This window comes from Lissotriton helveticus, chromosome 4_1, assembly GCF_964261635.1.
Source record: "Lissotriton helveticus chromosome 4_1, aLisHel1.1, whole genome shotgun sequence".
Classification (NCBI taxonomy): Eukaryota; Metazoa; Chordata; class Amphibia; order Caudata; family Salamandridae; genus Lissotriton; species Lissotriton helveticus.
In genome coordinates this window covers 132,448,351-132,520,439 of record NC_136063.1, presented here as the reverse complement: position 1 = coordinate 132,520,439, position 72,089 = coordinate 132,448,351, and the positions used below count along the sequence as shown (strand labels likewise).

The 72,089-nt window shown below is 47.6% G+C and overlaps 1 protein-coding gene across 1 annotated transcript; it reads right to left on the bottom strand.

Moving 5' to 3' along the window:
* Positions 1-27,681: 27,681 nt before the first annotated feature.
* On the bottom strand, positions 27,682-40,406 carry LOC144827957 (uncharacterized). Its single transcript, XM_078686116.1, has 6 exons — positions 39,833-40,406; positions 38,789-39,561; positions 32,032-32,331; positions 29,832-30,088; positions 28,493-28,986; positions 27,682-27,689 (listed from the first exon to the last, which is right to left on the bottom strand). Exons 1-6 carry the CDS (start codon positions 40,236-40,238, stop codon positions 27,682-27,684), a joined length of 2,238 nt encoding a protein of 745 aa, XP_078542242.1. The 5' UTR covers positions 40,239-40,406.
* Positions 40,407-72,089: the final 31,683 nt, after the last annotated feature.

Below are 72,089 nucleotides of genomic sequence, written 5' to 3'. Positions count from 1 at the left end.
ATACCATGTTTTATTTGTATTTTTGGCTTGCAGCCCTGATGAAGTTGTTTTGACAACGAAACACGTGTTGGCTACAGAGAATGTTTTGAACCTTGGCTACAGAGAATGTTTTGAACTTTGGCTACAGAGATTGTTTTTGAACTTTGGTTGCTGGAAATAAATACGGATCATCGTACATCAGAACTCTGGTGTCTAATTGGATATTGGACGATATATGGACTTGCTCTGGTTAAACTTATTTTCATGAACTTGGAAAATATTATGAATGTTCATTGATTGCTCGGCATGAACTTTGATGCTTTGAATCGTGACTGTAAATCTAAAAGTTCCTTTTCTAATTTCGGGATTTTTTCTCTATTCTCCAGGACAGCCAGCTGTAACTGTTGTTCCTTCTTTTTAATAGAATCAAGGTCGTTAGAGTCCCTTTCCTTGATAGATCTTCTTTTATAGGCCATCCGAGAACTCAAGATCCCTCTCATATAAGTCTTGAATGATTCCCAGACTATTTGTTCTGTAGCTGTGCCTATATTAAATAAAAAGAACTCAGTTGCACTATCCTTGACCCTGACTATGATTTCCTCATCTAGAAGGAGTGTTCTATCCAGAGTCCATCTGCAATCTAGAGGTCTGGCCTTAGAAGTAACCTTTAATTCTACCACTGAGTGGTCAGAGAGACCTGCTGGGATATATGCGATTGAAACTATGTCTGGTATAAGCACACGGTCTACCAAAAAATAATCAATTCTGGAATATTGCCTGTACTTTTTGCTGTAAAAGGAATATTCCCTTAAAGCTCCATGTTTAGCTCTCCATACATCTTGCAAGTTAAACTCCTTCATGATATTATTAAGAGCCAGTAAAGATTTTCTTGGAGCATTATGCTTACCTTTAGAGGTACGATCCAACTGACTGTCAAAAACTAAATTAAAATCGCCTCCGAATATTAGTGGCGCTGTGTGCTGTATCAAAATTCCCTGTAACTTCAGAAGGAAGCTGGGATTATCGTCATTAGGGCCGTAATATACCACGCTCGTATAGGATAGACTGCCTATAGAAAGGACTGCCACCAACCATCTTCCAGACTGGTCAGTATCCCAACTCTGGACCCTAATTCCCTTGTTTGCTCGAACAATTAAGGCTACCCCCCTTTTTATTCCTTTTTGCCTGGAACATAACACATCCTGAACCCAACTGAGTTTCGCGAAAACTTGATTACATAACTCGGCTTCTAGGTGTGTTTCCTGTAATAAATGGACGTGGGCTTGAGTATTTTTTAGAAATTCACAGACCCTTATTTGTTTTTTACGGCTCCCCATACCATTTAAGTTCCAGGAGAGAAATGTATTATTTATTGGTATGCTAACAGCCATTATCTAGTTTAATCCAACAGGTGGCGCCTCTCTGTAGTTTAAACTGCTGGCATAACAATTTTATGACATTTGAGGACATTTTTATTTTTTCACCCCCACCCCCATGCCTCCCAAACCCTCCCCTGAGGAACCCTCCCATTTTATCAGGCGTTGATCGCCTTTTTAGGGAGCCCCTCGCACTCACGACACTACCTTGTGAACTGATTTTTTTTTATTTATCCTTTTTTCTCCACCAACAAATTCTACCCCATCTTAGTGAAAGCTATCATATTATTCTTTTTATTAGATGGCTATAAAAAAAACTAAAAGAAGAAAATATATATATATGTACGACTAGTTTAGGTTTCCCTAAATATAGTGAAATTCCCAATTGTACTTTACAGAATAGAGCCTAACTATCTCCTCATTTTTACCAATAATTCGTCCACTTCCTCAGGGTGATTACAATTGTGCATTTTGTTATTCCACATAACCTTTAATAGAGCTGGAAATTTCATTTGCACTTGCGCACCCAGAGATCTGAGTTCTGGCATCCTAGATCCTAATTCCCACTGCCTCTGAGCAGTCCGCCCCCCTATATCGGATCTAATTTGGTATGGATTAGCCCGGTAGTGGAGGGTGGACCATGCAAGACATCTGCTTAGTATTAACTCCTTAACACTAAAAGTTTGAAAGTTTACTAGGATTTTTCTAGGCGCCTTCTGATCCGGATGTAGTCTAAAGGGATCTCTATGCACCCTCTAAATTTCGGCCTCAAGGTCAATATCTGGCCGATCCTTCAACACCCACTCTCGTAAGAGTCTACAGACAAACCCTTTAATATCTTCCACTTCCTCTCCTTCTGGTATTTTTAAAATTCTGATGTTGTTCCGTCGGGTTTGTATCTCCAGCCTTTCCATATCCATCAGGAGGGATCGGTTTTGCGCTTTAAGAGATTTAATGTCTTTAGAGTTCCCCAAAGTGGTTTCCGAGAGCGTTGAGACCTTACTTTCCAATGAACTAGTCCGGGTTGCTATATCGTCTAATTTAGCCTCCAATAGGTCAAATCTAGCATGCAATCTTTTTTGGTTACTCTCTGAGACTTCGAACCTTCCCAGTAAATCTTCCCGCAGTGTTTGAAATAATGAACCAACTCTATCAACCTCAGGTGAATTTGTGGTTTTAGCAAAATCTTGAGTAACTGGACTGCTTTCGGGGAAAGATTGAGCCGGAGCAGGAGGTTTTACTAAAGATGGCTGAGATATCTGCAGTATCTGAGGTATATTTTGCTCTCCAGAACTCGCCAGGCCCATGGAGGAAGTGGGGTTCATGAGGCCTGAACCATCAGGGAGCCCTTGTACTACTGGTAGGGGGATAGAAGGAACTCTGGGTCTGACAATAGTATCAGCAATAGTGCCTGGCAGCAAGCCTACTTCTGGGTGTGCTGGGATCTCTAGGCTCTCTTCAACCTGGATGGTCTTGAGCGGAGCATATCTGTTCCCCAAAACCGGGGAGGACGAGGACGAACATGCAGCCTGATCTAATTGAGCTGTATCCCCTGTTGCTGATTCTCCCATTATGTCCTTAGAGCTCTTGGAGTCCGCCAGGCGCTCCATAATCTGAAAATAACTTTTAAGCGAGGGGGTGCTCTTTTGTGCCTGCAGCTGTAGGTTCGCCTTGGTGCTCCCACCCTTCTTAGTCCCCCACTTTCTTTTTTTCTTATATGGGGTTAAAGGGGTCGGTCCTCCCTTCTCAGTTGGCTCTACTGATTCCCAGACCCCCTACCTTCGCAGGTCCTGTTTTGATCTTAGTTGATACCTGTTTCTCGTCTCCCTTACCACCTCTTCAGATTTAGATTTATCCTGCCGAGCCCTGGGGGAGACTGCACCCGTACTTAAATGCAGCCTGTCCTGTGGAGATACTGTTACTGTTGCTGCAACTTCAACCACTGCAACGGCTCCTACTGACAATGAATTTGTCTCCATACAGACCTCCCTCCTCAATACCTCCTTACCGGTGTTTCGCGCTCCCAGGGACTTCACTGCTGAGAACTGCCCCCAACACACCGGGACTCTAAAATGGAAAAGGAGTGCCCCTCGGGAACGGTGCCATAAACTCCTCCGGTCCCCGTTGCCTGGCTCTTGTTCATTTTCCTTTCCTCCTGCTGCTGCCCTGCACTTGCAAATCGAACCTTCGCCTCGACCACCGTTGTTAAACGCCTTTCAGTGTAGATCCCGGTACCGAACCAGGTACGAGCTGACTCCGCCTCCGCCTCCGGCCTCGCTGCACGCCGTTCTCGCATTCGCTTAGTCCCGCTGGGTCCTAACGCCTCAGAGCGCTACTCTGAATTCCTTGCTGCAGCCATCGCTGGAAAGAAAAACAAAACGCCAAACTGGTAATAGCGCCCTAAATTGTATAAAAGAAAAAGATACAGTTTCTCATCGCGTAACTTAGGTGGAGCCACTTATAGAATACCCATTTTTGTTAACTGTGCCGCATGTAGTGCCGCCGTAGCGAGGAGCCCCGCGACAGCCGTTAGCCTGTCGCCGCCATGTTCCTCCTCCTACTGGCCTGGGCAGATTCCTGTATGGTGCACAGGCACGGACGTTGCAGCAGACGAGCATGGTGATGAGATCAGGAGCAGCAGGAGTCTTTCTGGTTGCAGCCGTGGTGCCCAGAGCAAAGCCCAGCGTGCCAAGATAGTTGAAGAAGAAGTGCTGTCTGAAATATATCTTGTCTGAGTACGAATCTAGGGACCCACCCTCAGGTAAGCCCTTCTATTCTAAAGGATTGGGATGATACAGGGGCCCCTCCCTAAGGAGGGGCTGGACAAGGGGGAGGATACTCCCCTGTCCTTTGTCCAGGTTCACGCCAGAGAAGGAGTCAATGGCTCCCTGAACTGGTTTGAACTGGACTGTGCATGGAGGGCACCAAGTGTGCCCTGCACACAGAATATGTGGCTCTGGCAAGCGCCCCACCCTGCCCCAAAACACTAAACCCTGCCTGGGAGGTGATCAGACCTCCCTGTGAGAGAATACCTATTGCTCTGCCTTCCCTTGCCCGAGCTTGGCTCAGCAGCAAGAGGGCAGAAATGTGTCTCTGGCTGGCAGCAGCCCTAGCTTGCTGTCCTCGTCTGGAAGACTGGTACCGGGAGCACGAAGGACTCCCAAAGGAGCTTTACGGTGCATAGAATCATTCCGTCCTCATTGTTTATGGTGTGGGGGTATGATACCAAACATGATTGGATTCTTTACAGCCAGCTTTGATATGGTCATCACGTAATGACGCGGTGCCCCTCTATATGTCAAAATGCTGTCTCACTTACAACCCGGGACAATGGACTCCATGGTCTGTAGGGGTATCCTGGTCATGCAGGGGCACCCTCATACTTAGAACCAAGCACCCTGCCTTCAGGATTCTAAGGCCTGCTTTAGGGACGACTTAATGGTTATAAGTGGTTTTATATCTTTCGTAAGTGGGGTTAGCACCAACTTACACAGGCTGCAATGTCAGGCCTGTAGTTACAAATTGAGTGGTCTCCCATGGGTAGCATAATACATGCGTCAGTCCTTTGGGGACCCCTGGTGTACCTATGCCCTGGGTATCTTAGTACCATATACTAGGGACTGATAATGTTGCACCAGTGTCCAATCTCCCTCCCCTTTGAGGCTACCCCTCGAGCCATATCACCGCAATACAACCGCATGTCGGAGGATCACCTGGCCCTTGTACAGCAGGAAGTTACGGCTCTTTTGGCCAAGGGAGCCATCAAGCGCGTACCTGTTCCAGAAGTAGGTCGTGGTTGTTATTCACACTACTTTCTGGTCCCCAAGAAGGACAAGGCCTGCATCCTATCTTGGATCTCTGGAACATCAACCACTTCCTCTGGAAGGAGAAGTTCAAGATGTTGACGCTTGCTCAGGTCTTGTCTGCCCTCAACCCAGAAGACTGGATGGTAGCGTAGGACTGCAGGACACTTATTTTCACGTCCTTGTCCTGCCGACGCTCCGTTATTCCCTGCGGTTCATGGTAGGCCACAAGCATTTTCAGTTTACTGTGCTCCCCTTTGGCCTTACCAGCTCCCCTCGGGTGTTCACGTAAGTGATGGCTGTGGTCGCAGCTCATCTGCGCAGATCAGGGGTTTCAGTCTATCTCGATGACTGGCTGTTGAAGACGGGCTCGACCCAGGCAGTCGCCTCCCACCTCCAGACTACGGCCGACCTCCTGCATCTCCATCAATGTGACAAAGTCACACCTGATTCCCTCTCAGAAGCTCCTCTTCCTCGGAGCGGTTCGGGACACAACAGTTTCAGGTCTATCCTACAGAAACAACAAATCAGGGATATTCAGGCTATGATTCCGATCTTTCAGCCTCTATCCCGGGTTTCGGTCAGAATGACCCTAAGGCTGCTTGGCTTCATGGCCTCCTGCATCCTGCTGGTTGATCATGCCAGGTGGCATATGCGGGCTCTGCAGTGAGACCCGAAAGTCCAGTGGACGTAGCATAGCATCAGGGTAATCTGTCCAATTGCGTCCAGATCTTGGATGGCACTGCACGACAATTGCAGTGGTGACTCACGAACCAGGATTGGGTCAACATCAGAACCCCTACCTTCCCCAACCAGAACACACAGTGGTGACAGACGCATCCCTTCTGGTATGGGGAGGCCAAATGGGTGAGGCAGAGATCAGATGCCTCTGGTCTCCAGCGGAGTCTGTGTTCCACATCAACTATCTGGAGCTTTGGGTGATCCGTCTTACACTAAAAGCGTTCCTTCCTTCTATCCACGGAAGAGTAGTGCAGATGTTCATGGACAACATCGACCGTCATGTGTTACTGCAACAAACAGGGCGGGTGGGGTTGTGGACCCTATGTCAGGAGGCTTTCTGCTTCGGGACATGGCTGGAATATCAGGGCATATCCCTGGTGGCTCAACACCTGGAAGGTTCACTGAACTCCAGGGCAGACGAACACAGCCGCAGGTGCATGATGGATCATGAATGGCGCCTTCACTCGGAGGTGGTGCCAGGTGTCTTTCAACAGTGGGGAGAACCTTGGTCAGATCTATTCGCCACCGAAGAGAACACGCAATGTTAGCAACTCTGCACATTGGAATTTCCAAGGCGGCACTCCCGAGTAGAGTTGCGATCTTTTGTATGCCTTTCAGTCTATACCACTTCTGCCCAGAATGCTGAAGAAGATCAGGAGTGACCGGGCCAAAGTCATTCATGTGGCTCTGGATTGGGCACGGAGGGTTTGGTATCCCAAACTTCTCAACATGGCCATCGATCCTCCGACCCGTCTGCCTCTTCGGGGGGATCTTCTTTTGCAGCAACAGGGGACGGTCCTCCACCCGAACCTGTCCAGCCTCCACCTCTTTGCGTGGAGATTGAGCGGCAGCAGTTGAGGTCATTTCACCTGCATCCTGAAGTCTGCGATGTAAATCTTGTAGCCAGGCGTGCCTCCACTAAGACGGTATACGCCTTCCGGAGGAACAAATTTGTGGCATGGTGCACGGCAAAGGCTGTGGATCCCCTCTCTGCCCCTCTTTCTGAGGTTCTTTTGTTCATTCTTACTTTGGCCCAGCAGGGCTCTGCTCTGGGCACTATCAAGGGCTATCTGTCAGCCATCTCTGCCTTCGTCCAGCTCACAGATCAGCCTTCCCTTATCAGGTCCTCAGTGGTTATTCGTTTCTTGAAAGGCATAACTCATCTCTTTTCTCCTATTCCTTTCGTTATGCACCAGTGAGACTTGAAACTATTTTTAACTTATTTAATGTGAGCTCCCTTTGAGCCGCTTCAGAACTGTCCTCTGAGGCTCTTAAATCTCAAAACTGCTTTCCTGGTGGCCATCACCTCTGTGAGATGGGTGAGTGAGCTCCAGGCGCTTTCTCCTAAGCCTCCTTTTCAGTCTGTGCATCCGGACAAAGCTGTACTCAGGAGTCGTCCATTCTTTCTACCCAAGGTAGTCAATGCCTTCCACATCGGGCAGACCAGCACTTTGCCCACCTTCTTTCCGCCTCCGCATCCTTCGAAGGAGGAAGAGAGGCTCCACCATCTAGACCCAAAACATGTGCTTTCCTTTTATTTGGATCACAGCAAACAGTTCCGGGTGGATGACCAGCTCTTTGTTGTTTACGTGGGTGCCAAGAAAGGTCAGGCCTTACACAAACAAACTATCTCCCAACGGGTCATCTTGTGTATCAAAGCCTGCTGTTCTTTGGCTAAGAAGGAGCCTTCAGTGTGTTTGCTCGCCCATTCCACCAGGGCGACGGCAACAACCACTGCTCTCGGGCGAGGTGTTCCTCTGACTGACATCTGTCAGGCAGCTGCATGGCCTTTGGTGCACACTTTTACGAAGCTCTACTTACTGTCTTGATATTCAAGTCTGGAGAGATGGCTTCCTTGGTCGTTCTGTTCTCCAGGACTTTCTGTTGTGATCGTGGTTCGCGGACCCACCTCTGGGGTTGGTATTGCTGGGGTATCTATTCTAAGGTAAGGAATCTATAAATAACGTGTTTCTTTCAGATGAACAAGTTACTTACCTTCGGTAATGATATATCTGTAGGAAACATTAGTTAGTTATAGATTCCTTACTACCCCACCCATCCTCCCCGTTCTGCAAACTGATTTCTAGGGTTAAGGTTATCCTTTCAGGGCCCTAGTTTTGTGCACCAGTGGTCAGTGTCTTCCATGGCTCTGCGTTTCTGGCGTGGAAAGTTGTGTACAGAACTGACGTCAGTGCGCAAGGGTGGCGTCTAAGAAGCTGCTGCAACGTCATCTCGGCGAAACGACGCCAACGACAAACCCGGATCTGACCGACGCCACCTTCCAACATTCAGAGGTACTGCTGATGAAAAAACTTTCCGGATCTAGTCTGGCGCTTGGGGGTAATTCTAAGGTAAGGAATCTATAAATAAATTATGTTTCTTACAGATATATTGTTACTGAAGGTAAGTAACATGTTCAATGGTGCCCTTCAAGTTGCAGCTGCATGTACCAGGTGAATCTGTGGAAGACCGGGAGCCGTTTACGAGCTGTCCAACGTCGGATGTTGAGAGCCAGGGGGTCAGTGTCCGGCAGGGTCAGCAACAATCAGAGGCAGCAGCAAGCAACGTATTCAATGATAAAGTGCAGTGCTAGAACCAGATAAGTTGGAGCAGGCCCCAAGCAAGCAGGGGAGCCCACTGAATCCAAAGGAGGCCCTCAAGAGGACCCATTGTCTGAAGACACGGGAGTCGCAAGAAGACTTTGAGCAGCTCACCAATGAAGATGGCCCACGGTGCAGAGGAAGCGGTAAGGGCGAAGATCTTGGCTGTAGGAGTTGCTTGAGGTTAAAGCTTCTTGAAGCCTCAAGATCTCTGGTGGAGCGAGCCAACAAGCCTGGCAACGGTAGGTCAACCAGGTGCACAGGGGTTATGTTCCAGCGGTTCTGATGTGGGATACTGGCCTCAAACTCAGTATTAAGACAGTGCAGGCCTTGAGGGAGAGGCAGAACCACCACCTGTGTTGCTGAGCCTGACCGAGTCCGTGTGAGCTCAGGATCAGCAAACCAGTCAGCGGTGCCTGAAGATGTAGGAGAGTGACTCCTTCACTCCAAGGGAGATTTCATCAGGTGTCTTGGATGTCCACAGGCCTGGTGAAGAACCTGTTTGGAGCACGGACACAGGTGTTGCAGAACACAAGCAGGACGACAAGACCAGGAGCAGCAGTAATTTCCCCTGGTGCAGTCTCGGCTCACAAAGAGAAGTCCAACAAAGTCCAGAGTGTCCAGACGGTTGAAGTTGAAGTTGCGAATGATCTGAATCTCGCAGAGAAGGGGCTGGTCATTGGGGAAGATACTCCCATGTCCTATGTCCAGTTTCACACAATAGCTTTTGGCTCCCTGAAATAGTTTGAGCTGGAGTATGCAAGAAGGGCACCAAATGTGCCCTTCAAGCAGTCGCAGTGGCACTGGCAAGCAGCCCCACCCTGCCCCAATACACTACTCCCTGTCTAAGAGGTGGTCACTCCTCCCTGTGAGAGGATATCTATTGTCATGCCTTCCCTTGCTAGAGCTTACCTCAGCAGCAGGAGGACAGTAACATTTATCTGAAAGAAACAGGTTAGTGTTAGATTCCTTACCTTAGAATACCCCCAGGCGTCAGACTGGATCGAGAAAGATTTGCACGGGACCCGATGGAAGGAAGCGTGACCTCATGGCCACGAGGAAGGCGCTGATCTCCTCTGGCGTCGCGTTCAGCCCAGGGACCGGTGGGTGTGAAGCTGGATGCAGCGCTTGCGGCTCCTGCGGATTCGCTTGGGCGGTGATGCCCAAAGTCCCGGCCATGTTGCGCGAGCATCAGGGGGAGTCTGTGCCTTGACTCACCTGAGGAATTCGAACCCAACGATTGGTGTCGACTCGCCGAGCTATGATGACTGTGGTCTCGGGACCGGTCCCTCGACCTCCTCCTGGACCGGGACCTCGAGCCGCGCGGGCACCGACTGCCGGATCTCGAGTCGCTTATGGGACCACTAGCTTTCGACGTCAAGGCCCGGCAGTCGGGGAACGACTTGTCATCATGGTTGGCCCCGAGGCAATAAAGGCACCGACGGTGAGGGTCGGTAAGCGACATCAGTCGGTTAAAGTCATCACAGGGCTTGAACCTGGGCATCTCTACCTGCACCAAAGTCGATAACGACTCGAGAAGATCCAAAATAGATCAAAAAAAGTTAGTCAAAAAGTGACTAAGGAGTACTGCTCTTCCGGGATCTGCGCTTGCTGGCACGGAAAAAAGAAGAACTGACGTCAGCGCGCGAGGGCAGCATCTAAGTACTCCGACGATGTCATCCCGGCGACCACGACGCCGACGACAGACGCGGAGCCGCCGACGACGCCTACCGACGCTTAGGGGTACTGCTAAGCAAAACTATCCAGATCCAGTCTGACACCTAGGGGTATTCTAAGGTAAGGAATCTTACACTAACTACTATTTCTTACAGATATATCATTACCGAAGGTAAGTAACTTGTGCATCTGGTCAACAGCAACCCTAGCTTGCTTTCCAGTTCTGGAAGACTGGTACTGGGAGTACTGTGCTCCTCTTGGAGGAGCTTTACAGTGCATGGAATCATGCCTTTGTGAAGGTAAGATTCCAACATGTTTGATACCAAACATGACAGGGTTCGTTCCAGTCAGTTTAGAGATGGCCATCGTGTAATGACGCATGGCAACTCTGTATATCGTAATGGCTGATGCACTTACAACCCGGGAGAATGGACTCTGAAGGTTGTAGAAGTGCCCCGCTCATGCAGGGGTACATTCCCACTTAAGACCCAGCACCCGGCCTTCAGGATTGACTTATAGGTTTTAAGTGTAGTGACCTCAGATATAGAGAAACCTACATCTGTTGTAAGTGGTGCTAGCACCAGCTTACCCAGACTGCAATGGGAGTCCTGGAGTCACAATTTGAGTGTCTCTCATGTGTGGCATTTTACATGCTTCAATCTATGGGAGACCCCTGTTGTACCTATGCCCTGGTTACCTTAGTACCCTATACTAGGGACTTACGAGGGTACACCAGTACCCAATTAGGACCGTACCTGAGTACTCACCATGTCCAATTTAGGGAGGAAGCAAAGAGAATTGGGTCCTGGTTAGCAGGATCCCAGTCAGACTAGTCAGAAAACATAATGACACCAGCAAAAAGTGTGTGTGACTATGAAAACAGATTTTCCTTTCCTACACATATCCTTCGGGTCTGTCTGAAATCAGCCTGAACATGAATTCCTTAGTTTATGTTGCCTAAACACACAGATCCTATATAGATTTGAAGGAACTACATGACAGTGGACCCTCTGGAAAACCAGGATGTCTCTGAGGCGAACTTGGACTGGTATGGGGAACTTGGGGAGACCAGTGGACTGGACCCCTCCACAGATACTGACATGCTCTCTCCGCCAACAGTGGCTAAGTGGGAGGGGGCAGCCTATGCCGTGCTGGTAAAGAGATACTTGGACTAGAGGTTCCCTCAGTACAAGTCAGGTCTAATCTCCTGACCAAGGTGCTTCAACCGGCGGCTTAACGTCTGAACCCCTTTTGCCCTTTAATGAAGCACTTACGGATGTTGTTCTATGCATGTGGTCCAAGTCTAGAACAGGTGCTCCTGTGAATATGACGATTGCACACCATTATCACCCAGCACCGGGTGACCATAAATTTCTCAGCCAACACCCCACCCGACCCCACCCCAGAGTATTTGGTGGTGCATGCCTGACTCCTTCTCAGACATTCCCTTTCATTGGGGCAGGTCTGGACACAGTGCAGTTTCATGCCTATCCTCCAAAGCAGTCAGTCCAGAATATTCAGGCTATGATTCCGATGTTTTGGCCTCTGTCCTGGATTTCGGGGAGACTGACTCTGAGGCTGTTGGGCCTCATGGCCTCCTGCATCCTGTTGATGAAGCATGGCAGGCGGCGTATGCGGGCTCTTCAGTGGGACCTGAAGTTTTAATGGGCACAGCATCTGGGAAATCTCACTGACATGGTCCAGATCTTGGTAGTAACTGTGAGAGATATGCAGTGGTGGTTCATGAACTGTGATTGGGTCAATGGCAGATCCTTCTCCCTCCCCCCCATATATCACAGTCATGACAGATGTGTCACTCTGGGGATGGGTGACTTTCTGGGAGAGGTGAACAGGGGACACTGGTCTCCGGCGGAGTCAGTGTGTGCATACATTTGTTGGAGCTTTGAGCAATTCGATTGGCATTGAAAGCATTTCTTCCCACTGTCAAGAGGAAGCTAGTGCAGGTGTTCACAGACAACAACACCGCCATGTGGTACTGCAACAAGCAAGGCGGGATGGGTTCGTGGGCCCTTTGTCAAGAGGCCCGCGTCGATGGACATGTCTGGAACAGCAGGGCATAACCTTGGAGGTTCAACACCTGGCAGGTTCTTTGAATACCAGGGCGGATGGTCTCAGCCATTGATGCCTAGCGGATCATGAATTGCGTCTCCAGTCGGTAGTGGCCCAAGGTCTCTTTCAGAAGTGGCGAGAATCTTCATTAGATTTGGCTGCCTCCGAAGAGAATGCGCAGTGTCAGCAGTGCTGCGCACTGGAGTTTTCCAAGGCAGTTATTGCTCGGCGACTCCTTTCATAACGAGTGGAGCTCAGGCCTATTATATGTCTTTAGGCCATACCACTCCTGCCCAGGAGAGACTGGGCCTAAGTCATCCTTGTGACTCCGGACTGGGCAAGGAGATTCTGGTGTCCAGAGCTTCTGAGAACAAGGACCAATCCTCCCATCATGCTTCCCCTTCAGGAGGATCTTCTGTAGCAGCAGCAGGGAGGGTTTTCCACCTGAGCCTGTCAACTCTACATCTCCATGCGTGGATATTGAGCAGTGACATTTGATAGCTTTTGACCTTCATCCTGAAGACTTTAATGTTATTCTGACAGCCAGGTGGCCCTCCAATAATATGGTATATGCATGCAGTTGGCAGAAATGTACATTAATCTTTACAGAAAGGTCTATTGACCCTCTTTCTGCTTCTGTTTCTACTGTCCTTTAGTTCATTCTAACCCTTGCCCATCAAGACTCTGCTTTGGAAACTCTCAAGGGTTACCTTTCTGCTCTGTCTGCTTTTTTGCTGCTGCCACACCAACCCTCTCTCTTCAATCTCCCATTGTACATAGGTTTCTGAAAGGTCTAGCTTAGGTGTTTACACATATGCCCATTCCTATTCAGCAGTGGGACCTTAATTTGGTCCTCACCTCTCTGATGTGTGTTCCCTTTAAGCCTTTACACAATTGTTCCCTCCGGCTGTTGACCATCGAAACAATCTTCTTTGTGGCGGTCACATCGGTCCGGGGGGTTGGTAAACTGCAGGTGTTATCTTGCTTGCCTCCTTATCTATGTCCTTTACGGACAAAGTTTTGCTTTGCACTCAGGCATCTTTTTAGGTCGAGCCCTAAACCAGTGCACAAGCGCTTCTCTGGGGTTGATCTGTGGTAGTCTACAATGTGAGGGAAGCCCCACTCACTCCCCCGCCCATCTTTTTCATTGGCTTATGTCTTTGTCCTTCCTAAATGCTGCCTTCCGATTGGTTTATAGGCTGTAAGTCCCTCCGTATAACGGCCATGTTGTCATTTGTGTCCTTCCATGGCTACTGGCCCCTTACTTCGTGTTGCTTTCGCACTATTTTCTTCCCGTGTCCCCCCTCCTGCTGTCCGTGCCTTCTCTCCCTCCCCCCACTTCTGTTGTTCGTTCTTTTATGCCCGCCTGCACTCCCTTTTGCAATGCAATAGGTCTCGCGTAAATGCGAGTCCTATTGCATTGCAAATGTTTGTCTTTCCATGGTATAGCTCTTGTTCCCTTTTTCTCTCTCACGTACAATGATTTATCCACAGTCATTTTTCCCTGCGTACCACCCCTGCCGTCCACTTTCTCTTTCCATGCGTACCACGCCTAGTCCCCTCTTGGTGTTCATGGTGCCGGGTCTGGGTGTAGACGCTGCCTGTGCTGGTGTCACTTGTGCGGTGGACAGTGTTGGGGATACAGGTTGGAGGCTGCTCTCTTCATCTTCTCGCTCATTGGATGCTGCGCACTGGTCTTCCTCGCCATTTACTTTGTATCCTTTGCAGATCGTTGGAGATTACCCTTCGCCCCAGGAGTGGGGCACTCATTTAGGGTATGCATGCTACCTAGGAGACGCTGGCAAAAAAGGAAGTGCGAGGTCAGGACTCAGAAAGTGTTAATACATTGGGTTTGGGAGATTGCGTGTGTAAAAGGAGAGTCTGCTATGCATATAGGAGAGGGAGATGGGGTCTGTGTTACGGGAACAGGGAAGTCTGCCATAGAGGTTAGAGATGTTCTCTTATAGATAGAATTTGACTGTTGTAATGGAGAAGAGTGAGTGCTTTTCTTGCAGGAGGTGATGATAGCAGGCCGTAGACTGGAGCTAGAGATTGGCACGCAGAAAACAAGACTAAGCATGAGGGGGGAGGAAGGGGAGAAGAGAGTCTTGCATCATTTTTAGGGGATGCCTTCATCAAGAAGAGGGAATGCAAGCCATGAGGATAATGGATTTACTTTTATGGAAGAGTATCACAGAGTTAGTGGAAACTGTAGGGTATTGGCAGTGGGGAAGGAGATGCCATTTATTTTGTTGTTTTCTGTAGTGTGTACTAGGTCAGAGTGTGTCAGAGCGTTTTTCAGTTATTTAACACACTATAAACACGAAGACATATAGAAAAGCAATATAATCTAACATTGTGGCTATCACAAAATCATGTACTGGGCTTTTTGCATGATTCAGAAAGCTTAGAGTAATTTTTAATATGCTTCGATAGGTAGCCCGATAAGATTGATGAGCTCTGGGGAGATGTGACTGAAATACTTTGTTCTCGAAATAAGTCTAGCACCACAGTATGATTCTCTCTGTGAAGAAGACTGATGGCACATTGCTTTTTTAGCAGTTAGGACAACCACAAACTTTGAATTGAAGCAGGTCTGTTGCTTGACATTCTCGTAAAGTTTGCTTAGCCTTTTTTCGCGTGATCTTGTTATGATCTGAAAAATATGGATTTTTTTCCCTTCAAGATGCTGAATTCGTCCTTTCTTCCTTCCGAGCATAAAAGGGAGGCTTTTTGTTTCCACCTCCGTTCACTCAATCTAAGGTGTCTTCTTTCATCATTAAGGTTATAGTTTTATCAAAGGGCAGAGACTCTTACTTTTTGCCTTCTAACATTCCTTGCGGCCAGTCCATCTAATATGTTAGACGTGGTTTTGTTGTAATAGTTACCCAGTTGTGTGGCAGTCTTTGGATCCTCAACGGGTACCAGGCAGTTCACAAACATCTTCCAGGAGTAAAGTTTGCAGATCTACTTCTGTAAATCCTTGTAAAATGCATGAAAGTCGTAAATCTGCACTAATTCAAGGATATATACCATGGGATATATTATGTGACGTTATTTAAGATTTGGGCCTCTGAGATCTGGCGTAAGTTAAAAATATGCATAACCTTGTCTATGGTTAGCGGCACTCTGTGTGACTGGATTTTACTCTTTCACAAGGGACACTGGCACAGAGACAATTACTTAAGTACCAGGGACTATAGCACGCTGTGATTTTTGAGACCCAAAAATATTTTGCCATGAAATGTCATAACATTAAATTAAAAGTGAATGCCACATGTGACTCAGCCAACATCATCTACCTACTGAAATGTCCCTGCAGGAAGGCATATGTTGGTCAAACAGAAAGAAAATTAAAGACCCGAGTAAATTAACTGAAAAGCAACATAAGAACGAAACAATTGAAGTCAACAGTAGCACATCACTTCATTGAAGCAAAATATAATATCTGGTAACTAAAACGTTGTGTCCAGGAGACAATTGAGAAGAGCAAAGGCATATACAATCACACCTATCTTTTTGCAACGTGAAAATTATTGGATACGACTCCTGAACTCATTCAAACCCAACGGGTTAAATGAACGGATGGCGTTACAATGTTATTTGTAAATTCACAGTACTTAAGCAAACACTGATTGAATCATATATACTGAATTAGTATTCTCTGATTTATTCTCTGATTTAGTGTTTCCCTTATCACATTAACATTTTTATACTTTATATATTGTATGCTCTATATGTACACTAACACTTCCTTTCACATGTTTTTTATAAAAATATTTATACGCTTTGATGTACTTTCGTCCAGGCTTATAGCTCACAGTCTTCTTTTTATGTCCTTCATCCGAGTTTGGTTACCCTTAACACCCATAGGGATTCATGTACACAGAACGTGACGCGCTGCACGCAGCCTGAACTATTCTTTCACTTTTAATCACATTTTCTTTTCAATGTTATTTAAACGCATCTAGTGTTAAATTAATAGACACTAATTCGATTAACATCACTGCATACGAAGTGTAAATACTCTATTTTTTATGCCCATTATCCACTGGGTGGAGCCGGGAGTAGTCCATCATCCGTCTTTAGTAAATAGGGATTCACTTGAACCTCAGAACGCACCAACTGAAGGGATGCTATACGCAACCTGAATCTTGAGACGCGGCCATACATACTCATTAGTAAGTAGGACAGCAAACTCTTAACAGCACACAGCAAACTTTTAACAGAGCACAGCAAGCTTGTCACTTTGAGTTTATCTAATCACCGCGTTAAATATATGCTCACACACTAATGAACAGTAAGATATGGTCTCTTGTGGCACTTCGAGCAAAGGTGTATGTTCAAAAGAGCCTAATTCCGTGCTACTACTAATGTCCTAGAGGCCAAGTTGGAAGAATTTGAGGTGTGCTGTAGGAGAAATAATATCTGCATAATAGGAGTCACTGAATGATCAGAGTGACCCGGGGTTAATTTGTTTGTGGTTTGTAGAAGACCTAATAATCTAACAGTTGTAACCATGTGGCCTCTCAAAATACTTCTCCGTTGTGCCCACAGAGTTCTTGGCACTCCAATAATACCGGGTGTCCCACCGAGCCCCATAGTAGCATGCATCTTTAACAACCAGGATTGAGATGTAATTCTGTAGTCCACTCGCAGTGCTCCTCCAGTACGATGTAATAATGCTGCTTTCTTCCCGGACTTTGCCCTCCCAGTTCAGAGAATGCGTTGGTCCGTTCTTGAAGTTGAGAAAGCTTAAAATAAATTACTCCACTATGATCCCGGCGAAACTGCTAGTGGTGGCAGATGGAAGAGCATGGTATTTTACCACCCCAGTGGAGGCTCGGTACTGGCTGGATAGCTCGGGAGTAGTTGGTGGTGCCACTCTCGCAGAAAAAGATGACAATGTGAGGCAGGAGCCCCGGAAAAGACGCAACACTCAGCCCACTAGTGACAACGATATCACCTGCTGCAGAGTGAAACTCTTCCGGGGATTTTCCCAAGCGGCACTAGCTGACACCGAGTGGTTAACACAGCCCAGGGCCTGTTCCTTGTTTATTCAACTTGTCCAGAATGAATACTGCAGGTGTGGGGTTGTGAACACCTTGCCCAAATGGATGATGTGTGCCAACACTGAATATTCAAAATGTTCACTGTTTCTGTGGTTACATTTCTCCTTTTTATGTTGAGCCTGGGCGGAGCATGCAATACTCTATCTAGCTGCAGATTCCTAAGATCCCTACCCATGCCTTCCTGCTTTGCGGGCTAATATTGTAGTGCTAGCGTTACTCCTCTTTTCAGGGCCCTAATTTGCACACGACTATGCAAGTTACTTCCTGTCTCTGCACTTCTGGCATGGAAAAAATGAAAAGCACGTCATAAGAGATGCTACGAACGCTAACCAAAATTGAAATGGCATGGTGAGCAAAACAACTATGGATTTAGGTCCAGATCTCTGTATTGGGGTGAATTTATGACATTGATCTGCATTCTGTCCATCAATTGTTCTTTTTGCATTTGTCACCCCGAGTGGGACAGGTATGCCCAGGCGTGGGTCCTGTGCTCTTCATGCCACTGGAGTCAAGCTATTTCCAAACTGGAAAGGCATGGTGAGCAAAAAAACAATTTATTTAGGCCCAGATCTCTGTACTGGTGTGAATGCATGACATTGTTCTGCATTTTGTCCATCAATTGTTCTTTTTGCATTTGTCACCCGATTGGGACGGGTATGCCCAGACGTTGGTCCTGTGCGTTCATGCCTCTGGAGTCAAGCTATCCTGGCTGATGAGGGCTGAAAGCCTGAAACCAGTCCTAGTATGCTTGTTTCCAGCCAAGGGAGAACTTGGCCTGGTAGTTTGGGTTGGACTTTTTCCATGGGGCACAGGGTGAAGTCTGATTTGCATATGGCTGGGTCCAAACTGGAATGGCATGTTGAGCAAATAAACAATGGATTTAGGCCCAGATTTCTCTACTGGGGTGAATGTATGACATTGTTCTGCTTTCTGTCCATCAATTGTTTTTTTGTATTTGTCACACCAAGTGGGACGGATATGCCCAGACGTGGGTCTCCTGCCCTCCATGCCACTGGAGTCAAGCTATCCTGGCTGATGAGGGCTGAAAGCCCGAAACTGGTCCTAGGATGCTTGTTCCCAGTCCAGACAGGACCTGGCCTGGCAGTTCGTGCTGGACTGTTCCATGGGGCACAGGGTCAAGACTGATTTGCATATGGTTGGGTCCAGACTGGAATGGCGTGGGGAGCATAAAATGATGGATTTAGGCCCAGATCTCTGTACTGGGGTGAATGTATAACATTGTTCTGCATTCTGTCCATCAATTGTTCTTTTTGCAACCAACGCTGACAACGGCATGTGGAGCCAAATTGAGAGACCCTACGCCACACACAAGGGGTATGGCTCAGTAAAAGTTTCCGGATCCAGCCTGACGCTTTGGAAATTCAAATGTAGGAAATCTGCAACTAGAGTCTCTACCAGGTAACGCGTTACCCAGTGCTTAATTTGTGCCAGCGCTTTCCGGTGCTTAGCACCGGCACTTAATTATCAGGACCCGTTCTACATGCAATGCAGCACTTCATTGATTTTGATAGCGCTGTCCTGCATAGAGTGTTACTGTTGCTTTTGTCATTTAACTTGAAGTAACATAACAGTAACACTGACTGACTACACAAACTGCCAGGAAGGGTCCGACTTGGAAAGCAGCCCTGCTATCGTCATCTTCATCATGAGTCATCATGAGACTCAGCCTCGGGAAAACTTAAAAGACTGTGTGCTGCTCCTTGAGTTGAATGTGAAAGTGAAACAAACAGAATGGTGGACTCTGGATCGTCGCGCACTGCTGGGGGTGCGTGCGTGTGTGTGCAGGTGCCTCTGACCTGTGTGCGCCGGAAGGGGGACGGCTGCACTGCTGAGTGCACCATGACAGCTTTCGCTCCCCGCAGACACCAGGAGACAGTAATTAACATCAGATCCTGCTCTGAGAGCCCGCGGCTGCCCAAATGCTTCATTGTAATGCTTGTTACTACAATGTTGCAAAACTGCAGGCAGAGTGCTGGCTGATTCCTGCCACGGCCCTGACTACATCATGTGAATCAAGACGCTCCCTGCCCAATTAAAATTATTGAGACCCCGGGCCTGCCCTCTCAGACACAAGTTGTGCGTTAACTGGCTGCTGCTGCAGCTGGCAGTACGGCGCCTGGCACGATTTCCTCACGTCCTGGCCATCACTGTTGAAGTGCAGTAAACGGGGCTCTGATGGACGCCGCCTCTCCCAAAGGTGCTGTGCCGCCACTTACTGTGTGATTTGAGGCATTGGGTAGTCTCTGTTCTACCACCAAGTTGTTGGAGGTAATTAGGCTAAGGTCAGTGGGGGTGAGAGTCAAACACGGCAGGGGCGGGAAAGGAGATTAGGTTGAGAGCCAAGTGCTAATTGTCGGTGCCGCGGCCGGTGGTTGCAACGAGGTAGATTGCATCCCACTCTGGCCATGCAACTGACCCTAGCCCACACTGGACCGTGGCACCTGAATCATCAGTAAGTGCTGTCGGAGGGAGCGGCAGTATTTTCAATAGTTAACACCTGCCATGCTGTTATTTCATTGCTGACCTCTTTCAACTCACAATCCCAAGGCATAAAGTTAGGTCTAGGGGCGGAAGGCCATTGTCTGTGGCGGGTCTTGTTCTCTGGATCTCCCGCCACACACAGATTAGAACGTCACTTTCTATTTGCAGCTTTAAGTCAGTTTAAACTCCTCTGAGCACTGGCTCCTGGAGACCTCATCAATGTTAAGCACGCTTTATAAATGCCATTATTCATTCAGTCATCAGACCGTACATTCTCAACTTACTAATACACGTAAAAGTATGGGATATGCCTAAACGCGCCTGAGGATATGTGAGACTTTGCCAGGTGACTATGGGCATAGTGGGGTGAACAGGTCAATCATTTAACAGACTATGACAATATGCAGCAGACTACACCTTTTGTTTATGTCGCCATGGGCAGAGTTTAGTTATGAATCCAGGCAATTTAGCGGGGTAGTAGTTAACAAGAGCCGCAGGGGGTGCTTGTGCCGGTCTCACTTCCTTTGCAGCATCTGCATCCCGCTGTGCTGCTGCCCCCTGGCCTTCTCCTTTCCTTTGGTGACGTCCTGCACTACAGATGAAGTCGCTTGAAATTAAAGTTACCACTTTCCCTGGGGGGATCCGTGTTTTTTTACTGCGTGGTAGGTGATGGGTGTGTAGACTGTAGAGGTCCATCCAAATGATTAAACATAGCGGGCGGCTGCACACCAGACCACGGGGTCAGTGCGCATCTATTGATTTAATCACACTGCTTAACGAGCCCTGCTGGAAAAGCGTGAAGCTACCACAGGGACAGGATGTTCGAAGAAATACTTTCTGTCAGGAGATGTTTGATGTATGTTTGGTAACCCAGTGTTGGCTTGGAGAGTCTAACGGCGGGCAACGATAGAGCAGCTGAAATACTGACTAGCGAAATGTCTATTGCTAATGTGTAGGCAGTGATTTTCCAGGTTCGAGCTTGTTTATGTGCTGCGCAACTGGTTCAACTGAGAGAGCAGTTTATATTAGCTTTCTTGTCTGGTCCGAAAATATTTATGGATTTTCCAATCACGCTTGCAACTTAGTAATTTTGAGTTTAATGTTGAATTGAAAAGTACAGTTCTTCCATTTAGCTGGTCACATCATACAGTCAAATAAAGGTAAAAGCCTTTGCTTATAGCGCTGAGTTCGCAAAACCTTACCAATACCTTTAAAGTTAACCACAGGCTACATCTGTGTGTGGGGGAGCCGCTGGGCATGTCTGTTATTTCTGATATTTATTTCCCTGGTGTTCATTAGTTGATGTCACTCATAGTTGTTGAAATGTCACTCATAATAACACTGACATTTTGAAAATGTGACACATGGCAATCTGAAACCTTGGCAGCTATGGTGGGGGTTACTGTGTGACAGTGTGAAGTAGTGCCAGGAAGAGGGTACAGAGTGACATCACTGCCAGAGTGCCTTCTACAGTACTACTGCCTCGCATGGGACGGTGTGCAACCCTTGAGCAGTGTTCTTCTGGCGTGCTGCGGCGAAATCTAAAAAACGTCCGGGAAGGCGCCAGGTGGGAGGTATCACGCAGGGCCCAGTCCCGACTCCCGCCTAACGGTTACGGAACCACTGAGTCAGTCAATAAGGCAGTGAGTGTCCCGGCCGGCCGCCTGCCCTCCACGAGAACAGCACAGGCAAATTAACTTAAGTACTAAGTAGCAGCCAGTAGCCATGATGCCAAGAATATGATATGGGGTGGATATTGGTTCTGCAGGTGGGGTTATGGCTGTGCGACAGCGTGTGCAGATTTTGTCTAGATTGCCACGCCCAAGGATACCCGCACGCGCATAATAAAGTGAGATGAAAGATGAAAAAACTTCACAACATACAAGGAAGAAATAGGAAGGAAGAAAAAAGAAAGAAGCAGAACCAAGGTAGGAAAAAAGAAAAAAAGAAAAAAGAAAGACAAAGCAGCAGAAAATATGAAAAAAAGGAAGGCAGAGAAACAGAAGAAAAGGCATAAGCATGAAAGAAAAAAGTTAAAAAAGAAGTAAAGAAGAAAGAAAAGGAGAGAAACAAAATAATGACAGGCAAGGAGGAAGCACAGAAACAAGGAACAGGAAAGAAAATTAAAACAGAAAAAAGAGACGAAAGAAAGATATGCAAGTGTATCAGAGGAAGAAAGGTGACGAAGGAAGACAAAGTATCGCAAGAAAAACACCAATACAAAAATAAAGGAAGAAATAAAAGAAAAAGAGAAATGCAAAGCAAAAATGAAGAACAGAAAAGGGAAAGGAGTAGAGTATTAAAGCTATAGGAACAAAGGGAAAAAAGAAGAGAAAGCAGGAAAACCGAGAATAAATCAAGATGGAAAGAAAGGTAAGAGAGCACAAAGATAGAAATAAATAAGGAAAAAGGAAAGGAAGGCAAGGGAGTAAAGAAAGGAGAAAAAGAAACAAGTTGAGAAATAAAAAGAAAAAAGAAAATTTTCAGAAGAGGAAGCCATTTACTGTAATCTTCAATAGCCTCACGATTGATCCGTACAATCGTTTAAAGTGCTTGCTTAGCAAAACAGGAGCTGCATATTCTCAAATCAGCTAACAGGTAGTTTTAATGTAGGCTGCAAGACACTAGTAGCTCTTAATCAGCTCACAATGTAACAAATATCTAAATATCGAAGAAAAAATATAGATTGCAAAAATATCGACCCCCCCTATACTTAAACAGGTAAGTAGAAAAAGATTGATTCAAAAATAGCGAAGTAAAAAACATAGATGTAAAAAATATCTAATTAAAAATATATATAAAATAAAATGTATTACATATATTTAATAATATTATTTTTAACAAACTAAATTACAATTAATAAACATGTTAACTAAATATTAAAAATAAACTTAAGTTAAAAAAATATAAACACAAAAATATAATATTTTACACATATAAATATTTAAATATTAACTTTATTACATTTTTAAACTTTAAAATATACAAAAATAAAATATATATATCAATATTTTAAAATAAAGAAAACTCTATAATAATTTAAAACATTAAATTATTTAAAAAAAATTAAAACATGCAATAAATGCAACAGTAGGGAAAATATTGGATAGCGGTGAGGAAAAAAATACTATTTCCACTCCAATGAGTGCAACACTAGGGAAAGTGCTGGATAGCGGAGAGGTAAAAATTACTATTCCCATTCCAGTGAGTGCAACAGTAGGGAAAGCGCTGGATACAGGAGAGGTACAAATGACTATTCCCACTCCAGTAAAAGAAACAGTAGGGAAAGTGTTTGATAGCGGAGAGGCAAAAAATTACTATTCCCACTCCTGGGAGTGTAAGAGAATGGAAAGTGCTGGATCGTGGAGGGGTAAAAATTACTATTCCCACTCCAGTAAAAGAAACAGTAGGGAAAGTGCTGGATAGAGGATGGTTAAAAATTACTATTCCCTCTCCAGTGAGTGCAACAGTAGGGAAAGTGCTGGATTGCAGAGAAACAAACAAATCATAAAATAAACAATATTTAAGAAATATAAATGTTTTAATATATTAAACATATAAAATAAACACACATTATAATATAAATTACATATAACACAATTCTGCAAATATTTTATATAAAAAAATCAATAAATACATTTAAAAACAATAATTATTTAAGACGAGCAAATATTACCAAAATTTTGTAAAACATAAATATATTTATTTTGTTTTCTCCCCTAGAACACCAGACCAATAAAAAACACTTAAAATGTTTTATTTAAATGTATTTCCAGAAATATTATAATTAATAATCAATAAAAAATATGATTGATAAAAATAATAATAAACATTCATTGACTACACATGCCTTAATACTATAATATCCACAACACACACCTAAAACTAATTAGAAAAATTACCATTTTTAATTTCTAATTAATTAATTTAAATAAATTAACTAATTATTCATAAAAAAAAAAATTATTGAGCAGAGCTAACATGGATCATATGATACTTACTCTTTACAAATGATGAGAAATAGATCCAAAATACAAATCTTTGTTCATACAATTAACAAAACATGTACAGCAAAATCCATCATCAATTAAACAATCAGCAAAATGTTCCCAAATCTGTGAAAATATCTTAATCGCCCCCACGAGTTTGGCGTAAGGTTCTTCGAATTGCTTCGTACATTTCATTTTAAGAACCCATTTCTCGAACAAAGGTACCTCCAATGATCTCCAATTTTGTAAAATTAACGAACGAGCAACCAGCATTAAAATAGCAAGAAAATGCCCCTCAGTTTTCAAGAGCATAACCTCCCTACTAGTTATCCCAAACAGAACAACTTCTACTGTAGGTTTGTACATTTTTTTAATCGCCCTACTAAAATACTCAAATATTTTCTCCCAAAAAGTTATCAACTTAGGGCAAGAGAAAAAAATATGCCGCCATCGCCCTTCCAATAAGGTTCCACAACTAAAACAGCTATTTTCCACCCCTGGATACATATTATTTAGTGCTTCTGCAGTCTTCTTTAGTTTGCAGCTATCAATATCTTATTTCCTGTAAATGATATTTTTTGCCATTCTTGATAAGAAAAAACACATTGAGTTTGAACTGAAACTTTCTCCAAAAATGTTAAAACCAGAGGGGATTTGTCTTGGGAGCTCATTAAGCGATACCAATTACCCACTCCAGTTAACTTCGAAATATAAAGTGCAGTGGCCGTTTTTCCAGCTATTGAATATGAGATTATATTTTTTTTTAATTCATATTTTGGATATATTAAAAAAAAATGTTTATTGTGACCATGCCATCTGGCCTACACTTCTTCCCTAGTAATCATCCTGCCCTGTATTACAAACTGGCTAACTATACCCAAACCAGAATCGTTCCATGTTTTCAGCTGAGTGGAGTGAAAATGTAAACCCAAATCTCTACACTCAGTTAATTTTATGGAAAAAAAGCACGAAAAACCATTTTTGTTTAAAAACAGTATGAAGTCTATTTGACAAATCCATTAACATTTTATATCTTGTTTTCTTTGGGAGTTTTGCTGTTTTTTAGAATGGGGTAACTTGAGTTCCAGCGTCTTGAATCATTTTATTAATAAAAAAGTTATCAACCTGTTTCAATTTAGATAATAAACACGCTAAATAGTCAAAAAATGATGATTCATGATATAAATGCATATTAGGAAGTGCTAAGCCACCTGACTGAGTATCTAATTTCAAAATTGGCAGCTTAACTCTAGCTGCCTTTTTATTCTAAATAAATGATCTAATCATTGAGTCGATCCCTTGAAAGAAACTAACATTCACCTTAATTGTAATATTGGTAAAAAGAAATATCAAAAGAGGTAGAATAGACATCTTGAAGTGCCACACGACCTATTACAGTTAGAGGAAGATTGGTCAATTTTTCAAGTAGTTTCTGGATCTTTATACTGGTGGCTTCGTAATTCAACTTAACTACATGCCCATATTGGCCTGTGACATAAATCCCCAAATACCATATGGGATCGGCATTTAAAGCCTGTTGTTTCAAATTATCTGGCAGATAGCCAGACCCGGTATCTAAAATTACGATTTCAGTTTTGCTAGGATTAATTTTATATCCCCCGGTTTGTTCAAATTTCCTGAATTCTGCCATAGTTGATTGCAGGTTTGATTTTTCAGGGGACAAATACAGAATGGCGTCATCCGCGAAAAGTTTTGATTTCGCCATTCTGTCGATCGGAGCTTTAATATTCATATTGACTCGTATTCTAATTGCCAAAGGCTAAATTAAAAAAAAAAAGAACGGGTGATAAGAGGCAACCTTTCCCAGTCCCACGATGTATGTCAATTAACCCTGTTTGGGCCCCATTAACTATTAATTGGGCCTGCGCTCCTTGATAAATATTTAAAGCATAGTAATTACTGGGGCATGAATCCCATAAAATAAAGTGTCCTAATTAACTAAATCAAAAGCTTTTTCTGCGTCTACCATCATAATGCAGGCAGGTGTCATATTAACATTAAAATAATCTGGAGCTTGTATCAAGAAGCCATTGTACGGCCTGCTATCAACCCTGTTTGATCGTAGTGAATTACTTCCTTGGCCGCAGAAACAAAATGCTGGGCCCAGATCTTCATAAGAATTTTATAGTCAGCATTTGAAAGACTGATCGGTCTATTTGAATTAACCCCCTCCGTGCTCATGACTTGCTCAGCTCGTCATGAGGCACGGTGCTCGTGTGCTCATGATGAGCTGAGCTCGTCATGACCACACCCATTTCTATTAAGGTCCAGCACAGCAAAATAATATCCCAAGCAGCCAATGTGTTAAGATTATTTGGGGGTTTACCCTTTTTTACAAAACTAATTACTGTCGCCCTTTTAAATTCTGAAGATACCCTCCCACCAGTTTTAATATGATCAAATATTTTTTTCAAAAATGGGGTCAATTCCTTAATAAAGGTTTTATAAAAGTCGATTGGAATTCTGTCTTCGCCACAGGCTTTTGCCCCTGCCAAAGATTTAATAACAGCCGATATCTCATCCTCTGTAATTTCATTCTGAAGCTGAGCAGCTACACTCTGTGATATTGTTGGTAATTGAAGTAAAGCAAAATACTTGTGAATCATATCCAGATTCACTGAATATTTTGTAGTATATAATTGTTGAAAATGTTCAACAAAAATTCGAGCAATGTCAACTCTGTCGGTTGCTGTGGCATTAGTTTTTGGATCAATTATTTCTACAATACAGGCAGATTCTTGTCAAGCCCTAGTTGACCAAGGTAACATCTTCCCAACCATTTGGCTTTCTTCATACATCTTTTGCATATCCGTCTGAGAGCTATTTTTTTTTCTTCTAAAACAAACTTCCTGGCCTGTTCTAGCTGGCCCGAAATAAGGAGCCCACAGATTTAGAAGCATTGTCCAGCGAATGCTGAAGTTGTGCGATTTGTCCTAACCATGCCCTAGTTTTCCCCACTGTTGCAGCTATCATCTGTGCGCGGGCCGCAGCCTTAAATCCACCCCAAACTGAAAAAATATCACCTGTCCCTTCATTAATTTTAAAATAATTGAGTAGCCAGAGCCTAAACTGTTCAAGCCACAATGAATCTTGAAGGAGAAGGTGGTCCATCTGCCACTTGGACCTGCTCTTTTTAGAAACACCGATTTCTATGTCGGCCTGAACGTATGAATAATCAGAAAGAGCGTTAACACCAATGCCTGCAGCACTAAGGGACAACGAACGTGAAATCAATAAAAAGTCGATTCGGGATGTAGTCGGATGTTGACAAGAGAACAAGTATATTCCATAGCAGTCTGATTGAGCAATCACCATGCATCAATTAACTGAAGATCTGTCAAAGCATCAAAAACCTGCTTTGTCTTTTGTTTCAGTTGTTTTTTACTCCTATTTGAGGTATCAATTTTCAAATCTTGAATATGGTTAAAATCACCCTCAAACCCAATTTGTCCAGAAACCCCAATCAAAAGTTTATATAGTGTAAGTAATGCAGATATATCATCAGTTATTGAACCATAATAATGAATGAAATTCAGAACCTGTTCATTTAGTTTAACCTGCACCAAGAAGCACCTCCTCTGGAGATCCTGTTGTTCTTGAAGAAATTCCCAGTCTATTTTCCGTGAAAAATATATTGCAACCTCCCTCATTGCAACACCTGCTGAAGCAAAGAAAACTCTAGCAAACATTCCTGGTATAGCATTTTGGGGTATTTGTTTTCAGATGGGCTTCTTGAATAAAAAGAATTTGAGGTTTTAAGGTAACTAGCCAGCTAATTAATCGTCCATATTTACGTCTATTCAATATTCCATTGACATTTACCGAAAGAATCTGATATTTACTGGATAAACTCATTCTGCTAAGAAAAAGAAAAGAAAAAAGAAATAAAAAACATTTTTAACTTTAATTTAGTACTTAGTGGATTCCTGAACATTTTATCACTTTCCTGATTGCACCGGCTCTTTTTTTCTGCTAACCCAAGTAGCCCTCCCCTTAGGAAATGCTGCTTTCCCCGGGGTTCAGAAAAGGGGGTGGTGATGAACAGAGTGTCTGAATTAAGCAGACCACTCTTACCCAGTCCAAAGATCAGGGCTTGATCCATCACCGTTATTTAGCTCACTGCCCCATCCCAGCTCAGAACCTGGCTATATGCAAATTAGTCTGTCCCTGGCCCAGTGCATCATACTACCAAGCTTCCCACTTGCTTATCACACACCTACTCCGCCCCCCCACCCCAAGTTCTAGTACTGGTGCCCTGATATTGTACCAAGGGTGACCTAACCCCCCTCCCAAAAAGAAAAACAAAAACCTCAAGATCGAAATCAAAAATGACATTAAACAGATATTCAAAAAGAATTTCAAGGAGACAGCAAGATCTAAACTCTTCTCTCCTTGTTTAAACATGAGAGAGCATTATTGAAAACAAGGCAAGAGGCTAAAATATCAAGTTGTTTTCCAACTGAAAGCACCGTAAGCAACTCCTGAGCCTCTTCAATACATGTGAACAAATGAAACTTCCCCTGCACAAGGACTTTAAGTTTGGATTGTTGTGCAAAAAGAAGCTTGTGCCGCTTGGGCTTTAAAGATATACAGTAGCTTCACAAACTCTTTGTGCCTTCTTGCTGTCGTTGCTGACATGTCAGAAAAAAATTCTACATTTACCTCCATTTTCAATTTCAAACTGTCTCGTCTGAATTGCCTTAGACAACATTTTTTCCTTCATGCGAAAATCCGCAAAGTTAACTAGTATAGTGAGGGGAAACTTCAAGTTAGGAGGAAGATGTGCTGGAACCCGATGAGCCCTAGTTAATGTTAAGTCACCGGAAAACGCAGGAATCATAACCTTCTTCATGAAAGATGCGACCCAATTGAGTGTGTCTGCTCCTTCAAGCCTCTCCGAGAAGCCAACTATCCACAGATTTGAGCGATGTGAGAAATGTTCAAGTTCTTCAATCTTGTTTTCCATAATTATTTTCTCCCGGGACACTGAATCCACTTGCTCAAGAATACCATTCATTTGATCCTCAACAGAGGAAAATCTTGATTCAGCCTCCAGAATTCGAATTGGCAGACTGGTGACTGCTTCGTCTACATCCCCAATCGCTGATGTATAGCTACTATTTCGATTTGTTTTGATTTCTTCATGTCCCGAATTTCTTAAAGTATCATATTTAGCATCGTTTTTTTTCACAACAAAATTTTTATTGATGTAGTTAGGCAGAGCAATCAATGTGGCACCCCACAATCAGGAGAAACCACCAGGCATTTTGATACATTTACATCACTGGACTGGAGTCCAATCAAGAATTATAGGAAAACATGAATAACAGGAACTTCCCCCCCCCCCATCCCTACCCCCACAACTCCCACCACCCATTTCCAATCCCTCCCGGTCAACCCTCCCTAACCCTGTGCACGTGTATAGAAGGAGCAGCAGTGTTTGATCGTGATGTGGTAGATATGACGCATTTCACAGACCCACTTAAAGATGAGTGTTTAGGGATCTTCCTCAGGTTCCACTGGGGGATCAAGTGTCAACTCCCTGTAGTCAGCCCACCTCTTCCATATTTTGAAGTGTTTGCGGGGGCATCCCCGAGCCTCAAATATCGGTCGTTCCAGACCCATACAAAAGTCCAATCCAGCTCTCCATGTAGCCAGGGGAGGGGCCCTTTCATCTTTCCAAGCACGCGCCAGATCCCGTTTGGCCAACACAAGTCCCAGAAGCAGTAAATGACGTTTATAAGTGTTCCCCCCAACCCCTTCAAGGATGTGAAGTAGTCCTAGGTGATGTGTGCGCGGGAGTTCCCAACCCAGTACTTCGGACAGGCAGTTCCACACACCTCCCCAGAAACCAGCTATTCTTGGGCACGACCATACAGTGTGGAGCAATGAACCAACTTCCGCCCCACAGCGCAAACATTCCGGCGATTCAATCAGCCCCGCTTTCCACAATCGTTCACGAGTATAGTACGCCCTGTGGAGGATTTTGAAATGGATGAACCTGAGCCGTATTGCTATGGCAGTTCCTCGCGGGGATTCCAGGGCCTCCCGCCAATCGTCTTCATCCATAGGGCCAACGTCAGTCTCCCAGACCGTCCGCAGGGGAAGAAGGGTAGATGAGCAGTGGGTGACCAACGTCTGGTAGATGCGGGACACCTTTTTATCTCCAAGATCTCCCATGAAGACTTTCGCCTCAATCGGGCTAAACTCGGGAAGTGAGTCTAAGTTGGCAATGTTGGGCGCTAGGGCATGTCTAAACTGCAAATATCGAAAGAATTGGGTCTGAGGCATAAGGAATTCTGCACTAAGGTCCTGGAATGATTTGAGCGTGACCCCGGACATCACATTTCCCAGCAGCGAGATCCCAATCCTGTCCCAGCCGTCGAATCCTGGCAGCGACGCCAGTCCCGGGAGTTGTCCATTATGCCACAGCGGTGTTTCCGCAGTTAGCCTACCCCACCAACCCACCCGGCGTAATGCTTGTCGCCATACAATGAAGACAGTGTTTGTAATTCTAGGCAACGTCCGCCGCAGGCGGACCGAGTAGAGGAGCGTGTGGAGCGTATGGTCACCCATCAATGTGCGCTCTAGAGCATAGGCTGGATCATCTCTGCCGCTATACCACCAGTCATTTAGGATAAGCAAGAGGTGGCCAGTCCTCCGCAATATGTAGATAAGAAGCAAGTACGCAGCGCCACCCTGGCTGCCCCTCCAGCCCACAGGAAACGTCCCAACACAGAGTTTACCTGCCTAAACCATTGGGGCGTGATAGGGTGAGGATAATTCTGCAGTTGGTACAGAAGGCGTGGAAGCGCAACCATCTTAAAAATTGCAGACCGCCCAAAGATATTGAGGGGCATCCGAGACCATGTTTTCACATCTGCCTGAACCCGCTCCCAGACAGGCAGTATGGTGCGTTCCCATGTAAGGTTCACCGACTCCGACAAAAACACCCCTAAGTAGTTTAAACCGCCAGCTGCTGTCTGCAGTTCCGACATCCAGGGGTCCGTTACGGTACCGCCTCCAAGGACCCACAGGGTAGATTTACGCATGTTCAGGTAAAGGCCCGAGACCTCCCCAAAGACCCGCATTATTTCCAGCACCCTCGGCCCTGAACGTCGCAGGTCAGTCAGAAAGAAGAGGACATCATCTGCGTACAACGCAATTCTATCAGAGATGCCCCCGGGCCACACAAAACCTCGCATCTGTGCATCTATGCGCACCCAGGCAGCCAGAGGCTCCATGGCGAGGGCGAACAAGTATGGGGATAAAGGGCACCCCTGCCGGGTTCCTCGCCCTACGCAAAAGGTCCCCGACACCGCCCCCGCAACTCGCACCGCCGCCGTGATATCCGTATATAGGAGCTTGACATATGACAAAAAGACCGGGCCTAGATTGAGGCGGGGCAGTAGCGCAAATAAGTATGACCAGCTCACCGAGTCAAAGGCTTTATGGATATCAGCTAGTAACAAAGCCGCCTGCTCCCCGGTGGCCCCAATGGCATCTATCACAGCCCATGCGCGCCTGATGTTGTGACGCGTCGCCCTGCGAGGCATAAAGCCCGCTTGGTCTTGGTGCACTAAGTCTGTTATATAAGGGAGCAACCGATTCGCCAGGGCCTTGGCCAGTATCTTGGCTTCTACGTTCAGTAACTGTCCCGGGGAGGTAGGAACGTGGGGGCTTTCGCCGTGTACTGTGGTCTCTACAGGTGTGGCTGGTGAAAATAGGAACACAGGTGCCTTCAGTAGAGGTTTTAACGAAGGCTTTATTGGGATGTAAGTTTTTTTCATGAAACTCAGGATTTCGAAACTGGCTAAAGAAAATAGTCCTCTTGGCTTGGCTTCTGGGTCTTGCGCCTTTAGGGGGGGCCGGTGTCTGCTCCGGGAGTCGTCTTCTGGTTCCGCTCCGGTACCGGCAAAGGAAAGGAAACGAGGGTCAGGACAATATAAGGAGTCGTCTTCTGGTTCCGCTCCGGTACCGGCAAAGGAAAGGAAACGAGGGTCAGGACAATATAATGCTGTGACACTCTCAAGGGACCGGGAGTGAGGGATTAACCGACCGTGCACCACTCAAGCTACCCCTAACCAGGGGGGGGGGAAAGGAAGTGCTCGTGCCTGGAAGGGGGGGGAGGTGAGGCTTGTCTAAAGAAACGTTCACTGGTGTTTCTTTCGCCCGACCCAACCCGCTACCCGTCCCCGTACCTCTTGGAGCCACGCTCCTCCCGTGGGAACGTGGCGGGGCGCAGCGTGAAATCGTTGGCCTCCTGGCTTGTCGTTCTCCGTCTTCTCAGCGTCCTGGAAACACCCGTCGTCTTCCTCGTATGCCTCCGCTCCTCCGACAACTTCCTTCGTCTCCGTCTCTGTTGTTCCGGCTTTTGACGTCACTGCGCCTTCAGGGGGAGGAGTCTCGTTACCTGGTTCGGCCGTCTTAAAGGGACCTTGTACAGTATCACTCGGGATCCAAACTGAGTCGTCCTCTTCGTTCCATGTTGCCGGTGTACGCTGTGGGGACAAGGAGCACGGTAAGAGGGGTGTGGCAGTCCACCATTCGGCATGAGTCTGAGGTTCCGGCTCCCGTGCCCCTGCCCCGTCACAGTAACGAAATGGGGCGATATGAGTCATGTTTATCTGGGGGCCTACCAGGCTTCGGAAAGACCACTACTTCGGCATGGCGCCAATCCGGGGGCAGCTTGCCTCGTGCGCGCACCGTCTCAAGTGCACGGCGATAGTGGGATCCTAATTGTACGTGAAACTTCTTATAAAATTCACATGGGTAGCCACTCGGCCCAGGGGCCTTACCCACATTGAGCTGTCCTAGAGCCTCCCCTAGTTCTTCCGCCGTAAGAGGAGCATCTAGGGCCTTCCTGGTCTCATCAGATACTGCCTTTGGGGGCAAATCATCTATGAATTTAGCCACATCATCTACCGATAAGCAGTCATTCGGGGCATATTGTGTCTTGAAGTAGCTAGCAAAGCTTGCCGCTAATTCATTCGGGTCAGTAATAACCACTCCGTCGTCCGTTGTAAGGCCTGGCAACGTAATGGGTTGAAGGCTGCGTTGACAAAGTCTGTGGAGCATTGTGCATGATTTATCTCCCCACTGATATATTCTACTTCTCGTGGCCAGCCACACCTGTTTAGCCTCGTCCATTAAGACCGACGCATAGGAGTGCTGTGCCTGGAGAAGCAGCCGTATTCCGAGTTCATCCCCTCCACCCCGCCTCTGTCACTCTAAGGTTTCCACCAGCGCGACCGCGGCCGTGATCGCTTCTCGACGCCCATGTCGGGCCGCAGTACACCATGCAATGTCCACCCCTCGCAGAGTGGGCTTCAAGGCCTCCCACACTACTACTGCGTCCACATCATCTACCAGGTTTTCCCGCCAGTAGTGGTCGATAGCCTCCCTGAGATGTTTGACATAACTAGGCTGCTGGAGATGCCACGAGGACATTCTCCATCTGAAGGGCTGACGTTTCTTAAGGATTTCCACCCTAACCGACACTGGGGAATGATCAGACAGTCCCCTCGGTAAAATCGTCACCGCTCGTACCCTGCATATGTATACCTTGGGCACAAACACATAATCCAACAGTGAAAAGGAACCATGTACAGCAGATACAAACGTGTACTCGCGCGCTGTAGGGTGCATATGTCGCCACGCATCCATCCAGCCCATTCCCTCACTCATAGTATGTAGCCTAGTAGGGGGGGGGTTGTGTGCCGGCCCAAGCATCTCACGACGCCTCTGGCGGTCCATACATACGTCCATCACCTCATTCCAGTCACCCCCCACCACTGCCAGGGATTCCGGAATGTCCTCCCATACTGTGAACAGCCTCTCAGCTAAGGCCCACTGAAGGTGGGGGGAGCATAAACGCTTCCAAAGACCACAGGCACGACACCCACTCTGCCCTTGACAAATAAATATCGACCCTGCGGGTCCACCCACTGCTTCTCATGTACATAGGCCACTCTACGATGAATTAAAATGGCCACCCCTCTGGGCCCCCTAGCAAACCCAGCGTGGAAAGCCTGATGATAACCAAACCGCTGAAGACTGAGCACCTTGGATCCAATCATGTGAGTTTCTTGGAGCAAGAGCACATCAGCAACCTCTCTCTTTCCCCAACGCAAGATTGCCCCACGTTTAACTTTATCCAGCATCCCCCTAACGTTCCATGTAATCACCCGCAGGGACTCCTCCGGGAGTCTACGTAACCCATCAGCCATGGTCCAGCGGGACCCACTGGGTAGGCCTTCTGCGCCAACACCACCCACAACACACCAACATCAGCATCATTGTAAAGAACACGTGCAGCCCCCCCCTGTCCCCCCAAACCTCAAGGGAACACAACCCCACAAGAAATGCCACTTCTGTTTCTTCCTCCACCCTCCAAACCCCCCGTCTCAACCTCCACCTTTCCAACCCTCAACTCCCCCAACCCCCCCCCCCTATACTTCACAAAACTATGAAGTACCTGTCGCGGCATGGGCACTCCCAAGCCCAAAACAGAGGGCTTAAGACCAACCATGCCAATGGATCCCAACTCCCCGAAACCCAGTTATTACTACCCCCTTCCCTGAACAACACCACCCACCTTAGCAGGAGAGTGGCAGCCCTCTATCGGTCGTCCCCGAGCCACACTCCACCACCCCCCTCGAGTTCAATAACACAGTCTCGAATCCGTGCTGAGGCATCAAAACATAACTAGTGCGCCAGACCTGATCCGCATCATCGCCAGCCAGTATGAGCTACAGCCCGGCACAGGGAGCACAGAGTACCTTAGACCTTCAATGGTCCTTCCCAGATTGGTCCGAGTCTTCATTTCTGCCGCTATCCTGTGTACCAGAGACGGAGGCCGACCGCTTCCGTGATTTGGACCTCCGATGTCTCCCACTCCTGGTCGACCGGTCTCCACGTTCCAACGATGACCCCTTCGAAGAGCCCGGGTTCAGTCCCGGCTGGGCATGCGGCCTGAGCGCCACCGTTTCGTCAGTCCATTTAAACAGTTCTTCTGGAGAATCAAAAAACAGCGTCTTGGACCGGAAAACCACTCTCAAACGGGCCGGGTATAGCAGAGAGTATTGGAGATTCAAGCCTCGCAGCTTCGCCTTTGCGTTCATGAAGGATTGACGTTGTTGCTGGACAAGCCTAGTATAGTCCGGAAAAATCATAATCTTCCGGTTCTCATACAGGAGCGCATCTCGGGTTCTGGCCTCCTTTAGAATGACATCCCGATCATGATAATTCAAGATCCTTGCTATCACCGCTCTGGGCCGTTCACCTTCCGGCGGCCGCTGGGTTAAGGCGCGATGTGCACGTTCAATGACGAAGCAGTTGGATAGGGCCCCGGGGGCAGCCAGCTCAACAGCCACTGAGCAAGAAACTGTTCCATGTTCCCCTTCTCGCAGCGTTCCGGAAAACCAATGAAGCGGAGGTTGTTACGACGTGCGCGACCTTCCGCATCCTCTGCCCTGAGTGCTAGGTTCTTTTGCACTGATTCCATGACCGCCATTCTCTTCTTCAGGGAGCCCACGTCGTCTTCCACTACTGAGATTCTGGATTCTGCTTCCGTGATCCGCACCACCGCGTTTCTCAAGTCTTGGCGGAGCAAGGTAACATCTGCACCAACTGCCCCTATTTTGGCATCCAACATATCTCTAGATTGGGTGATGGCTGTCAGAAGCGCGGCATTGTCCGCCCCCCCCCCCCTGCTGCTGCTGCAGTTGTGACGGTTGTCCACCACTCGACGGTCCGGGGCCCCCATTGGGTCCCGTGAATTTGTCTATGGTTGGTTGTTTGGTGTGACCGCCACCTCCTCCCCTGGTCATGATTGCAGGTCACTTGGGGCTACTGACCGTTAGTGTAGGCACGGCAGCACAGGGTCCTCTAGTCCGTCTATCCAGGCCAAAGGGGGAAACACACACAGCAGGTCTCCCGCCGTCACCGGGCCCGGACCTCCGTACCTTAGACTCGGCTCCTCAGCTTGGGCAGGGTAAGGCAGGCCTCAAGGTCCTCCGTCGTCGGCGGTCAGCACGTCTTGCACTCCACTGGCCAAACCACGTCTCCCCTCTACGTGCTGCAGGCCCTCCTATCACTTCCACAAATGTGCAGGGGTCTAGATGGGAGCACCCGCAGTGCACCGTCCAACACGGGCAGCACTAGAACCAGGCCGGCGCAAAGGCCACTGACCAGCCACCTGCCAGTCCACCTCTCACACAGGATCTGCAGGGAGGCCCTCCACCAGGCACAGCGACGAGGCGCTGCAAGAGCCCAGATGCAGCCACGGCCCGCCACCAGTCTCGGGCGGGGCGCGAAACTCGAGACCCCGGCCGCGCCGAAACTACCAGGCCACAGTGTCCAGCTAGATGGGACACCGCCTCCCAAGCCTCCAAATCTCCAGCCAGGCTCGCGGAGGGGCAGCGCCGGTCCTCCCTTGTCTCCCAGGGCAGTCCAAGCGCCAGCAAATCGGCAGGCCAGCCGAGGTGCGCGGGTATCTCCCGGTTGGGAGATGCCAAAATCGAGGTCCCTGCTTCTCACCGGGCGCTAGGCCTCACTCTTCCCTTCACCGCTCCGCCGCAGCCAGCACAGCAGGAGCTCTGCGTCGCACACCGGAGGGCTCCAGACACCCTCAGCCACAATCGCCTCACTCGAGCTGCAGTGTGGAGGCTCGGGGGCCAGGATAATTAGCCGGATTAATCGCGGGCCAGCGGGAGCTCTAGGAAGCTGCGACCGCCATTGCTGCTTGCGTAGCCACGCCCCATATTTAGCATCGTTTTAATATCTATCTGATACGAAATAGCCTTCTTATCCTGGAGTGCATGATCACATTCTTTAATTCCTTGCGTTTTTCACAAGAGATCTAGGGCCAGATGTAGGTAGGCTATTACCGATCGGAATCGGCCGAAAATACCGATTTTCGGCCGTTTCCGATCGGTAGTGAGCGTTCGACATGTAGGTGACCAAAAATAGGCTGAATCGGTAATTATACCGATCGTTATGATTACCGAGCAGTAAAATACCGAAAATTGAATGTTACCTATCGGTAATGTTACCTATCGGTAATGTTACCTATCGGTAATGTTACCTATCGGTAATGTTACCTATCGGTAATGTCACCGATCGGTAATGTTACCTATCGGTAATTTTACCTATCGGTAATGTCACCGATCGGTAAAGTTACCGATCGGAAATGTTACCGATCGGTAATGTCACAGATCGGTATTGTTACCGATCGGAAATGTTACAGATCGGTAAATAAAAGTAGGTAAAATTGAAAATCGAGATGTAGGGAGGCCCAGAAATACCGATTTTGCCTCAAAATCGGTATTTGAGAGTCGGAATTTACCATGGATTCAAATCAGGTGGTAACCAGGTGCAGCCTATAAAAAAGGACCCAAAATGCAATTCAGTTTGCACAATGGCGGCATTCTATGTAATAGCAAGACGTCTACGGCTACGGGAGGAAGGAGAGAGGGAATGGCTGAGACAGGAGCAGGTCTACAGGCAGAGGGTCACCCTGTTGATGCTGACAGAGGAGGAGATAGTACAAAGGTACAGGTTGGCTCCAGAAACCATCATGGAGCTCATCAGGGACCTTAAACCACTGTTGGAGCACCCCACCCCAAGGGCACATGCAATACCAGCACATGTGCAGGTGCTGTGCAGCCTCCACCTGCTGGCGTCAGGGAGCTACCAGAGCGTGGTTGCTGTGGCGGGAGGGGTGACCCAGAGCAGCCTCTCAAGGTTCTTCCACAGATTCCTTGACGCCATGTTGCACAGGATGGAGCATTATATTTCATTTCCATCCACCCATGCTGAACTGGTACAAACAAAATCAGACTTTTACCAGATGGCAAGATTTCCCCATATCATCGGATGCATTGATGGGACACACATCCCCATTTGTCCCCCTGCTGCCACCGAATACATTTACCGCAATAGGAAGTCAAGCCACACCATCAACGTCCAGGTGATTTGCAATGCAAAGTACGTTATCACAGACCTTGTAGCTAAATTCCCTGGAAGTACACATGACTCCTATATATTTCAGAACAGCGGCATCTATGAACGGCTGTCAGCAGGGGAATTTGGCGAAGGATACCTCCTAGGTAAGACAGAGTCTGCGACAGCATTCACACATATTGCAGTGAGACTTACAAGTATACATGTGACTAATGTACTCCCATTTCCCTTTTAGGAGACAGTGCATATGCCCTACGTTCTTTTATTCTCACTCCCTACCTCAACCCCTCCACACCCAGCCAAAGGAGGTATAACCGGGCACATAAAAGTACAAGGAATGTGGTTGAACGGACATTTGGCATCTGGAAGAGCCGATTTAGATGCCTTCACAAGAGTGGAGGCGCAAGGCAGTATACCCCCATAACATGCTGCAAAATCATAGCTGCCTGTGCCATGTTGCACAACTTGGCTGTCAAAAAGGGTACAGAGGTGGAGTTGGAGGAGTACGAGGACTATGATGACGACAATGCCGTGCCTGACATACAACCTGCTGGAGTCACAACACCAAGTGATGGGAGATACAGGCGTGACGAAATAACAGCCAACTATTTCTGAGTAAGTAATGACACACAGACAGGTTGTGAATGGAAGTAAAGTATTTATCTGTTGGCACAAACTTACAGCACTTAGGTGCAACAAATTAACATGTACAAAGGTGGGGACAACATGTCCAGGGTTACTTCACCCAAACTTTTAAAGTCACTTTCTCTGCCGCTTCCCAGACACACTGGGAGTATCCCCACTGCCTTCCTCCAGGCTTGAAGGCTCAGCTGTGCGCCTCCGGCCCCTACGAGCAGGCACCACAGCACTACCCAAGCTGCTGCGGCTACTACTGTCCTCCCCTTCAGCCACATCCAGGGCAGGATTGTGAGCAGCATTACTGATCATCATTGCCTCTAGGGCACTGGTTATTTTGGCTATGCCCCTTGTGACCTCTGCTGTATTTTGTGTTAGACTTTCCTGCATATTGTTTCCTCTCCTGCATAGCTGTGCAGTGGCAGTGGCAAGGCGATTCAGCGCCCTGTTGGTAGCGCGGGTGTCCCTGCGCCTTGTATTCTCTATGTGGTCCATCTTGTCGCACAGCTGCGTGATAGCAGACGTAATACCAGCAACTAGGTTGTCATTTGATTTTACCATGTCCCTGCTGCAATTGGCTATATCAGTAATGCCCTTCCCCATCTCTCCTACAGTTTGATTGAGAGCACGGAATTGCCGGTGGCAGGCCTGGATGGATCTGCCCTGCATGCGCTGGATGCGCACCATGCTTCCCTCCAGCCCCCGGAAGACAGTGCCTTCTCCAGTGCCTCCTGCAGTGCTGTGCATGCGGCGACGTCTTGGCATGGTGTCTTCATCAGTGTTTGCCTGCGGTGCAGCATGAGGCATAGGTGGAGTTTGCTCAGCCTGATCTAATGCTGCCTCCATCAAGGGCAGTGTGGCCACGAGTCGCCTCCTGGCTGGTGGTGTTGCAGGTGCAGCCTGTTGCATTACTGGGGAAGTCTCCGGTGAGAATACCAATGCAGGTGATTGTGACAGGTGTGGGGAGTGTGGAAGGTCGGGGGTGAGGCCTGTCTCCTCCTCCTGTGCAATGCCACTTGTGTCCTCCTCATCTTGCGATGGTTGCTCATGGCTTGGCCCTGCCTCCTCACTCTCCTCCCTCGCTGCTGCAGTCCCTGGTGTCGATGTGCCTTGCTTGGCTGATGGTGCCCCTAGGTGTAAATAAGCGTATGTACATTGATTGTTACTGTGTCACAGTGACTATAAATAAATCTTTACACATTTAACTTTCATGATTCTGCAATACTTTCACTGCCTTGCTGATGTCTGTTCAGTTATACATGGTCTAATATTGGCAGACTACATTTCCCATTATGCATTGCTCCTGTATAGTGCTAGCAGTACTGGACTGGGCTTGGCCTGTGCTCAGAGGTTTAAGGGATGCTGCTTGGTATGGGGTGTTGTGCTGCGCATGCATCTTACCTTTTGATTTGGCTCGGGCTGAGCTGTCCACTGCTCCCAGTCCCACCACACTGTCTGGCTCGATGGTAGACGCCACCAACTCCTCCAGCTCAGTCAGGGGGGGTGCTGGATTCCTGCCTCCTCCAGTGACACCAGCCTGTTTATGCAGCTCTGCAAGCTTCCTCTTGGTTTGGCTCCTGAGGTCATAGAATCTTTTCTTTAAATCCTCCATGCTCCTGCTGGTGACTCCCACTGCATTTACCCTTTCCACTATGTGCAGCCACAGCTTTCGCTTAGCTGACTCAGCCATGGTGAGGGAGAGCTTCCCAAATAGTTGGGTGTGCACCTTGACCACCTCCTCGACTAGGAGTTCAAGCTCAGTGTTGCTGAACTTAATTTTTCTCTTTCTCTCACTGCTGCTTGACATTATTCCTGGGTTTTCAACACAAACAACTCTCTCCCTGCTCCTCTCTCTGTGTGCTCTGCTCTGCCTGTCTCCAGAACTTTCTAATGAGTTGCACCTGGCTGGGCAGGCACTTCCTGGGAGGAAGGGGGAGGGTGGTTGCACCTGATTGGCTGTTGTGTTCAGTTTCACTTTTGTTTGCTGCACGTTTGTTTGTAATACCGATCGGTATTACCGATCGGTATTTACCGATCGGTATTACCGATCGGTATTACAGATCGGTATTACAGATCGGTATTTCCAATGCATTCCTATGGGACTTTTGGCCCATAGGAATGCATTGGAAATACCGATCTGTAATACCGATCGGTATTTACCGATCGGTAATACCGATCGGTAAATACAGATCACCCGTTACCGATTTTTACCGATTCGGTATATTTTTCCGATTTTTTACCTACATATCATTTTCCGATTTTTAAATACCGAATCTGTAAAAATCGGTAAAATTCGGTATTTAAAAATCGGTAAAATGGATTTACCTACATCGGGCCCTTAGTCCTCAATATGACTGAAGCCATTTGTTGGCCTTGCTGGTCTTGCTGATCAGTTTCTGTGCTTTGAGAACTAAAGGAGGATTCGCTATGATGCATTTTACTGCCTGCTTTAGTTAAAGTCTGATTCAATGTAGCTTTAGCTAAACATGTTTTGGCTTTTGCAGAAATTGCAGCATCTGCTCTAGCAGCTGCTGCGGCAAGCTTCAACTGTTTCTTCATTATATATCTTTAACTATCGAGACCAGTTTTCAATTCACTAAATGCAGACCAGCCCGAGTCTCTTGCCAAGTCTCTTACCACCGAATTAAGTCAGCACTCACCATTTAGCGCCGTCCTCCTGTCGCTCTCCTCCTGCCTCAATCTTTTTCTCCATTAACTGTCTTTCAGTGTTTCCAGTGTTTCCCAGTGTTTCTTTCCAGCGTTTTTATTCCTCAGCTTCACGAGAAAACCACACCATGCTCTTTTCCCCCCACAGCAGAGCCTCTGCACAGCAGCTGTAAAATGAGAGAAACTGGGGAAGTCCGGCCAGGAGCCTCCACAATTGCAGGCAATTACACCCACAGAGTTGGACAACATGCCGATCTTAGCAGGGAAAGAGAGACGCCTCCTGCAACCAGAGCCTCCAGAGAGGCAGTGGGAGCTCTCAGAGACTCAATCTCTTAGCCGCCAGGTCCAACATCCACACTCTAGATGCCGGTGGTGGGGACAGCCCTCCGGAGATTACAAAAAAGCCCCAGAACAGCCAGGACTGTAGCCGCTCCTCAATCAGTTTGCACAAACTCAAAGGAGCGTGAAAGAAAATTCAGCCGCAGCTTCCGACTGCAGCGTCCGCTCTCGCCATGCCAAACAAATGAAGACACCATCACAGAAGGGGGAGGAGCATCACCTGAGCTACGCGCTAGCAGGAAGCGCCATAGCTGAACTAATTATTCATTTATCAATTAAAAATAAATTACTTCCTACCCGCCCAGGATTTACACCCATAAACACCACTGCACACATCTAAACCTATTTTCAAAATAAACATAATTAATTACTAATTAATTATTTTAAATGTATTAACAACTAATTATTAAATCATCAATTACACATAAATTACTTCCCACCCTTCCCACCATTTGCACCTATGCATACCACAACACACACCTACAACTAATTACACAATAACCATAATTAATTGCCAATGAATTATTTAAAAATTATCAACAGCTAATTATTAATGAGTTCATAAAAAATTACTTTCCACCTTTAACACTATAACTTCTCGGGAGGGCGCTAGGTGGCGCACTTCCAAGATGGCCGCACAACTGTGAGGCTCGGGAAGCTCTGCAATGAAAGTCGTCATTTCTCCTTATCTCTACCAGCTATAATTGATAACCAACACTGCCTACCTGCTTATTAGAACTTCCGGTCATGCTTGGTAAAAAATGGTGTCTCTTTCGCGCTCGGACGTGCACCAACGGGACTCTCCATACTGCAGGTGCAAATGCGGGCCCCATACTTGGAGACCTGATCGGCTACTCCATCAACTAGAGCCCTGGGGATCCCACTTGGACTTGGGCCCAATATCCAGCAAACTCGTGCCAGAGATCCCCTATTGCATGTCAACTGCCTCTACTTTGGTATACACACTGCTGAGCTGTGGGTGCATTCACTTTCAGATGCCTTTCTCTACGTCCAGTGAGAAGAAGGTGAGGCTTACTCCGGTTGCAGCCCTTCTCCCTCGGCGCAGAGTGCGCCATTTTCTTTGCTGCGGTTGACGCGTAAGTGGAGGTGTGGGGAGTACTCTCCTGCCCTTCAAGGGCAGTGAGATTTATATGCTGTGTTTCCCCGCTTGCAGTTGGGACTTGCTGCGCACCGCAACAGCCCAAGAGACAACCTGACATATGCCCGCTGTGCTTAGCTTATTCCGCCTCTGCCCCGCTTCAGGAACGCTGCACCGGCTGTCCTCCTTGTTTGTGCTCCTCCTATAAAAACCCTGCATATTGGCGTCTCTGCGGCGGGGAGCCGGTAAGGCTGCTGTATACATTGGGTCCATACTATTACCTGCCTGTCTCCAGACACTGCAGGGCAGGCACCTCCCGCCTCACCAAGATTGCCTCACGCTGCCCTCCCTTGAGGCCTGCTTCTAAGTATTTGCCCAACACTCCTTGCAGAGCACTAGTGTTTGAAACAGTTTCCCCTTATCTTTAAGCAGTAACAATCCAAGCTGGGACCCTCTCTATACTGTGCTGTCTGAGCGGGGATTTGCAACTTGAACTGCCCTATGAACCTAGAGCTCACAGTGATACCCCTATCCCCCTTTTTGTGCTGCTGCCTGTGCCTGCAATGGCTCAATACACGCATTTGGGGGATTAGGTGAAAAAACACCTACACATACTACTAGTCTGCCTAGAAGTGTGAAGCGGTGCAATAGGAAAACCTGCCAGCCGCCAGGCTAGACTGACCTTTGGTGCCAAGAAGGCCACATCATGATCAACATCTGTGGACACTGAAGCCACTATGGATCAAACGCAAGCACCCTCCCATTCCTCTGAAGATGACATTAAGACGTTGCATCCAAAATAGTCTATCAGATTTGTGGGGGAATATGGACTCAATGAATAACCACCTGGACTTTCTGGTGCAGAAAGTAGACAAGAAAGTAGACAAGCACAATGGGCAATTGAAGTAGGCCGAGCGCCGCATTTCCGAGAATGAGGATACCACTTCTCAGATGCAGACCCAGGTGGTGTAAATGGACAAGTTATTGAAAATCACAGCGGCTAAGAACGAAGATATTGAAGCTAGGAGCCGACGCAACAGCATCCGTATAATAGGCATACCGGAGAGTACAAACACGGGGTTCATGGAGGATTACGTAGATTGTCTCCTGAAGGGCTCCTTTGGTGGAGATTCTTTCTCGCCACAGCTAGTGGTCGAGCGTGCGCACTGCTCCCTAGGCCCAATACCTCCGCCGGGCGACACCCCGAGACCCATCATTGCCCGACTTCTTAATTATCGGGACCGTGATGTTGCACTTCAGAAGGCCCGCAAATTGAAACTGCTGCAATATGAAGGGAACTCTTTCACCTTTTATCCTGATTTTACCCTGGCAGTTCAGGAAGCGCGCCGGAAATTTCTCACTGTAAAGCAGAACCTTTGCAAGGCTCAAATAGAATACGCCCTCCTGTATCCTGCAAAACTTCGGATTGCACATGATGGCAAACATATCTTCTGCACAAGTCCGCAACAAGTGGAGGATTTTTAAAAAATTGTCTCACAGCGTTCACCACGTCGCGACCGCACTTCCAGATCTCCTTCACCACTCAGGGGCTGAGTAGAAGCGTGAAGATACAGGCAGAGGTCACCTGCTGCAACTTCTTTTTTTAAAGCAAAGGTGGACGGAAGCCTTGTCTCCCGTGGAAGGGCGTTCCAGATTCTCGGGGCAATGCCTGAGGATGTACGGTTGTAGGTTTTAAGCTTATTGAATTTCTTTGGCTTGAGCAGCAAGGTGCCGGTGCTCCTTGTGGGCCAGAAGCTCCCATGTGATGAGTCTCGTAGCTGCATTTAGCGAAGGTCTGATGGGGGCTAAGCTGAATTTTCGGCAGTCCACATAAAGTAGCACTGCCAAATTCTAGTCTGGAGATGACCAGTGCTTGCACTGCCGATTTGAAGACCTCATGGGGCAGGTAGGGTTTGAGTTTTCTTAGGATGCACAGCTGAAAGTTTGCTCCTTTGGTAGATGCTCTGATGTGCTCTTGCATGCTTAAGTTTTTATCAAGGAGAATTCCAAGTGATTTCGTGGAGTCAATAATGTGTAGTCTGCAGTTGAGCGTGGTGGAATTAGAGAGACATATCTGAAAGAAACACGTTAGTGTTAGATTCCTTACCTTAGAATATCCCCAGGCGTCAGACTGGATCTGGAAAGTTTTCGTCAGCAGTACCCCGGCGGCGTCGTGATTGCCGGGATGACGTCATCGGAGTACTTAGACACCGCCCTCGCGCGCTGATGTCAGTTCTTATTTTTTACGCGCCAGCAAGTGCAGATCCGGGAAGAGCAGTACTCCAGTCAATTTTTGAATAACTTTTTTGCTCACTTTTGATCTCTTCTCGAATCGACCTTCGACTCACGGTGCGAGTAGTGATGCGTGGCTTCAAGACTTGCGCGGACTGTCACTGCTTGATGTCGGTGACCGATCCCCACCGCTAGTGCCTTTATTCTCTCAGGCCGACCACGATGACAAGTCGTGCCCCCCGACTGCCGGGCCTTGACCTCGAACGCTAGATGGGAGTGGTCCCTTAAGCGACTCGAGCTCCGGCAGTCGGCTCCATGCCGCTCGAGGTCCCGGTTGAGGAGGAAGTTGAGGGACCGGTCGCAGAGCCGCGGTCATCACCGCTCGACAAGTTAACACCGCTAGTCGGGCTCCAAGTCCTCAGGTAAGTCGAGGCTCTCGAAAAAGAAGTAGCAGGCGTCATCGCACTTCTGATTCCCCCCGACGCTCGCACAACGTGGCCGGGGGTTCGGGCGACACCGCCCACGCGGCTCTGCTGGAGACGCAAGCGTCACATCCAGCTCCACACCCACCGGTCCCTGGGCAGCATGCGATGCCGGGGGAGATACGTGACTTCCTCGTGGCCATGAGGACTCACTTTCCTCCGTGGGACCCTGTTGAGGTGCCTTCGGGCCCCGCGGGTCCGTCTGGGAGTCCTAGCGGGCCGGCGGCTTCGGCCCCGGTGCCGTCGGGTGCTTCAGCCCCGTCGCCGACGTCAACTTTGGTCCCGACGCCGCGGACCCCGCAGGATCTGGGCCCAGATCTGGGTCGTCGGCAGTCAACCTCACGACTCCTCCGCTGGCACCGACCCCGAAGGTGTCGCCCACGACGCCGTCCCCGGACGACGTCGTCCCCAGTCCCAGCCTGGGTCCGGCGTTGGACCTGTGCCGCCTGGCGCCGTCTCCGGCACCGACAGGTGAGCAATTCATCTACGACCCGGCTCCATCATTTTTCCCTGACTATCAGGAGATGGATGAGGAGGGGGACTGGGAGGGGTCTGAGGATCCTCTGGCACTGCAGTGCCAGTTGAGCCAGGCCCGGGCAGACGAGCTAGGGGAGGCCAGTGGTCTGGACACTTCGCCTGACACTGGATTCGTCTCTCCTCCCTCTGTGCCTACGGAGGAGGGGGCTGCTTACAGCGTGGTGTTGAACAGGGCGGCCAAGACCTTGGCTCTTGAGCTCCCTGTCGCTGCCACAAGGACTAGCATCCTCACTGAGGTGCTCAAACCACAGGCAAGCTCCTCGTAGCCTCTACTGCAGTTCAGCGAAGCCCTCACCAACTTTCTTTTGGGCACCTTGTCCAAGCCCTCCACAGGTCTCCCTGTGGATCGGAACGTGGCCCAACGCCACTGCCCGGCTCTGGGCGACCCTAGCTTCCTGTCCATTCACCCCACCTCAGAGAGCCTGGTGATCCAGGCCTCTACCTCCCAGGCCGCATTCCCAACCGCTCCGCCGGATTGGGAATCCTAAAGGTACGATCAGTTTGGGAAGAGCCTGTTCTCCTCCTTGAGTTTGGGGCTGCGGTCTGTCAACACCGCCTGTCTTTTAGGCTATTACACCTACTCTCTGTGGTATACGGTTGTGGAGGTGCTGCCACAGTGCCCGGAGGAGGCCCGGGCAAAGGCCGCCCAAGGCGGGATGCAGCACGCTATTCCCTACGGTGTGGACTCTACACAACTGACTCGCTGGGCAGGGCGATTGGAACGACGGTGATGGTTTGCCACCACGCCTGGCTGAGGTCCGCCAACTTTTCTGGCGATGTCCAGGCCACACTCATAGACATGCCCTTTGATGGCCGTCGCCTCTTTGGTGGCAAGGCCGATAGTGCGCTGGAGTTTCAAGGACTCCAGGGCTACAGCCAAGTCCTTGGGACCCCTCCAGCCATGCCACCGCAGTACCACTGCATGTCAGGGGATCACTTGCAACTTCTGCAGGAGGAAATTACAGCCCTCTTGGCCTAGGGTGCCATTGAGCGCGTTCCTGGGTCAGAAGTAGGACATGGTTGCTATTCCCACTACTTTCTGGTACCCAAGAAGGGCAAAGGAGGCCAACGCCCTATCTTGAACCTACGGAGCGTCAACGGCTTCCTCCGGAAGGAAAAGTTCAAGATCATGACTTTTGCTCAGGTCCTAGCTGCCCTGGACCCAGAAGACTGGATGGTAGCATTGGACTTGCAGGACGCGTATTTCCACATCCCCGTCCTGCCGGCCCACCGGCGTTACCTGCGGTTCACGGTAGGCCACAAGCACTTTCAGTTTACCGTGCCCCCCTTCGGCCTTACCAGCGCCCCACGAGTGTTCACGAAAGTGATGGCGGTGGTCGCAGCTCATCTGCGCAGATTAGGGGTTTCAGTCTTCCCCTATCTCGACGATTGGTTGTTGAAGGCGGGCTTGCCTCAGACTGTCGTCTCCCACCTCCAGACTACTGCCAACCTCCTGCACTCACTGGGGTTCTCCATCAACGTGCCGAAGTTACACCTGTGCCCCTCCCAGAAGCTCCTTTTCTTCGGGGCGGTTCTGGACTCAGTGCAGTTTCAGGTTTATCCCCCCGAACAGCGAGTTCGGGATGTTCAGGCTCTGTTTCCGATCTTTCAGCCTTTTCCCGGGTCTCGGTCAGGTTGATGCTGCGGCTCCTGGGGCTGATGGCCTCCTGCATCCTTCTGGTGCATCGCGCCACGTGGTGGATGCGGGCTCTGCAGTGGTACCTGAAGTTTCAGTGGGCACAGCATCAGGGCAACCTGGCTGACCACGTCCTGATCTCGGAGGGCACTGCGAGCCAGTTGCAGTGGTGGCTCACGAACCGTGATTGAGTCAGCGTCAGATCTCTCTCCCTTCCATAACCGGAGCAAATAGTGGTGACAGATGTGTCCCTCCTGGGATGGGGGGGCCACATGGGAGAGAGGGAGATCAGAGGCCTCTGGTCCCTGGCGGAGTCCTGGCTCCATATCAACCTTCTGGAGCTGCGGGCTCTGAAGGCATTCCTTCCCTCTGTCCGGGGTGTAGTGCAGGTGTTCATAGACAACACCACCGCCATGTGGTACTGCAACAAACAGGTTGGGGTGGGATCGTGGACCCTCTGTCTGGAGGCTCTGCGTCTCTGGACATGGCTGGAACAACAGGGCGTCACCCTGGTGGTTCAACACCTGCCAGGTTCCTTAAACGCCAGGGCTGACGAACTCAGCTGCAGGTGCATGATGAATCACGGATGGTGTCTGATCTCAGACGTGGCGCCGCGCAAGGTCTGTTTCAGCAGTGGGGAGAGCCTTGGTTAGATCTCTTCGCCACCAAAGAGAGTGCGCAATGTCATCAGTTTTGCGCGTTGGAATTTCCAAGGCGGCACTTGCTCGGAGACGCTTTTCGTCACGAGTGGAACTGCTGTTGTACTCCTTTTCACCTATACCACTTCTGCCCAAAGTGCTGAAGAAGATTAGGCGAGACCGGGCCCAAGTCATCCTTGTGGCTCCAGACTGGGCACGAAGATACTGGTATCCCAAGCTACTCAGCGTGTTAGTCGATCCCCCGATTCATCTGCCTCTTCAGGAGGACCTTCTGTTGCAGGGGACGGTCCTCCACCCGAACCTGTCCAGTCTCCACCTCCATGCGTGGAAATTGAGCGGCGACAGTTGAGGCCATTTGACTTGACTCCTGAAGTCTGTGATGTGATTCTGGCAGCCAGGTGTCCCTCCACAAAAATGGTATACGCCTGCAGGTGGAACAAATTTGTGGTATGGTGCACAGCAAAGGCTGTGGATCCACTCTCTGCCCCCCTTTCAGAGATTTTCCTCTTCCTTCTGTCTCTTGCCCAGCAGGGTTCTGTTCAGGGCACTATCAAGGGATACCTCTTGGTCATTTCAGCCTTCTTAAGGCTTCCTGGTCAGCCTTATCTTTTCAAGTCCCCTGTTGTAAATAGATTCTTGAAAGGCATCACACACATGTTCCCTTCGTGAGCCTCAGTGGGACTTGAACCTTGTTCTGACTTTTCTGATGTGCGCTCCCTTTAAGCCACTTCATAAATGTCCTCTTAGTCTTTAGACTCTTAAAACTGCATTCCTGGTTGCCATCACCTCTGCCAGGAGAGTGAGTGATCTCTAGACTCTATCTTCAAAACCTCCTTCCCTCTCTGTCCATCCAGACAAAGTTGTTCTGAGGACTCGTCCTTCTTTCCTGCCCAAGGTAGTCACAGCCTTTCACATCGGGCAGTCCATCACCTTGCCCACCTTCTTTCTGCCTCCGCATCCTTCGAAGGAGGAAGAGAGGCTCCACCGTCTGGACCCAAAACGTGCTCTCTCCTTCTATCTAGATCACACACGCCAGTTCCGGGTAGACAACCAGCTCTTTGTTGGTTACGTGGGCGCTAAGAAGTGATGGGCGGTGCACAAACGGACAATTTCCCGATGGGTCGTCTTGTGCATCAAGGCTTGTTATTCTTTGGATAAAAAGTAGCCTCCTGTGGGGCTACATGCCCATTCCACTCGGGCCACGGCGGCTACTACGGCCCTGGGTCGGGGAGTCCCCTTGCAGGACATCTGTCAGGCAGCTGCGTGGGCCTCGCTGCACACGTTTGCTAGGCACTACTGCCTGGACAGCCAAGTCCGGAGAGATGGCTTTTTCGGCCGTTCTGTTCTCCAGGACTTTCTGGTGTGATCTTTGTTTGCAGACCCACCACCGGGGTTGGTTTTGCTGGGGTATCTATTTTAAGGTAAGGAATCTAACACTAACGTGTTTCTTTCAGATGCACAAGTTACTTACCTTCGGTAACGATATATATATGTAAGAAACAGTAGTTAGTGTTAGATTCCTTACCGCCCCATCCATCCTCCCCGTTCTGCGAACCGATATCTAGGGTTAAGGACATCCCTTTCAGGGCCCTAGTTTCATGGCACCAGTGTTGGTTTCTATCATGACTCTGCGTTACTGGCGCGGAAAGCTATGAACAGAATTGCCGTCAGTGCGCGAGAGCGGCGTCTAAGCACTCTGAGAACGTCATCCTGGCGATCCTGATGTCAACGACAGACGCGGAGCCGCAGACGATGCCTAGCGACGCGCAGGGGTACTGCTGACGAAAACTTTCCGGATCCAGTCTGACGCCTGGGGATATTCTAAGGTAAGGAATCTAACACTAACTAATGTTTCTTACAGATATATCGTTACCGAAGGTAAGTACCTTGTGCTTCACAACCGTGGGGGTTTGCCTGGCCGGTGTAATGAGGTGGAAAATCCGTCTTGAGGGCGTTTAGTTTGAGGTGGTTGGAGGTAAGCCAGTTTAGGGTTTTGAGCAGGGTTCCGTTGAGAGCTTTGATGTCTTTGGGGGAGGATATTTTCATGTATAGTTGGGTGTCATTCGTGTACATGTGATATTGGATGTTGGAGGCTTTAAGAATTACCGTCAGTGGTTCCAGGAAAAGGTTAAAGAGCATGGGGGAGAGTCAGGACCCTTGTGGAACACCCAGCAGGCAGGGACTGGGGTTGGATAGAGTCTGATTGGATTTGACTCTTTGAGTTCTATTGTTGAGGAAAAAGGCAAACCATTTGAGGACCGTTTCAGATAGTCCCATTCTGCATTCAAAGAGGTGGAGAAGATTGTCATGCTTGACATTGTCGAATGCAGATGAGAGGTCGAGAGGAATTAATAGACAGGCTTCATTCTGGTCCAGTAAAGTCAGAGCGTCATCCACTATGTGAGTGATGGCCATTTCGGTAATGTGGCCAGTGCGGAAACCCGATTTCAAATTGGTCGAGGAGCTGGAATTGTTCAACGTGTCTACGCAGTTGTACATGAACACATTTCTAGAGTAGTTTAGCCAGGGTAGGAATGTTTGTGATTGGTCTATAATTATTCAGGTCTTCACGGTCAGCCGAGGGTTTTTTAAGGATGGGGAGCACTAGGCCCTCCTTCAGGCAGTCCGAGATCTCGCCTTGAGGGGGAGAGGCGTTGATGATCTTGGACCAGAGCAGTGCTAATGAGCCAATCATTTCTTTATAGAAGTTGGGGAGGAGGGGGTCATTGAAGTGGTTTGAGAGTTTAATGGTTGAGAGAGGACACTCTTGCTGGATCTGAGACCGACGCTGCAGTTATTTTAAGAAGCAAGGCTTTTCCGGACCTGAGACCGACGCTGCTGTAATTTTTAAGAAAGCAAGGCTTTTTCAACCTACACCTCGCGGTACCCGCTCCGCGGGTCCCGCTTCGTTTTCCACCTACCTGACTTTGCTGAATCCCCTGTTGTATCTGTGCCTGTGGGGTCTGTTTGAGGCTGCAGGGCTGCGAGCGCATACCAGGACTCGCCTTCCCAGGAGTCCCGGTGTTAGTGGCCGAGTCACCTGGCCCCGCTCTCCCTGACCGCCCCGCCCCACCTCCAGCAACTGAAAAGGGGTAAGGCCCTTCTGTTACGTGGGACACTATTGCTGGATCTGAGACCGACGCTGCAGTTATTTTAAGAAGCAAGGCTTTTCCGGACCTGAGACCGACGCTGCTGTAATTTTTAAGAAAGCAAGGCTTTTTCAACCTACACCTCGCGGTACCCGCTCCGCGGGTCCCGCTTCGTTTTCCACCTACCTGACTTTGCTGAATCCCCTGTTGTAGCTGTGCCTGTGGGGTCTGTTTGAGGCTGCAGGGCTGCGAGCGCATACCGGGACTCGCCTTCCCAGGAGTCCCGGTGTTAGTGGCCGAGTCACCTGGCCCCGCTCTCCCTGACCGCCCCGCCCCACCTCCAGCAACTGAAAAGGGGTAAGGCCCTTCTGTTACGTGGGACACTCTTGCTGGATCTGAGACCGACGCTGCAGTTATTTTAAGAAGCAAGGCTTTTCCGGACCTGAGACCGACGCTGCTGTAATTTTTAAGAAAGCAAGGCTTTTTCAACCTACACCTCGCGGTACCCGCTCCGCCGGTCCCGCTTCGTTTTCCACCTACCTGACTTTTCTGAATCCCCTGTTGTAGCTGTGCCTGTGGGGTCTGTTTGAGGCTGCAGGGCTGCGAGCGCATACCGGGACTCGCCTTCCCAGGAGTCCCGGTGTTAGTGGCCGAGTCACCTGGCCCCGCTCTCCCTGACCGCCCCGCCCCACCTCCAGCAACTGAAAAGGGGTAAGGCCCTTCTGTTACGTGGGACACTATTGCTGGATCTGAGACCGACGCTGCAGTTATTTTAAGAAGCAAGGCTTTTCCGGACCTGAGACCGACGCTGCTGTAATTTTTAAGAAAGCAAGGCTTTTTCAACCTACACCTCGCGGTACCCGCTCCGCGGGTCCCGCTTCGTTTTCCACCTACCTGACTTTGCTGAATCCCCTGTTGTAGCTGTGCCTGTGGGGTCTGTTTGAGGCTGCAGGGCTGCGAGCGCATACCGGGACTCGCCTTCCCAGGAGTCCCGGTGTTAGTGGCCGAGTCACCTGGCCCCGCTCTCCCTGACCGCCCCGCCCCACCTCCAGCAACTGAAAAGGGGTAAGGCCCTTCTGTTACGTGGGACACTCTTGCTGGATCTGAGACCGACGCTGCAGTTATTTTAAGAAGCAAGGCTTTTCCGGACCTGAGACCGACGCTGCTGTAATTTTTAAGAAAGCAAGGCTTTTTCAACCTACACCTCGCGGTACCCGCTCCGCCGGTCCCGCTTCGTTTTCCACCTACCTGACTTTTCTGAATCCCCTGTTGTAGCTGTGCCTGTGGGGTCTGTTTGAGGCTGCAGGGCTGCGAGCGCATACCGGGACTCGCCTTCCCAGGAGTCCCGGTGTTAGTGGCCGAGTCACCTGGCCCTGCTCTCCCTGACCGCCCCGCCCCACCTCCAGCAACTGAAAAGGGGTAAGGCCCTTCTGTTACGTGGGACACTCTTGCTGGATCTGAGACCGACGCTGCAGTTATTTTAAGAAGCAAGGCTTTTCCGGACCTGAGACCGACGCTGCTGTAATTTTTAAGAAAGCAAGGCTTTTTCAACCTACACCTCGCGGTACCCGCTCCGCGGGTCCCGCTTCGTTTTCCACCTACCTGACTTTGCTGAATCCCCTGTTGTAGCTGTGCCTGTGGGGTCTGTTTGAGGCTGCAGGGCTGCGAGCGCATACCGGGACTCGCCTTCCCAGGAGTCCCGGTGTTAGTGGCCGAGTCACCTGGCCCCGCTCTCCCTGACCGCCCCGCCCCACCTCCAGCAACTGAAAAGGGGTAAGGCCCTTCTGTTACGTGGGACACTCTTGCTGGATCTGAGACCGACGCTGCAGTTATTTTAAGAAGCAAGGCTTTTCCGGACCTGAGACCGACGCTGCTGTAATTTTTAAGAAAGCAAGGCTTTTTCAACCTACACCTCGCGGTACCCGCTCCGCGGGTCCCGCTTAGTTTTCCACCTACCTGACTTTGCTGAATCCCTTGTTGTAGCTGTGCCTGTGGGGTCTGTTTGAGGCTGCAGGGCTGCGAGCGCATACCGGGACTCGCCTTCCCAGGAGTCCCGGTGTTAGTGGCCGAGTCACCTGGCCCCGCTCTCCCTGACCGCCCCGCCCCACCTCCAGCAACTGAAAAGGGGTAAGGCCCTTCTGTTACGTGGGACACTCTTGCTGGATCTGAGACCGACGCTGCAGTTATTTTAAGAAGCAAGGCTTTTCCGGACCTGAGACCGACGCTGCTGTAATTTTTAAGAAAGCAAGGCTTTTTCAACCTACACCTCGCGGTACCCGCTCCGCGGGTCCCGCTTCGTTTTCCACCTACCTGACTTTTCTGAATCCCCTGTTGTAGCTGTGCCTGTGGGGTCTGTTTGAGGCTGCAGGGCTGCGAGCGCATACCGGGACTCGCCTTCCCAGGAGTCCCGGTGTTAGTGGCCGAGTCACCTGGCCCTGCTCTCCCTGACCGCCCCGCCCCACCTCCAGCAATCCGGCCCAATAGCCTTTGGCCTATAAATTTAGGAGTACAACTCTGCGCGGGAACGCGCGGGAGCGCCCGGGGCTAAGCCCGGGCAAAGGGCGGGCCCTCTGTGGCCCTCAGTGACCTGAAGCGACCGGACTGGGCAAGATCCCCTGGTTGAGCGTCACGGGATCCACCCGGCCCGATTATTCACGTATGTAAACTGCCTATTGTTAGAGTGTAACATTCACCGTAAAACAGAAACTGTGTTCCCGGGTCTTGTGCCCTGTGTTCTACCTGGACTAGCTGATACTTGTTGGTGTAAGACTGTTGGTTCTATTGTACTATCGGTCATCATGCCTAGGAAAAATGCCCCCGTGGCACCAGAATCATGTAATACTCTTGACAATTACTTAGTCCAAGTGATACACAAAATAAACACCGAAAGAAGGCAATCGCTAGGTCTGAGTCAATCCCCTGTGCTTGACATAGGGAGCCCCGTCCCGAGTGTACATACCTGTGAGGATTCAGAGCTAGACCAAAGTATAAATCTTCTTGAGATTAACCCCCCTGATACTGTATGCATCGATCAAGGCTCAGATTTACTGGTTGATTTAGAGACAAACGTAGCTCCTGACCCAGAGCTTCATATGGACCCTTTAGTTGATGATTTATTATCTCCTGTGGTTACTAATAGGGCGGTGAGAACATGCAGACGAATTCAACCTAAAAGAGGGGGGGCACGGGCGGGAAGGAAAAGGGTCAATACACCCCCAAAATTAAAGGGAAATAGATCAGAGTCTGAGGACATGAATGCTAGACAAGCTATAGATGACGAACTTTTTTGTAGGATATCAGACATGATAGATCAGAAAATAAAAACAATTATTAAACCGATGATTGGGAAAATCGATAGGTTAACCGCTGAGGTGAAAAAGTGGGGTGGTTTGCAGGGTAAACTAGCTGAAGAAATTGAGAACGTAGTATCCATTGTTTCCAAACCAACAGACCCAGTGAATGAAAATAACATCACCAGGGGAGGCAGTGTAGTAGCTGAAGGCCTACCGGACCCCTCTCGGCTAGTACAAGTACCAGTTGAGGGTACTGGTGGAGAGGTGGCGAGGGAGGACTCTACATTACCACCCCCTATACCAACCACATTAACACTGACATCATTAGAGGACGACTCCCAACAATTCATAGTCGAGGCTTCACCGGTGGTACTGGTTCTAGCAAATGCCCCCATCTTATCCGCTGGTCAAACGGAATCCACCACATCCCTGACTAGCAAGGCCCTACACTGGCTATCAAGCAATATGCAGATGGCACAGCATGGGAAAGAACAGTTGGCCGAGGAAATTGTATTAACATAGAGGATGTCTTGGATTGGGAAAAAGCAAAAAAAGTTTAAGGGGGATTGCATAGTGATAAATTTTGCAAATGCATCAGTACTCCCGAATGTCCTACACAATATACTCCCACCCCAACGCAGAAGTGGGTCCATTATCCCCCTCACATTAACATTTTTTTATAACGAGCAACAACACGCGGATCACCCAAACACCTCAAGATTGGGGTGGGCGACAAGTTGTAACAGAAGGGGGGATGGCTTTAGATCAATATACGATGGGAATGGCCTTGGTCCGTCAGACAGATTTGGTCCAGGGTTTTACAATTACCAACAGAATATGACATCTTTTAAAAACCCTAGACCACCATGGAACACCCAGAACAGGCGGGGATTGGGGGGTTTGGGTGGCATGGGGACAGATTGGGGGAATTGTGGAAATAGGTATGGAGCCTGGTTGGGAGAAGAGCAGTTCCCAATGCGTCCTAACACACCCTTACCCAGGTGGGACACAGCTGTGTTTGGGCGGGGATTAGGGGCTACACCACAGGCCTGGGGGTTTGGAACTGAGAATAGGTACGGGGTACTGGCCAATCTAAATGACTGCGACTGACGCAGGGGGGATATAGATATGCTATATGATGGCCCAAGACTCTCTCGTCCACAAATGAAGCCTAGTGACAGGGGCTTTGGCACTTTGAAAGGACTAAATAGGCTTGAGCCATATAGTTTGGCTGACCGTGATACACCAATTTGCCTGGAAAGGGAAACTATCTGTGACCAAGTACAGGCCGAGGCCAATGAGGACTCCTATTTAGAAAACGTAATTGGAAATGACAATGCCTATGCCGAGTCTACGATTGTAGAACCAGAAAGTATCCGTTTGGCTATAGAAACACCGCATGTGCAACTAGGAGAAGGAGTGTCATTAATCAATCCTGCAGTGAAGAACACTACGGATACTTGTAAAATACTAAGTTGGAACGTAGCCGGCCTTAATGCCAAAAGGGACGATAAGGAGTGGGTAAGTTTTGTTTCGGGCCATAATATTATTGCCCTCCAGGAAACTTGGGACATAACTACAGGTTACTGGTTGGACGGTTATAGTAGTTTTGTATTGGCGGCGACTCCTAGCCGCACTGGCAGACCTAGGGGCGGCCTGTTGATGCTGTTCTCCTTGGCTTTGAAGGGTACCCTACAAGTGATCAGTAGTGGTTCTCAAAACATCCTCATAATAGAGAGAGTCATTAACTGCGCCACAAGGTCCTTATATATTAACTTTTACAACTCACAGAAAAGGGAGGATAGTGGCAGTAATATTGCTATTTTAGATGCTTTACTAAGGTCAGGCAGTCAGAATTTACAGTGTGACACAGAATATATATTATTAGGTGACTTTAATATTCATCCCTGTAAGCTAGCCTGTAGTCCAATTAACCAGGTCTGGGGAGAGGGCCCTGAGCTCCCACATTTTGAACATACAACAGATGGCGAAGAGCTAGAAGACCTCTTGGCAGATTTCAACCTGTATGAACCAGAGGGTGGCTCAAGAACAGTTACCTTTACCGGCACCAACCCGGGAACTATAATAGACTACATCTTTATGTCACAGGGCATTCTGAATAGAGCGACGGCCTATCGCACTATACCATCCCACTTTAGTGACCACAATCCCGTTCTGTTAGAAGTTGCATGGGGAGATCATATGGGACCAGCTCCGGGGAAAGTGAGGCCCCACCATACCTTGCGTACCTCCGACCAGGGCAGGAGACTCAAGTGGGCTAAGGTGGTACCAGACAACTTCTATGCAGCAGTATTCCCTAAAATTATGGATCAGGTGGAGGTTTGTCAGAACCCTAGTGCCCCAGGAAATGAAGTTATAGGGGCTTTTGAGGCAATCTGTAGTCAGGTAGCGCAGGATCTCCTGACCAAACCTAAAAAGGGGACACAGAAAATGATGCGCTGGTTTGACAATGCATGTTCAAAGGCACATAGATCTTTGATGGCCGCCCTGAAAAAAAAACCCAGGGTAAAGGACGAAATTGCTAGCCTAAGGAAAAATTACAAGTTAGCAATCAGATTCAGAAAAGAATCAATTAAAAGAGATGCCTGGGAAAACCTCCTTTCTGTGGCAGTCCGAAAGGACAGTCACAAATTTTGGGAAATAATTAAACATCCTCTATTTTCCGACCAAAAGAATGAGGTCATGGATTGTGTCATCCCTGACGACAAGTGGCTTACCCACTTTAAAAACGTGTATGGGGATAATGATGGGGCAAGCAAAGACACGTTGCCGGCCTTCTTAGAAGCTACCCCACTACAGTTTACTAGCCTCGAAGTGGAGAAAGCTATCATAGCCACAACCAAGCATAAGGCCCCAGGGCCTGATGGGGTGCCAGCCGACTTCTACATACATTCCCCTAAATTGTGGGCAAAGGTATTGGTCAATGTATTTACTGCTGTAAATAGTAACTATGCACCATCTTCCTGGGACATCTCAACCATCGTGCCTATCTTTAAAAAGGGTCAGCGGGACGATCCCGGGTGCTACAGGCCCATATCCCTCTTGGACTCCTCTGTTAAAATTTTAGGTAGAGTGCTACTGTCCAGGTTGAGGGATAGTGTAGAGAGCTGCGGAGGGCTGTCTGAAATCCAGTATGGGTTCAGAGAAAGGAGGGGCACCATTGAACAATGCTCCAATCTACATCTGCTTATTTCAAAATACACGGTGGCCAAGGGGGGGTCCCTGTACTTAGCATTTATGGACCTCTCCTCGGCGTTCGACCTGGTCAACAGGTCCAAGCTATGGAAAATTCTGTTGGAGATGGGGATTGAGGAGTCCCTGGTAAAGTTTGTGGCCTCCCTACATCAGGAACTTTTTGCGGCCGTGCGGGTCACAAACGAGGGCAGGTGTACGTCTCGTTTTAGATCCTTGAAAGGTGTAAGACAGGGCTGCATATTGGCTCCATTGCTTTTTACCATTTATATCAACGGCTTGGGCACCTATTTGGAAGAGAAGGAAGTTGACATCCCGCGTGCAGGAGCAGTTAAAATCCCAGCGCTCCTGTACGCGGATGACGCCGTGCTAATCGCCCGCACGGGTACTGGTCTTCAACGCCTCTTAAACGCCTTTGGCCAATTTATGGATCAGCTCGATCTGAAAATTAACGTCAGCAAGTCACACACAATGGTAGTGGGCAAAGAAAGCCGTAAAAAGAGAACAAAAACCTTTAGCTGCAGAGGGGACATAGTATCTAGGGTTTCTACTTTTCCCTACCTCGGGGTCTTATTCGACCAAAGAGGAACTTGGGGCCCACAGGTGAGGGCAAAGAAGTTGGCGGTTTCGCGATCGTCATCTGCCCTCATGGCCTTTGCGGGTAGGTTAGGTGCTAGGCCTATGGAAGCACTATTAAAAATATACAGGAGTAAATCTGTCTCTCTCGCGTCATATGGTTCACCTCTCTGGGGTTATGTAAACTTGGTACCTATCCAGCGAGCCGAGAACAGATTTATAAGGTCACTCCTTTCTTTGCCACAGTCCACGCCTACCTACTCAATACATAGGGAGGTTGGCCTAGACTACCTTACCGATGGGCTAAATATGGCCCCCCTGATCTTTTGGCTAAAGACATGGCTTAATGAAGATCTGCCTCTTAACCACAGGTTCTTGTTGGATGTCTTATCCTTGGACCACTCCAAAAAGATCCCGTGGCTGGCCTATCTGCAGAAGGCGTTTTCAGATTTGGGACGACCAGAGCTCTTTAGCTCCCCTCAAGACATCAAGGCACAGGATGTTGATCTGGTCAAAACCAATTTTATGGAAAGGGCGAGAGTGCTTCATGAAGAGAAGGAACTAATGAAACCGTCAGTGAGGCACCATTATTTACTTATTAATTCTCCCTCTTTGGCACCTTACCTTGGTTGCGTTACAATCCCGTTTCATAGGTTCCTTTTGACCAAACTGAGGTTCAATTTGTTACACTTTTATCTAGGCACTTTTAACAAATGGGAAAAACCGGAACTAGCAACTCCATGCAGCTGTGATGATCTTGCAGTGCAAGATACCATGCACTTTGTCATGTTTTGTCGGTTTTATGCAGAGCCAAGGAAAAAATACTTGGTACCACTCTTGAAGGCGAGCGGCTTTACACAAGTAAGGCCGGCTCTGCTTTTCCTACAATCCTTATCCAACATATATTCTACCTTCTGCATGGCCAATTTCTTGGTAGCGGCTGCAAGGATAAAAAAGAATCTAAATTAGTCCCATTTTTCTCTTATTTTCTGTATGCCTAGACTTACTGCAGCGAAAAAGGCTTCTTAGTGTTAAATGTCAATATATATGAAATGTTTTAAATTTGTGTATGAAATGTTTTTTAAATGCTTTGCATGACTTGTAAATGAGTCGAATAAAGCTATTTTGACTTGGTTGAGAAAGTGTTGAGGATAGTAATGTCATCGAGGGGTGTGAATTGACTCCAAGAGGCATTGTTTTTGGGAGAGAAAACAGACTGGCTGGGTGGGGGCGTGGAGAGGCAAGAGGCAAGAGGAGGTGAGAGCAAGAGTGCAGCAAACCTTAGATCAGATTCAATCTTGTTCGACTTTTCAAGGAAGAAGTCTGCAACCGCTTCGCAGTTTGGCTGCGGATGCGCGAATTGCTGAGATTGGGTGGATTGTGTTTTAATCAGCTCAAATAGTCGTTTCGGGCAATTTTTTGCTTTGTCAAGTTGGGCTTTGAAGAAGGAAAGTTTTGTGGTTCTAATGAGTTTGTTGTATCTAGTTCTTTTGAGTCTAAAGATTTTTGGAAGATCCATGGAGGGAAAGGATCTCCAAGTGCGTTCAGCTAGTCTAAGGCTGTATCTGTCCGCGTTTAAGTTGTCGTTGAACCAAGGTTTGGAATCCTTGTCGGGTATTCTTTTTAGTTGTAGGGGGGCCGTGCCATTCAGCGCCGAGAGCATGGCATTATTATAGTACTCAGTGAGGTCGTGCACGTCGGTCATGTTTGCAGGCGGTGGAAGGGAGTCATTGCAGTGCGCTATGAGCTCATTAGCGCTAGTGTTGAGAAGCGATCTTTTCCAGTGTTTTAATTTAAGTGGTTGTGATGTATTGGGTATCCAGCATTCAAGGATATGGAAGTTGATACAGTGATGGTCCGACCATTCACAGGGAAGAATAGATTCGAGATTAATGGTGTTGGGGTTGGAAATGTTTAGATCAAGTGTCAAGCCTAAGTTGTGTGTGGGGTTGTCGCATAATTCAGAGAGGGAGAGGTCAGTTAGGAAGTTCTTGAGAGTGTTAACCGCCTGATCATGCGGGTAATTCCAGTGAAGGTTGAAGTCACCAAGGAGGATCTGTGGGCAGTGATGGCCCTCAGTTAGAGGGAGATTATCACTAGGGGGGTGGTAGAAGATGTGAAGGGAGCATAAGGGTCTGTGTGCACTAATGATGTCTATTCCTAATTATTCACCGGAAGAGAGATTGGCTGAGGAGGATTGTTTTGCTGTGAGAGAGTTGCGGAAGTTGCAGGCTATGCCACCTCCAATTTTCTTGGCGCGGTCTAGTCTGATAATATTGTGGCTGGGAGGGACTAGTATGTCAAGGATGGGGCCAGATGAGTTGTTGAGCCAGGTTTCTGTGAGGACAAGGAGGTCCACAGTTCTTAGGCAAGGATGTGATCTGCAAGGTCAGCAGCATGTTTAACCGCTGACCTGCAATTAAGTAACATGCAGTTCAGGTGCGGTTTGTGCAGGCTGTCAGTGAGCAGTGGGTGTGTGAAGTGGATCTGCATGAGATTATTAGTGTTTAGGGCATTGGTGTTGAGTCTGGGTGCTCTATAAGGGTTGGGTGTGATGCTTTCCGAGAAGCATTGCTTAGGACGGTTCAAGCTGGGGGCAGGTAGTAGGGGTGCTTGTGCTGATCTAGAGGGGACTGAGGTGAACGAGTGCGGAGAGGTGTACGATCCGAGTAGGGAGATAACATGTGGTTCTGAAAAAGGATTCAAGGACCTGGAGGGTCTGAATGGGGCGTTCATGTAGGGGTGGTGTTCCAGTTCTGGCTTGAGAGAATATCTGGTACTGAGAGAGGCTTCATGGTCCTGGAGGTTCTAGCTGGGGCGTTAGGATAGGGGTTGGTATTCCAGTTCTGGACTGGGGGTTTCAACAGAATCCTATGCGGGTTCTCCTGAGAGATTTTGTTAGAGGAGAGATCAAGTGTCAGCTCTTCAGTTGACTCAATGAGTTTTTGAATGACAATTTTGAGAGATAGAAGTACTTGGTTTAGTTCCTTGAGTTTTGCAGCAGGCCACGAATGTGGAATATGTATCACGTGGAGGGTAGGGAGAGGATTGGAAAGGGGGAGGGGGGAGACCCGGGCTGGTTGAGGGGTGAAGTCAACAAGAGGGGAGGTCTCTTTGTGAAGAGCGGGAGTGCAAGGAGAGCGGGCAATGGGACGATTACTGGGTCTGTTCACGTGGTGTTGCCCCCTGGATTCAATCTGTTAAACACTTGGCTCGCACACACTCTGACCATGCACCGGTCTACCAAGAAATAACCCTCCTAATGCCAATACTACCCCACGCTGTTAGAGACTAGTGCCGGAAACGCTGTTGGACACCGTCTTTCAAGCTGAGCTAGGGGAAGATATTACAGATTTTTTTTAACCAGAAACAAGGGCACGGTTGACCAGGTGGGCAAGCTGTGGGAGACTGTTAAAGTCACTGTCAGGGGCATATGCAGGTCCAAAAGCTTTGGAGTGCTCCGCGATCTCAGGCGAAACTTGCGTCACCTAGAGATTGAGATCAAACAGCTTGAATCGGACATGTGGACCGTTACTTCAGGCACCCGGCCGGCTACACTCCATGAAAAGCCCACAGACTATACTGATACTGCGGACTGGTAGGTGAAGTTCAGGGGCAAGCTTTTTACTGCTCGGCGCTATGGTGAGGGCAAGAGACCCGGCCGAGCATTGGTGACTACTATTAGGCAACCTCGCTTTTCCAGCTATGTCTTAGATGTGATAGATGGTGCAGGGATGAGCTACAGAGATATTCTTGGTATATTAAACACATTTGCTGTTTACTAATCAGACTTATACAGTTCACAACACACTGCTAACCCTGATTTTGCTCCCTATCTAGAAGATATATCTCTTGGATGGCTGGGGGACTCCTAGCGTGAATTTTTAGCAGCGCCATTTGAAGATGATGAGCTGCGGGAAGCCATCATGCAGATGAAGTCCGGAAAGGTGCCAGATTCCGATAGCCTTCCCATCGATTTTTATAAAACATACATTGATCAGCTGCTCACAGTACTGAAGGAGGTTTTTCTTGAAGCCCAAGAGACACAAATTTTACCTGCCTTGATGAGAGAGGTGCTATTTACGTCACTGTTAAACTGGGCAAACCATCAGACCGCTGAGAGTCCTATAGGCCACTCTCTCATAAACACAGATGTAAAAATACTTGCTAAATAACTACTGAATCGTCTTAGGCTACTGATGGACAAACTGGTTCTCCAAGACCAGACTGGATTTATTCCCGGAAGAGCGACTTCCCACAACCCTAGGACGCTATTATCCATTCTGCAGGCAGTGGTCCCAGACTAGCGCTTGTGGCCGTATTCCTGGACGCCTCTATGCCTTTGATTCGGTAGAATGGGACTATCTTTTCACCATCTTACAATGTATGGGACTCCCCACAGGCTGTCTATCATGGGTTCGGCTCCTCTACACCCCGCCCACGGTGAAGGTTTTGATCAATGGGCACATCTCGCCCTTGATTTCTCTATCCCGAGGCGCTCTGCAGGGGTGTCCACTCTCTCGCCTCCTTTTTGCCTTGGTAATGGAACCACTGGAAGTCAAGATTAGGCAACACTATCAGCACATAGGCATCCGTCCCATTCTCATCTCTCTTTACGCTGATGATGTCACACTTTACATTAAGGATCCCCGCCAAAATCTTATTCTGTTACTGCGTGAGTTTGTTAAATTCGGAAGCCAATCAGGTATTCACATTAATTGGTCCAAATGACAGAGATTCCCATTGACTAGTTCTGCTACTCCTTTTGAACCAGATTTTCCCATTGTGTGGTGTACTGAGAATGCAAAATATTTAGGGATCCGTGTTACAGTGGATCACGTCACAGACTGCATCAACAGGTGGATTGTCCTTCCTTTAACTATGGCTGGTCGCAAATCCCTCATCAAAATGGTAATTCTCCCCAAATTCTTATATTTATTTCAAAATATTCCCTACGACCTCGGACGACACTTTTTCGCCTCTCTCCTTTTGGAATTGACGTGATTAGTATGGGGTGGTAAACAGCTGTGCATTCACTGGGACATGCGATTGCGGCCTTATGCCCACGGGGGGTTTCGACATACCTAACTTTGAATTATATTATATATGTGCTCAGGCACACTTTGCCTATTATTGGTTTCATCCCCCCGCTATACTCCCCATGTAGCCACTGAACACTAACTTGCAGATCTAATCCCACTAAATGGCGTCCTCCTTTCTAACATTGAGCACCGAGGGCGCTGCCCTACCACCATAGACTGCACGATAAGAGCCTGGTCTCGCATCTTAGAACGTACACCTGAGTTCTGCCTTCACTCCCTCTTCTGCCACTTACTTCTCACCCAGAGATGCCATTATTACAGGAAGGCTTATTTGAGAAAGTTGCACTTACACAAAGTATTCACTGTTGGGGAGACCTATATATGAGTGGTAAATTTTGCACTCTCCAACAACTATGCCCTGATCCCCCACCATCTACCATGGAAACTTTTTTATATGCCCGCCTTCATCACGGCAAGCAGGCCTGTACCCCCACGTATCCCTCTGAGCCTGGGACATTAGCCCCACTGCACCAAACCCTACACGCTTCCACTGCCTCGCACTTGGTGTCCACACTCTACCACACTCTATATATAGATGCTGACTATCCTCCATGAGCAGCTTAGCAGAGCTTGGCCATGACCTCGCTGATTAATAATGACCATTCTGCTGCAAGGAGAGAGAACAGGGCTCCTCCAATAGCAGACTCTGAATTATCCATTATAGATTCCTACACCCAGCTACTACATGCCGGTTAGACTCCATATTTTTGGTCTGGAAGACATGAACTGATGTGATAGATGTAAAACAGAACAAGCTGATTTCCTACATCTTGCCTGGGAAAGTCCAGAGGTACTTATATATTGGCGTCAGGTCCTCACAGCTCTGGACTCTATGACTTCCGTACCTATTTCCCGATTGCCACTTATCGCCCTTCTTGGGTACACTGAACACATTCCTGCCAAGCATCGAAAATATGGATCCTTTTGTCTGGTATTGGCTAAACGGCAAATGGCCTGCAGATGGGGCCCGGGTTGAGCACCCAAATATAAAGATTGGCTTGGAGATACGATACTCTGGCAGGACCAACTTTGCACTTATGCTGAACTACTCCCACGTTCCTCACGTCCCCGAGCCATATGGGGCCCAATACAGACATATCTGCTGGAACACACTTTCACTTCTGCAGACGGATCATAAGGTCTGCTCTCAGTATACTCGGGTCTGCTTATGACCGAGTATGTTATAGCTTTTTTGCCTGCAATGACCTTGTAGGACATGTCTATTTTAGAGATCTAAAATCAATTCCCCTGACTTTCCGAATATGTTGACATTTGCTATGGCGACTATGTGCATTGTCCCTTTTTCCTTTCTTATTGTCCTACTGTATTTTTTTTATTTTATTGATACCTGGTAATGTATATTTGTCCACACTGCTTGATGATATTTGCTCTTGCTGCTACATGTGTCATCTGATTTATAATACTCCTTACCTGTTTCAGTTATGGCTGTATATTCACTGCATATGCAGATTTTTTGATTGTATGCCATTGATGGTAAACTCATTGAATAAAAGTTAAAAAAATAAAAATAATATAACATCTCAATTAAACAAATCTTAATAACTAAAAAAATGTTCAATACATTTCATATAATTAAATTACTTCCCACCCTGTTACCCTATAAACCCACATCCCGCTATGGAACTAAAAACGCAAAATTCAATAAAAAAATAATTAATAATTAATAAAATAATCAATACATTTAATATAATTAAATTACTTCCCACCCTATTCCCCTATGAACCCACAACCCGCTACGGTACTAAAAACGCAAAATTCAAATATCTACTAAAATATTTACACAAATAATAAAAATACAAAAAATTCTTATACAAAAACACATCACATACATATAAAATAGACTAAAATACATAACATTAATAAAAAATCGATATTTTAACAACTATATTTTTCCAAATGATATTGAACACTTCGATATTTTAAATAACAATATTTTTGCAAACGATATTAAACACTTTGATATTTTAAACATCAATATTACTTACCTAACAATCGGGTATTCTTGACCACAATATTTTTTCCCACCAATATTTCTCACCCACGAAATGTATACATCGATATTAAGTCTCTGCACCCTCTCAATCAACCTGTTAGAGACTCTAGTTAGGACAATCAGGTGTCTTTCAAGTTTGCTGCTGCTAAAAATGGAAATATTTCAAAAAGGGGGTGGTGATGGACAGAGTATCTGAGTTAATCAGAACACTCATACCCAGTCAACAGATCAGGGCTTGATCCATCACCGTTTTTTAGCTCACTGCACCATCCCAGTTCAGAACCTGGCTATATGCAAATTAGTCTGTCCCTGGCCCAGTGCATCATGGGAACAGGGCAGACCAAACTACCAAGCCAATTCTTCACTGGAAAGGAAACAAGCTTCCGGGGACCGGTTTCTGGCATTACAGCCGTCTTCGGCCCGGCTTGCTTGAATCCTGATGGTGCAGTGAGCAAGGGACTCATGTCTGAGCATACCCTTCCACACTCATGGTGGTCCCTTGCTCACTGCACCATCAGGATTCAAGCAAGCCGGGCCGAAGACGGCTGTAATGCCAGAAACCGGTCCCCGGAAGCTTGTTTCCTTTCCAGTAAAGAATTGGCTTGGTAGTTTGGTCTGCCCTGTTCCCATGATGCACTGGGCCAGGGTCAGACTAATTTGCATGTAGCCAGGTTCTGAGCTGGGATGGTGCAGTGAGCTAAAAAACGGTGATGGATCAAGCCCTGATCTTTTGACTGGGTAGGAGTGTTCTGCTTAATTCAGATACTCTGTCCATCACCACCCCCTTTTTGAATCGCTAAAAATGGAAAGGCAGCCCAGAATCAGACCTTCTTCCGATGAATTATCCTCTGCTTCAAGCAATGCTGCACCCTGGCCAAAAAGGATCCTCTTGAGGGCCTTATAGCTTATTTAACTAGAGCATAAGTCATAACTACTGCCCTAAGGGCCTTCCAGACTAACACATCTGACAAGCAGCCATGTAAGCATCTGCCTACACTATTATCAGACACTACTGCTTTGATTTACAAATCTTTAGGCATGGAATTTATTTTTGCCCTCTCTTTTCTGCAGGGCCCTTGAAAGTCCACACCTCAGACCTACCTCCTTGGAGTGGGCATTGCTCTGACTTTAATTTGCAAAGAGAAAAATTTGTGGTTAGAAGTATCCATCAGCTTAAGTTATTTACCTTCAGGGTTAATCTACCTTCAGATTCCTCATCACCCTCCCGCCTCCCCTTCATGCGGCACAGATTTTCAGGATATAATAAGGGGCTTCGTTAAACTTAGCAGAAAGCCAGCTACCATTACATTTGTCTGCTATGTTCCATGTCTTTGGTATGGAAAGAAATAATGGTTTACCTGAAGTCAGAATACTGCCAAGGCACTTTTATGCAGCTTTGTGTTGTCATGTCCAGAGGTGGGTTGAAGTTGCAACAATGGCCAATGGCTCCACCTGTAGCTATTACATCAGTCTTTGGATCCAGTTTAGTGTGTAGGGAGATTCACAAGGTGAGGAATCACAACGTAACAAATCTGCAGTTAAATTATCGACCGGAAATAGCCTTACCGCAAGTAAGTAACTCATTGTTTCTCGCTTTAAATCCATTCATTCCATGGCCATGAGAGTTTATTGTACGGGGCTCAGATAGTCCTGGCTAGGGGCTAGCTAGGATTTGTGTTGCATTTAAGAAAATGTTTGCAGAAGGATGTATTTTGTATTTTGTTTGTAATATGAAGTAATACTTTTACACTTTTTATTTACTCTCGACAGATCCTGCTCCTGCCCCGGCAACTGGTGATAGTCCAGAACCAGGTAAGTACACTTCCCTGTTTCAATAATGGTTCTGGTACCTTGCAGTAAATGTAGGGCTTTAAGTGGGATGAAAAAACTGGGGGGTGGTCTCTCAAAGGGGCGTGGCCAATGTAATTAAGGGCATTGCTTAAAAACACCTAAGCTAAAAATCTGTGCTTAGCATATAGTAGGCTTCCCAACTTGTCTTTTGCTGTTTCTGTCATTGCATCCAGATATATCATACAACAAGTAACATTTTACCGACAATAAGTCAGGATTATTGGCTTTGTCAATGGTTGTTAGTTGCATAAGAAAAATAAGCAGCGACTATGGCTTCCTTGCATATAATACTGAAAATGCTTCAGCACTGAAATGAAACTGTGAAAGAATAAAACAAGTCTCTTTGAAGTTACATCAAAGGCTTAGCAGTGGTACTGCTGCAGAGTTGAGATTTTTTCCACACTCGGGGTAAAAATGGAGAGCCCGATATGGCCCATCTCAGCGTCTGCATTTAGGAACTGCTAGCACCGCCAGCAACCAGCCCACTTAAAGCCCTGGTGACAATGTTGCTGCTCCTGCATGTCACAAATAGAGGGAAATATAGATAGAAAATGATTCTTTAAAGGATATCCCTTCCCGTACAACGCTCGCCTGGCATGACCTCATGCCATACCATCTCCACTACTGAGAAGTGAGCAGTGTGAGCTGCGCATATCGATGTGCCTGCTGTCACTGTAGTCTGGAAAAAAACGGACCGCTTGTGCCAGGGCCAAAAAACAGAGCCCGATAGAGACCCGTTTTGAGGCCCCCTTTAAAACCCTGCCGATGCTCGGTGAGACCCGGCCCACTTAAAGCCCTGAAAATATGTACAGTCTTGATTGTGTAAATCATTTATATTTTATTTTCCACGTGTATTCTTAAGAAAGGAGTTTGTGGGATCGTGTTAGGCCTTACTTGAGACTGTTGTGGTACGGTACAGAGTAAAGCAATACTGGGAGGAAACTATTACGTCTAATATTCAACAGTGCATGTTATTGGAAACTATGGAACCATCTCCCCTTCTGTTGTAAAGAGTTCCGACTCTAAAGTACACTGTTTGCACTGTTGGAAATGTAATTTATTGAGACATGTTCGGTGCCATTGGGTTCTCTCTGTTATTAATAAAGTGAAGAAACTATCTGTACATGCGTGAGGTCCTGGAACATACCTTTTCCCCAAAAATTATTTTGCAATTCCCTGCTTACACAGTACATTTGTCTAACAAACCGCTTAGGGAAGAGCTTACAAAATAAAGCAGAAATTGAGTCCCAGTCCTGGGATTTTGCTCTCTGCAGCACACATATGTTTTGCACTCCATGAATACAAAGTGAAGCTAGTAAGGTGTGAGCTGGTCTGTTCTGCTCTGCTCTGCTCTGCTTGCTGCAGCATTTATACAGGAACATTTTGTCTTGTTTCTGGTGTCTTTCATTTTTGGTAGTTTTCTTGTTTGTTCCCACTGGAGCTTCAAACACTTCTTTTCGTGCTTTGGCTTAAAGTGTTAGTGGTTGAAGTTCAAAAGGAGTGCAGACTCTGCCAAGTATGTTATCCGTGCCGGTATGGATACCGCTGTGCATTGGCGGGACCCTCGGGCACCAGTGTTGGCCTTCAAAGACATGCCTGGATGAGGTCCAATGATTCTCTGCCAATATACAGGCCATGGTAATTGACAAGCTCTTTTATGGGTCTTGCCTAATTGGAGATTAGGCGAACTCCTCTTGGAAACGCTTTACAGGCAGCAGGGCTAAGGCACGTTCTTTGGCACTGTTGTTGACCCGCGGCATACCATTTCTGCACCAGTTCTGGGCTGTTCCAGAGGGCTGGGTGTAGTTGGAGCTCTGCTTGCTGTAGTTATTCAGGAACATTTTGTGTTTTTTTTTGTGTCCTTCCTTTTTGGTAGTTTTCTTGCTTGTTCCAGCTGGAGCTTCAACTACTACTCTTCGTGCTTTGGCTTAAAGTGTTGTATCAAACGACTTAAGGCTCTCGGCTCCCTGCTTAATTTCTGGTCTTAAACCTTGGAAATGACACAAACTCCAACCAGTGAGGTTAAGGTGCTCTGAACCCTACTTACCCCGATGCCGCCATAGTACATAATGTTCTTGCATGTCTTGTGTGCTGGGAGTCTCCTCTGAGTTCTGGTGATTTTCCCTAATGCTGCTCCATTTGACTAGAACAGGTGGCCTCATTTAGGAGGGGATATCGCCGCCGGAGCATCACTTTTTATGACGCTCCGGTGGTGCATGCCTCTCAATCATATTTATGAGGCAGCACAAAGCGACTCTGCCTGGCTCTGCATGGACTCATAGATATGGAGTAAGGCAAAGCAGTGCAAAGTGCTGCGCTACCTTGCTCTGCGTCAACGAGGCATTCCATGGGCATTGCTGTGGGCTTTCCCATGCAACACCCATGGGTTTAGACCCATTTCAATATATATAAGGATCTACAAACCTGGGAATGTCTCAAAACTGTGCGCCTCCACAGGGGAGGTGCACCCAGGAGAAATAACTTAATTTCTCCTAATTTTTTCACATTTGTGTGCTGCATCTTGCAGCACATGTAGGAAGAGGAAGACACCTCCATGGATTGTTGTTGTGCAGGAAGGTTTCACAATGGTGTAAGGGTGCCTACATTGGCACTAAGCACCAATTTCTGTGCTGGCATAGAGGAGAGGATTGCGCTGTATTTCATTAATATGGCACATTCCTGCCCTTTTACTTAGATGCAGGGCAACGCCGAAAGGAGACTTGCAGCGCTGCCCTATACCAAAAAGTAGTAAAGGAGGACCTGACTGTGTATGGGTGGAGTCTCTGGTAGCTGGGCTGGTGTAAACTCTTGACTCGATCGTCGGTCCACCACAGGACTGTAGGGAGTCCTTGCATGCTCGCACCTCCTTAATTAGAGCAGGATGATTGCCACTCATTTTTAACACCAAGGACCCCTATGCGTACATGGCAATCCCAGCACGAGAAACAGCTCAATGTCCGACGCAGAGGGAGAAAACGCCCTTTGACTCAGTAGAGTTGCTACTTTGTGAGTTTGTTCTTGTGGAACAAAATAGTTTGCCAAGTGGGGGCATCAAACATTGGAGCCACTCAGCCAAAGATCAATGCCTTAGTGAAGCCATTGCAGCAGCGTCTCCAAAGGAGGTTACAGTGATATAACATGCATGGCGGGAAATTCAGAATTTAGTAGATGATCCTCTTCTAGGGAAGCAGTCCCAATATTGTCCAATAAACGCGGTTGGTCAGCTGCTGGAAAGGAACTCAATGACCTATATGTCACCACAGAAATTTGTGACCATCTCATTTGATTTGAATGCATACCCTGTGTGTAGATTTGTACAGCACATTTTCACCTGGGAAGGTTTCCTGGCCCTGAGCAGGTGTGTGTCTAGTTGCACCTAGTGACCAATGGGACTACTTATTGGTTTACCGTGGATGAAAGAAGTCTATTGTGGTTGGGAGTGAGATTAGTGTCAAAATGAAGGAAGGCTAATGTAAAAGTGATTCTGATGGATACTTCCAGCTCCAGACTTCCGGCCTTAGAATAACACCCTAGCGCAAAAACTGGATATAGTGAACTTTGTAGCAGTGCTCCTGCTCAGCACTAGGTGGTGTCGTGGAGCTCATTGCTGGCACTGAACAAACTCAAAAGTGATTGAAGCAGAGCCACATATAAGTACCACCCATTCATTCTGAAGTCAACTCCTTTCGTTCTGCACTCACGACACAGCTACTAGCAAAGACATCATTATCTTTTTGGCTCAGATTCTGATCCTGTGCCAGATCAGAGAACACTCCGGGAGAGTGGTGATGATGACGATGATCTGCACTCCCCTCATTACACTGATGATGTAATATACATTGAATTATAAAATGTCAGTGGGTTTGACATTCCACTGAGGCACAGCTCGGTACACGGATCGCCATTGGAGGAACGTGCCTAGTTTGGTGCTCGTTTAAAGAAACGTACTAGAATTACATCTGTCTTCTGCAGCCAAAGCTGGCAACATCTTGCTCCCATTTACATACGTCCTCACAGATACTCCGATTTCTTTTTTTTTTAAAACATCTTTATTCTGATTTTTATACACGCCACTCCCCCCCCCCCACCCAACCCCCGAGGTCAGACATGAATGTTTGTAAATACATTTACAAATATAAATACATTTATATACATTATCTCATAATACATTACACTAACCAGAGGCTGTTCACAACCTACCACATTTTTGCTACCAGTTCCTATTTAGAGTCATAGTACAGTTATTCAATTATTGTCTTGCAGCATACACCATTTTACGAAGGGAGACCAAATTTCTAGTCCTCTTTTGCGTCGCCTTCTGCCCTTTCTTTTATAGATGGCGATTTCCATATTAGAAATGGCAAGGAACCTTGCTAGCCATTGGTGATAAGAGGGAGCAACAGAGTCTAGCCATGCGGAGGCAATACATAGTCTGAAAACAGCCATAGTTATAAATATAAGTTCATGCCCTACTAGAGCATTATTAGGGTTAGCTACCCCTAGTAGAACAACATCACTGGATAAAGCTATCTGGCTTTGTAATACATTTGATAGAAACTTCTCAATGTCTTGCTTAATGGATTTAAACTCTTCACAGGTGGAAAAGATGTGAACTGAATCTATTTTATCAGGGGTATAATATAAAAAAAGCAAGTTTTAAAAAATTGCGCCTGTAGCTTAGTTGACAGGAGAGTCGTTTGTGACATTGACAAAGCATGATTGAATTCTTCATCAGATACTCCCACTTTCTCTTGCCATTTCTTTGACATTTTTACCAAATCATCTGGAAACTATGCATTAATAAGTGCGTAAATCCCCCCAATAGTGCTTTTTTTTATCGTGAATTAGAGTCTCCACTATCTCGTTTTT

Coding starts and splice junctions, on each gene's coding strand:
- LOC144827957 (XM_078686116.1), bottom strand. CDS start 40,238: ATGTCAAGCAGCAGTGAGAGAAAGAGAAAAATTAAGTTCAGCAACACT. Junction 39,562..39,832: donor AGCCCGAGCCAAATCAAAAG/GTAAGATGCATG, acceptor ATTTACACCTAG/GGGCACCATCAGCCAAGCAA. Junction 30,089..32,031: donor GAGGAGCGTGGCTCCAAGAG/GTACGGGGACGG, acceptor CGATATTTGCAG/TTTAGACATGCCCTAGCGCC.